Source organism: Mustela lutreola, chromosome 14 (genome assembly GCF_030435805.1).
Source record: "Mustela lutreola isolate mMusLut2 chromosome 14, mMusLut2.pri, whole genome shotgun sequence".
Lineage (NCBI taxonomy): Eukaryota > Metazoa > Chordata > Mammalia > Carnivora > Mustelidae > Mustela > Mustela lutreola.
Window position 1 is genome coordinate 36,379,428 of NC_081303.1, and position 60,948 is coordinate 36,440,375.

Here is a 60,948-nt window from a genome sequence, read left to right on the forward strand (position 1 = left end):
CCACCCAGGTGTCCCTATTAGTTCTTAATCTGCCCTTCCCAAAAAGCCCCTTAGCGAGCAGTGAATGAAAGCAGACCCTAATCAGGTCACCCCCCAGCCCAAGACGGAGGTTGTAAACATCTAGAGTGCAGGGATCTCCTCTGCCTGCCTTCCCGCATCCCCAGCCCAGCTCTGAGCACCTACATCCAGCCGCACTGACTTACTAATTAAAGTGATACCCAGCAGCAAAACCCTTTCTGCCCCTCCCTAACCCGCAGTAAAGCAGCTGGATTAACTACTGCCAGATTCAAGGTCTCAGCCACTCCAGCCGTCTTTTGAAACGGGTACCTAGAAAATGTCCAAGTGCTCCCCGGATGGTACTACTACCTGTTCACTTATCAGCTGTCCCCTGGCCACCCAGGTCTGCATAGTCAGCTTGAGAGCAGGAAATCCTTTTTTTTTTTTTTTAAAGATTTTATTTATTTATTTGACAGGCAGAGATCACAAGTAGGCAGAGAGGCAGACAGAGAGAGAGGAGGAAGCAGGCTCCCCGCTGAGCAGAGAGCCGGATGCAGGGCTTGATCCCAGAACCCTGGGATTATGACCTGAGCTGAAGGCAGAGGCTTTAACCCACTGAGCCACCCAGGCACCCAGGAAATCCTTTATAGGGTGGGTCCCCCCAGCTTGTGGTCACTCTGCGATGATCGCCCAGAACCCAACACAGACAGTTCACAAGCTCGATAAGGATAATGGTCCCCATCTACACTTACCTGGGTATTTTATTATTATTTTTAGGATTTTATTTACTTATTCTAGATGTAGAGAGAGAGAGATAGAGGTATAGGTATAGATACAGATATGCGGGAGGTGGGTAGCAGAGGGAGATGGACTGGCAGACGCTAGGGCAAACACAGAGGCAGACACGGGGCTCGATCCCACAATCCCAAGATCGTGACCTGAGTCAAAATCAAGAGTCAGACACCCAACAAACTGAGCCACCCAGACGCCCCAACACTTACCCAGGTATTTTAATTTCCAGTTTGGTTATTCAGTTCAAGAGGCCCAAAGGTCCAGATGTCCCTAGTCCTCCAGAGGTCATGAAGCCTTGGCCAATGGATTTAATCAAAATTCCAAAGCAATTATTTGAGGAACCAGAAGGACTATTTATTAACTTAGAATGAGAAATATGGCATTTAAGATTAACTGACAAGAAGGTCAGAAACTTACACGGTCCACGATAAGCGTTGTCCTCTCTGTAAAGAAAATCTACTTGAGACATTGGATTAAGAAAGGCATCGGGTAAATAGGAAGCAAAGCGCATGGTGGGGGTGGTCACATGGCTAATTTTTTTCCAGCCGGAAGAGCCAGCTGACCAGGTTTGTGCAGTGGTCAGACGGCCCTTCCCCCGGTCAAGAGTACCAGCTCCAATGGGCAGAGTCACATAACAGCTCCCTTCTCTCCTCTTTCTCTGGGATCCAACTGTTCTCATCATCCAAGGCCAGAGGAGCCCCTCTCTGGTGGGCATGCTGATCGCCTACCCCACACTCGTCCCTGCTCCCCTGCAACAGAACCCAGTGTAACTCAGGTGTTGTGTTGACCCACATGCTTTTCAGAGGAAGTCCAACTACCACCCTGATTAAGCTCAGGGTATTCTGTTCTCCCTTGAAATGGTCGGTGCCAGAAAGGCGCTGTGCCCTGATTTAAGCCAATGTGGTAGATAGCTTCTGGGAAGTTAGCCTCACTTTCTTCCTGTGGAACGTTCTCTTATTGGACCATGAGGCTGGGTTGGGGCTCCCATCTTGCCAAGCGTGAAGATGAAGCCAGCCCAGGGGAGGACTGAGTGAGGGAAAACAGAGCCAGACATTTGGATGGTGTCCACCCAGACATCGCCCCCCCACACCCCCACCCCAGACAGGAGCACACAGGACCAGAGCTGTCTTCATTGTTCAAGCGAAAGGAGCTGTGTTTTTCATTCCTTGCAGCCCTAAGCAACCTAGCTGAAACAGTCCCTCATTTGAGGAATATTTGGGGAGACAGGTATGTTTGTTTGATAGCCTAGAGCAGATCATAATAAGCTCCTCTCCGTTCACAGAACTATTTCATTAGACTCTGAACCAGTGTAGATAGAACAAGGACCCTGGCGCCCAAATCCCTAATTAGCTCAAAACCTTCCTGTCCTCCCATTCACAAAGCCTCTCTCAACAAGAGAGGATGCCACCTCCATTTTGACCTTGGTCTATATTTTCTGATTGTGTTCTTCCCTCCAGCCTATCTCTTAACTCAGGCAAATACCCTGCAGGCAAAGCATCCCTGATGGGACCTGAAACTAACCCCTCAAGCAATAAGGACTGCCCTGAGCCTCCAGACTGATCCCCAGACAGTGACGAACCTGACCTTCAGTGCCCACCTGCAGGGACCCACTGACCTTCTTTCGTCCCACATTTTCCATATATAAACCTGGAAGTATGTTCGGCACTTTGGAGACTGTCTTTGAGACACTAGACGGCTGTCTTCCTGGTGTTGGCCTTACAGAAATAGACTCCTTTCCTGTTTCCCCATCACTCGACTCTGCCTTTGATTTTGTTGGTGAGAGTGGCCAACACTGGTCTGTCTGGGACCCCAGAGGCCTGTGGTCTTGCCCCGCCCTCTGTTCCAGCTACACAAAACCAAGAGGAAAAGAACAGGAGGAAAGGTGAGATAGTAAGACGCCTGCTAGGGAGTGTTGCAGAGTTTACCACCCGACAGCATGGCCTTTGGGGTGGGACTGGGTGGGACTGTCACTCCAGCCAATAAGCCGCTCCCAGACGGCTGATTCAGAAAGACTTGACGGCTTTTTAGGAATTATGTAGCTCTTGCTTTCCCCCTTCCCTCCTTCTTGCTACCCGAGACAGAGGAGTGGAGTCCCTCCAGGCCAAAAAAAAAAAAAGGATTGAATGAGGGGGTGGCGGGGTGGACGGGTGGAGCGATGGACGGGGAAGGGCGCGTTGGGTGAGCGTCTGACTCTTGATCTCAGCTCAGATCTTGATCTTGAGGTCGTTGGTCCAAGCCCCAAGTTGGGCTCCATGCTGGGTGTGGCTTCTGCTTAAAAAAGAAAGAAAGGAAAAGAACATTTGCCAGGCTGACCAAGAAGATGCTGAAAAGGAGAGAGAGAGGAGACACATGCTGCTGAAGTAGATCGGATATTGACACATACCGGAGAACGTCAGTAACGAAAACAACTTGGACAGACTGACAGATGGAACAGAAAAGAAATTTTGCACTGGCTGCCCAATACCAGGATTTTGTCTACGACACAAGAGACCCTCAAATGGACAGGAGAGGGAAGATGAACTACTTGATGATCATCTGGAAAAAAAAACATTCAATCGGAGTCTGGCCTCACACCTCACAGCAGCATAGCCCAGGAGAAATTCCAAACAGACTAACCATGGAAGAGTTTAAGTTGAAGGAGGTAGAGGAGAACAGAAGGACCCAGAAGAGGACACCTCCTGGGCCCAGTTCAGGCACGCCCTGGGCTGGGACCAATGAGATGTAACAGGCAAGAAGGAGCCTGTCCTCCCCCAAAGGGCTTCTCTGCAGCATGGTGGCGGAAACCCCCACTGGGAGGCAGCCTGCTCTCTCTCTTGTGGGACTTGGCTTGCTGGATAACGTGGTCAGTTTTTTTGTTTCAATATTTATTTCTATTATGGGGCACCTGGGTGGCTCAGTGAGTTGTTAATTTTAGTGGGGGGAGGGGCAGCGGGAGAAAAAGAAATTCTCAGACTCCCCGCTGAGCACAAAGGCCAACTAGGGGCTCCATCTCATGCCCCCAAGATCACGAGCTGAGCCAAAATCAAGAGTCGGACCCTTCATTGAGCCCCCCAAATGCCCCTGGATATTATCGCGCTGTGCCTTGGCGCATCGTTTCCTCTTAAAGCCTCTCGGGCCGGCTGGGGGGCCTCCATCTCCAGATAAGGCAACGGCTAGCTTGGCCTCCTGCTCTTCGCAGGGTAACCCGGCCAAGACATGGGAGGAGAAAGCTTGGTGGACTTCTTTGTAATCTTGGGGTGAGAAACCCTCTCACTAGGACTCCCCATCCTAGAGTGTAGAAGAAAACATTGGTTCCTTCAAATACATCAAAATAAGAACACCACAGACTTAGGCAAAGGCAGACCACAAACTCCTGGGGTAAGTAATTACCATTCTTATCTCAGATCAGGGGTTAATCTGCCAAACTCCAAGGACCTCTGGAAACCAGGAAACCAAGGCTCCCATCTCAGTGGAAGGGTGGGCTAAGGACTATAAAGTTTGCAGAAAAGAAAATACTATTGGCCGTTAAGCAGGCGAAGGTCCGCCCCACTTCATGCATAACAAAAAAAGTGTGAAATACATCTTCACTGAGAAATCTATAAAGAACACTCGAAGCTCAGTCTTAAGAAAAATAACTTCATTTAAAAAATGGAGCTCAGTCTTAAGAAAAATAACTTCATTTAAGAAATGGAGCAGAAGAGTTGGGGCAGGGCTTTGAAGAGACATTTTACAGAACGTTACAAACGGCCAATACGCACACAAAAGAATGCTTGATGTCCTTCATCTTCAGGGAAATGCAGATGAGTCTGTGATTGGATACCAGAAGGGCTAGAATTTTAAAGACCGTAGAAAGTGTCGGTGAGTATGGGAAGCTCTTGGAATTCTCCTTGGGAGTGTAGCACAGTATAACTACTTTGGTGAAAGCAGTTGGCTAGTTTCTTATCAACTTCAACATACATGCTTTGTATTACTCTGAAATTCTACTTCTCAGTAATTACTAAAAAAAGAAAGCATGTGGGGTGGGGAAGGAAGGGGAGGGAAAACACTCCTAGGTCTCCTGACACCACCCAGGAACAGCTTGTGGTTTGTTTTGTTTGTTTTGCTTTGTTTAAAGATTTTATTTATTTATTTGACAGAGAGAGAGAGAGAGAGAGCACAGGCAGGGTGAAGGGCAGAGGGAGCAGCAAACTCCCTGCTGACCAGGGAGCTCCCTGTAGGGCTTCATCCTGGGACTCGGGGATCATGACCCCAGCCTAAGGCAGACGCTTTGCCCCCTGAGCACCACCACCCCCCCCCCAGCGCCCCCAGCCGGTGTTGGCATCACGTGACCACCAGCACGCACGAAGAAAAGAGTTTGGTCAAGCCCTCTCCTGGCCCCGGGTCCAGACTGTAGATCCTCCCTGGGGGAGGGGCCAGAGCCAGGAGAAGGAGGGCCATGCAAGGCTCTCCCAGCCAGCCCTCCCAGGTGTCACTGGTGTGTGTCCCCGGGTCCTGTGTCAGGGGCCAGTGGATCACTTTGGCAAGAAAAGCCAAACTCAGCGAGCTTGTCCCAGCCCATCTGTTGGCTGAGATACCGGCCGCCTGCAGAGACCCGAGTCTTCCACAGCTCCCCAGGGATGTGTCAGCCCTGCCAGTGAGCTGGTCCTGGCTGTCCCTCGCCAGCTGCCGCTCTTCCTCCCTCTCCCGCTCTCCAGCGGCAGGCCTCTCCAGGCACGGTCGACAACCCAGCATCGTGGGAGAACCTCACCACTGCTGTGGCTGGAGCCATGAGCCCATCACCGCCCCCACAAACCCTGCAGCCACCACCGGGGCTGCCACTACTGATGTGGCTGATATGCTGGACCCCACAAGCCACCTACGCTGGGCAGTGGTCTGTGGCAGTGCAGGAAGGATAGCCTTTTCTAGAACATTCCCAGGGAGGTCCTGAAGCAGGGCTGCCTGGGAACTGACTGAGGACATCACAGCTGACTCACCAATCCCCACTGCAGCCCAGATGGAGGGTCCGATCCAGTCCCTTTGCCCCAACCATGTATCACACCAAGAGCCCCAAGATACACTGACCCCAGTGCCTGGTTAGCTGCAGACTTTCCTGTTACATAAAATAATCACATTGTCTGGGTCATTTTGAGTGGAGGTTTTTGTTTTGAGCAGTCGGAAGTATCCTAATGGATTCTGTTGAATCAGAGAATGTAATAGCTTTTTTGCCCTCTCATCTTCCCTTGTCCATGGAGAGCAAAACTGGTGAAAATCCACATGGCAAATCTTGTGCGAGGCTCCCAGCCCCCCTTCCCCTTGGACCACCAGGTGACAGTCCCCCAGCAGCTCCCGTGTCCCCGCAAGTGGCCCTGGCGGGACTTCAGACTTGCAGGACGGTGGAGGGCAGAGGTGGCGTCCTGACGGACACTCAAATCTCGTTACTGCTGTTAGACTGCCCTCAGACCCCAAGGCCTTATCTGTAAAGTGGAGAGAGTGCCGTGTCCATCCCAAAGAGTCGCCCATTCGTGTACCAATGCCCCGCGTGTCAAATGCTGCCCACACACCCGTGTCCAAGGCACCAAGACACATCTAAAGATCCCAGGACACAAGAAGGAAAAGCTGTGTGCCATAGATGCTGGCTTTCTTCTCTCTCACTGGAAGGCAGGGAGCTATAAATATCTGGGTTCGGGAAGCCGGGCCTGGGGGAGTCAAGCCCCAGCCCAGAAGCCAGGGAAGCATTATTCCCTTCTGCTTCCTTGCCGTGTCTCAGGGTCCATCCCAGGGACATGGAGCAAAGGGGTGGCTCCGTGCCGGTCATGGTCATGGGGGTGATCTGAGTGCCAAGGGTCACAACGAGCCCACGCCCACCCCCTCCATCAGGTCCCCAGCATGCCACCCACCCCCGCCAGCATGTGATGGGTCTCCGTGCACAGCTCAGAACCCTCTGAGCAGCCGCAGGGGAGGGAAGCAGCAGGAACAGGACTGAAGGCTCCCCAGAGAATCACTGGGTCGGCCATTAACTTAATTCTTCTCAGCAGATGTCTCCTTTAGTTTTATGAAAACCTGTTTGCCTCTGGTAGATGAGGGCAAATCAGTCCAGAAAGCTGACACTCCCTGGGGACTTTGCCTCCGAAGAAGGGGATATGGGCTTCTCACAGACTCCCTAGCTCCCTAGACTCCCTGCCATCCTGTCTTCTGACCTGAGCCGTGGGCTTCTTGGTCCCTCTTTCCCGTTCCCGCTTGGTTCTGCCTTTGGACAGACTTCCCACCGCGGAGTCTGGGTCCCCTCCATCACTCTGGAGGGCTGTCCATTCCTATCCACACCCTCAGTGGTTGCAGCCCCCCACCCCGGGACCCTCCCAGGCTCTGCGACCCCCGGGCTCCCCGCTGCTGCAGGCCCAAGGTGACAGAAGAACCCACAGCTCTGGGACTTTCCAGGAAGAAGACCCAGAGCCACCTCCTGGGGTAAAAATCTCTGACCCCCAGCCCTCTGGCTGAGAGGAAGATGATAGAAAGTGTTCACCCTCCAAGCCCTGCCAGAGGTAAACCATCAGCTCCCTGGGGAAGCCTGGCGTCGCTGGGTGGGGATAACTTAATTTGACTCCCATCCCTGTCCACGCCGTCTCCAGCAGGGACAGTGTCTTCATGACCGAGCCAGAGTGTGGCGCCCACTAATTGAAAATTGATGACAGCCTCTGGGTGAGGAATGGCTGTGCCCAGCCCCAGGGCCTCGGGGCCTCACCCCGAACTGTGTTCCTGCAGCCCCTCCCTCTCCTGAGAGACACCTTGTCATTCCAGCCAGCCCATCCCAGGGACACAGCATGCATGAACCCTTCCCTGGTGGTCCAGGTGCCCAAACGGGGAGCAACCTCAACAGCCCCCTCCTGCGGTCCCTTGACCTCACAGGGACCCCCCCACACCTCTGCCATGAGCCTCAGACTCCACAAGGGTTCACACAGCAGCACTGAGCCCCATCAGGGCCACATCTCGGGCCCCCTGGCTCAGGAGCCAAGCCCTCCTCATCACGTCCCTGTCCTCTGCCTGGAGTTGGGCCACTGTTGATGGTTTCACTCAGCAGTGCATTATTGGAAGAGTGATAGGAGCCCCTGCCTGTGGGAGTCCCAGTAGCCTGTGTCCTCAGGACAGGGAAGCCAGATCCTTGGTCCTCAGGAAAGAAGTTTCTGGCCCCGGCCCTGAAGGGCCACCATGGGAAGTGACATTCAAACGCCCCAATTTGGGGGGGGTCACAAAAACGCTCCTCCCTCCGGAGCTGCCTGGCTGTGGCCTCCACACCCCAGGTAGTTGGGCTGCTCCAGCCTTCCAAAGAGGGGACTTTAGGGAGGGAGGGATCCTCCTCAGTCGCTGAGCTCTGTGCCCAGAGCACCTGCTCTCTCCCTCTGCCTCAGCTGCCCCTGCAATCTCGCTTTCCTTCTGTCTCTCTGCCCTCCTGCCACCCCCCTGCCATGCTCACTGGCCCCGTCATCCCACCCCCCACCCAGTCTTTCTTTTCAGGGGCTAAGAGTCTGTCTCTCTGCGTGGCTCATGGCTGAATGATTGAACACTTTCATTTATCTGGCAGGAGACGTCAGCGCCTCAGTCCACTGGAAGGTGTAACTCAGCACCCAGAGGGCTCTGGGATGGGCTGCAGGGAAGCAGGGGGGCGGGAGGCAGGACTGAGAAGTGGTCCTGCGGGAGGAAGGGCCACCTCCCCCGCCACACATACACGCAAGACCAGCTCAGGACTTCTCCCTCTGGACAATGACCAAGATCACCGTGATGCCCCCAGCCCCACCGCAGGCCATTAAATAAAGCATCAATCTGTTTGAGCAGCTTCCCTGAGGAATCCGAAATTCAGCCAGAGAAGAAAGCAGCAGGCTCAGCTGTGACTGCTGGGTGGGGGGCACCCGTGGGCAGAGTGTCGGGTCTGCCACACACCTCGCCTATAAGGCCGTGCAAACGTCCAGAGAACCGGAGACAAGGTGTGGGGCCTGGGCCAGTGTCCCCAGCTCTAAAGGAGCAGGTGGCCATGCAAAGCTCAGTGTTTCTGGAGACAGAGGGGGGTCCCTGCTGCTCAGATGCCCGGGAGAGTAATGGGAGAGGGAGAGGGAAGGCTCCTCGCCTTCGGTTCCTCTCTTCTTAATGAGACTCCCCCATGCCCACACCATCCTCACCCTCTAAATCCTCCCAGTTCACAAGAACACCTCCGATTCATTCAACAAGCAGATACGTAGCTCCCGCTGTGCGTAAGTGCGCGCATAAAGCCCCAGTTTCCGCAGCAAGAAGGGGAGCCACGGGCCCTGCCTGGAGCTGTGCCTGGCGTTGCTCCCGGAGAACAGCGACCCTAGAATCAAGGCCCTTCCTGCAGAACGGGAAGCCACGGGGGCCCTGGGCTCTTAAATCAACCCAGGCTCTGCCCCAGGGGTCTTGAGGTTTCCTGGGAGGACATGACACCCGAGCCAAGTTTTCAGGGGCAGCAGGGTTTCCTGGATGCTTTCTGAGACTCTCCCGGCCTCCATGAACACCATCCCCCACCCCACCGCCTTGTCGGCCCTTGAGCACTGCACACTGCTCCTGTCTCCACCAGCCGACCGGGCTGCATCTGGGGCCGAGATACGGCCCTGGGGTGCCAGGAGGGGGTCTTCCTGAGCCTGGTGACTGGCATAGCACCTGGTTTATGCCAGGTACCCAATGAACGGTTGTTGACAGAGTTCTCGTTTCCGCCGGGGACAGAGCGTGTTCCCCACCGCCGGATGCTTCGGCCTCCCTCGCCCACTGCTGTCTGGACTTGGGGGCCTCCAGGCACAGCTGGGACAGGGACACAGGAGGACAGGGAGACAGCACGAGGGGGGCCTGGAGGTGTCCTGGACAGAAGAGAGGGAGAAAGCGGAAGGAAGCCCTGAAGTGATGAGCCCCTCAGAGTGGAAGAGAGAAACGTGGCCCCCGGTCCTCAGGGGCCCTGAACGGCAGCTCTGCCAGCTGGAGCCCCACGTCCCCTCCCAGGACGAGTCTGCCCAGCCTCTGCAGCATCTCCCAGCCCTACAGGGGCTCTAGAATGGGGTTTTCAACACACACCGACTCAGGCCCATCTGTCCCAGAGATCTTGATCTGTGCAGGCACCCAAGATGCGCATTTCGGGGGAATACAGGAAATTAACTCCTGTTGGGTGGGTAGAGGGCTCACATAAGCACCCAGTAAGTGTTGGTTATCCTACCTCCCGTCACGGGAGAAGTCTGTCCAGAATAACCACGGGAGAAGAAGTCTGTCCAGAATACCCACGAGCCATACCCACCCTGAGAAGCCACAGCCCTGCCCCCAGGGCCTTCCAGCTTGTAAAGGAAACTAGTGAATCCAGACCGGGGCCCATGCCCTCAGCGATGGGGGCCTGTCTTTCCTCCACGTGCCCACTGTTCTTTGTCTCTGGTGCCGACAGCCCTGGCCCAGGACACCCTGACCTCCCACCAGAACAACCCCTTAGCTGCATCTCCCGTCTTGCAACCAGGCCCCAGGAGGGATCTCCACACGCGCCCCTTCCTGCCCTCCTGCCAGTTCCCAAACCCCATCTAGAGCCGAGGCCAGCAAACAAGACAAGAAGCCTCTGGGAAGGATTAGATCTCCCGGGTTGTGTCTCTGCCTGAGCCAGGGATGTGTGTGAGTGTTGCACACCATCTAGTGGACAGTGGGGTGACTTATTTCCAGGCTCAGGAAGGAACCCTCCAAACTTTAGTGAGGCTTCCCTAAGAACGGAGCCAGGCATGCTCTCAACGCCCCCAGTGAGGTCAACGGGCACAAATGACCTCAGAGCAGACTCCTGCTGGTAGACTGGGGGAAGGGAAGGTAGGATTAGGGTGGTGACACACAGAGTGTCCCTGGGCTTCCCCGCCCATCTCTGAGGCCAAGGGCCCGGCCCAGTCGTGAGCCACTCATCTCCTGCCCAGGGCCTCAGCTGCCTCATCTATAATGAGCAGCTTATTTGAGAGCAATCCAAAGGCCTCTAACCTATGAAACCCCATTCCCACATCCAAACACAACTGTCCTACACATGGGGTGACCGTAGGACGGATCCCCCAAGCCGGGCCATGTGCCTCTCGGAGACATGCTAAGCCAGGTGGACACCAGGCAGCAGGTGTGAATTGGACTGTCGGGGTAAACCAGGCTGAATGGCCGCCCACCCATAAAGAGTCAGCTCTTGGAACCGTCAGTGACAACCACTTGTAGGATGAGGACCTGAACCCCCCATCATGCCAGCTCTAAGGACAGAGTGAGAAGGATGAGAGTCCTGCTGGGGCTCCAGGGGACAGGGCTGCCCCTCAGGTGGGCAAGGCAGTGCCAAAGCTATGGGCCGGGAACAGAGCGTGGGGGCCTCCAGCAAGGAGCAGATCACTGCTGCTGGACGGGGAGGGGGGCATACACGGAGTGGGGGACACAAGGGAATGGGCGGCACCCACAGTATACCATCCTGGGCTTTGGGGATGGTTTCACTGTATCACACAGACAATGTTTCCAGAAAAAAAGAAGAGATAACTTTGCCTGACTCTTACATTAGAAAAAGATGGGGTGGGAGGCTGCTCCTGGGGGTTTAGTCAGTGAAGTGTCTGCCTTTGGCTCAGGACATGATGCCGGGGTCCTGGGATCTAGCCCAGCATGGGGTTCCCTGCTCAGCGGGGAGTCTGCTTCTCCCTCTGCCTCTGCTCCCCCTGCTTACACACCCGTTCTCCCTCTCCCTATCAGATAAATAAAAAGCAATAAAATCGTAAAAAAAAAAGGATGGAGGGCTGGGTCGTAAGAATAAAAGGATCCGATGGGCACACCCTCCCCCAACCTACCACCATCCCTGTAAGAGGAAGGGTTCTTCTTCTCTGCCCACAGGACCGACTTTCTAAGCCCAGGCCTGGCCTTTCTCTCCTCCCTCCCTCACCCGTCCGTTGTGCCTGACTTGTCACAGGGTCAGCTCTGTGGTCTCCCGGAGGGAACAGCTGTGCATGACGAGCCCCGGGGAGACTGTCTGCTCACGGATCCCCTGAGCACAGACCCTTGGCACCCCGTGATGCGGTGGGGAGAATGTCAATACATTCCCCCTTTAAGGATGCTTCAAAAAGTGATCCTATGGGATGACACACTATTCCCCCGGGACCAAGGACCCTTGCCCTTCCAGGTCCTTGCTCACCCAACGGGCAGACCCCTTCCATCCGAGGGACAGCGCTCAGCACACAGGCACGGAAATGGACCCCGTTTCAACCCACCACAGACAAACCCATTCTGCGTAGATTGTTGGAGGGCCATGGCTTCCCTCCTCTGACGACAGACCAGGTCAAATGCTAGGGCCAGTTTCCACGTGGGTCATTGCACAATGGTAGAATTCGCAGTTTTCATCATGAAGCACATGAATGTGCGTATTACGTATGACCCTCTGAAGGAAGAGTAAGTAATAGACATCTGCCCATCATCTGACTTCAGAAATAGAGTCACACCAACGACTTCATAACTCCCCGAGCTGTGTTTCCTTCCAGCCCGCCTGAAAGAACAACTATTGAAAATGTGTGTAGGGGCGCCTGGGTGGCTCAGTCTTAGGTGTCTGCCTTCAGTTCCAGTCAGGATCCCAGGACCCTGGGATGGAGCCGTATGTCGGGCTCCCGGCTCAGCGGGAAGCCTGCTTCTCCCTCTCCGGCTCCCCCTGCTTGTGTTCCCTCTTTCACTGTGTCTTTCTCTGTCAAATAAATAAATAAAACCTTGAAAAAAAAAAAGTGTGTAAATCATTTCCTTGCTTTTCTTTAATGTATTATAACATACATGAGGAACTTTAAATAAAAGACTATTTAGGGGTATGTGGGTGGTGCAGACAGTTGAGTATCCAACTTGGTTTTGGCTCAGGTCATGATCTCAGGGTCATGAGATCAAGCCCCACATCAGGCTCCATGCTGGGTGGTGAGTCTGCTTGAGATTCTCTCTCTCCCTCTGTATGCCCTTCCCTCCAGCCCACACTCTCTCTTTCTCTCTAACACTCTCTGAAACTCAGTCAGTTAAGCATCTGTCTTCTGCTTGGGTCATGATCTCGGGGTCCTGGGATTGAGCCCCCCATCGGTCCCCCTGCTCAGTGGGGAGTCAGCTTCTCCCTCTACCCACCCCATCCCCATGCACACACATGCTCTCACTCTCTCTCAAACAAATAAAAATAAAATCTTTTTAAAAATAAATAAGAGAGGCGCATGGATGGCTCAGCGGGTGAAAGCCTCTGCCTTCGGCTCAGGTCATGATCCCGGGGTCCTGGGATCAAGCCCTGAGTCAGGCTCTCTGCTCAGCGGGGAGCTCGCTTCCCCCCTCTCTCTCTCTGCCTGCCTTTCTGCCTGCTTGTCATCTCTGTCTGTCAAATAAATAAATTAAATCTTTTTTAAAAATAATAATAATAAATAAATAAATAAGATAAGTAAATCTTTTAAAAAATTAAACAATAGATTGTTTAGTTTTCCCTTTTTGAATTTTATATAAATGGATCAAATCTAAATTAATTGTCCTGCAACTGAATTTTTTCACTGAGCACTGTGTTTTGCAGTTCCTATGTATTAATGTGTGGGCTGTGATTCATTCATTTACGTTGCTGTATACTATACCCCTGAGTGAGTATTCCACAACACACTCATTCTACCATTTGTGGGTATTTGGACTGTTTGCATTTGGGGCTGTAAGTATTTTTGTAATGTCAGGTGTTCCTGATGCAAATGGGCAGGTGCTTCCCCGAGCACACCAGCAAGAGAAGTAGGGCTCAGGGGGCGTGAGCAAGTTCAGCTGTGTGAGGCAATGGCTGGTTGTGATTCTATTCTGCCCCAGGGTGGGCTCTAAACGGGGCAGCTGCCATTTCATGTGCAAACATTTTTTTTTTAAGATTTTATTTATCTATTTGACAGACAGACATCACAAGTGGGCAAAGAGGCAGGCAGAGAGAGGAAGGGAAGCAGGCTCCCTGCTTCACAGAGAGTCCCATGCAGGGCATGATCCTAGGACCCTGGGACCATGACTCGAGCCAAAGGCAGAGGCTTTAACCCACTGAGCCACCCAGGCGCCCCTCATGTGCAAACATTTATCAAGTCACTCACTGTGCTACACACTTCAAAAATCAGCTTCCGTCCTCCAGGTTTGCAGGTTAGTGGGAGAGTGCACAAGTTTGCACTAGGTTCTGGGTGTTTGGTTGTGTTGCCAGGGCATAGTCCCTGGTCCTGGAGGGTCCACCTGCTTCCTGAGTCTGAATCATCAGGGCTCACTCACTGATGCTTCCTTACACCCCTAACCCCTGCCTCATCTCAGAGGAGAATGCCTCTTTCTAGAACATTAGCCCTCAACAGATGTAAGTTAACCTTGCTCCTGTGGCGGGAAGCACGGGGGAAACACAGCCGGAACACAGAGAGCAGCACTCTCCCACTCTGCCACTCGCTACTCAGTGACATTAGGGAAATTGCATGACGTCTGTCCAGCTGTAAGTCCAGGAGACCAGACGCAGCTCCAAGATGCCTCTCTGTTTAAAAAGTCCAGCAGGGGCCACCTGGGTGGCTCAGTTGGTTAAGCATCTGCCTTCAAGATCAGTTCAGGTTGTGATCCTAGGATCCTGGGATTGAGCCTTGCATCGGGCTCTCTGCTCAACAGGAAGCCTGCCTTTTCCCTCTCCCACTCTCCCTGACTGTGTTCCCCCTCTCACTGTGTGTGTGTGTCTTTCTCTGTCAAATAAATAAATAAACCAACAAATAAATAAAAATAAATAAAAACTCCGGCAGTTTTGCTGTACGTTATTGTACTCCAGGGAATTAAATTCCACTCAGTCATTTCTCAATAAGTCAAATAAATCCCATCACCCATTTACGGGTTCTCCTGTCAATCAAAAAGTCTGATATTAACATATTAAATTATGTGTGTCTATTTAGTCCTAACGAAATTGTTCTGCCCTCTGAAATTGCAGAGGAAAAAGAATCACAGAATTTTGATGCTTTTTTTTTTTAAAAAGAAGAGTTACTGAAATATAAACTGGAACTACATAAACACGGTTGAGGGGTCCGTACTCTGGTGACAATTACATAACAATCTTCAAAGCAGCTCCGCGCCCTTGACACAGGGACCCCCAGCAGCTCCACATCCTCCTAGTGGACTCTATGGAACAGTTTTCAAGGCAAGTCAAAAACCCTCTTTTTAGGGTGCCTGGGTGGCTCAGTGGGTTGAGTGACTGCCTTTGGCTCATGTCATGATCATGAAGTCCCGAGACAGAGTCCGGCATCGGGCTCCCTGCTCAGCGGGGAGTCTGCATCTCCCTCTGACCCTCCCCCCTCTCATGCTTTCTCTCTCTCTCTCAAATAAATAAATAAAATCTTAAAAAAAAAAAAAAAGACTTCTACCTTAAAAAAAGAAAACCCTCTTTCCACATGTTTATCTAGGTCTTTAACCGTTTAGTCAGTCATTCATTCATTCAACAAGCATTTACAAAGTGTCTATCAAGTGTCCGTTGCAAGCTGAGGGTTAAGAATACAAAAGAATTTCTGTGTTTAAATTTAGGTACATTGCCAAGCAGAGGGGGCTGTGTCATTCATTCCCTCATTCATTCACAGGGCACTGGATAAAGCAGTAAGATTCAAGGAGCAAATGCCATCATCCAAGAATACAGTAGGAAATGCAATGCTCATGGTAAAAGCCTCCTCTTTATCCCTTTATTCCTTCCCCCTTCCTCCCCTCCCCCTTGCTTCCTTCCTTCCTTCCTTGGGGAGTAAACTGCCGGAGGGTCCAGGAGACTCGGGAGAAACAGGTAGGACTCCAGTCCATGTCCACCTTCTTGGGCCGGTTGGAATGGTTCCATCTGAGGTCCCCTGGGAACAACGTGACAAGGCCCCCAAGGACACTAGCTCTCAGACCACCGGGGAGGGGTGCCGAGTCGAGCCCCCCTCGTGGCCTGCATTTTGAACTAAACCACTGGACTTGCCCGGCCGTTCCTGTCTCCGGCGCCAGGTCCTGAGGCTTCGTGCTCAGTGTGCTTTGGCTCAAGCCACCCATCTTCGTCTTCCATGAGGCTGAGAAGGCAGCCCCCCACACGAGGGGGAGCCTGCAGTCCTGCCCACGACCACCTTCCAGCTGGATGCTGCTCCAGCATCGGGGTTGCAGCCAGGAATGGGAACCAGACCAGGGAGCTCGGCCCACGATGCTGTCCGCGGGGCGGCCCCCAGACTGTAGCAGTGGCATTGGGCGAGTCCTACCTTCTTCCCCATCCTTGAAGTCATGCGGCTTGGTTTTGTTTTTTTACACTGTGCATGTATTATTATATAATCAGGAGGAAAAACAACGAGGCTGCCTCTATTGTGGGGTTTTTTAGTATTTTTATTTTTTAAAGATTTATGTATTCACTTGAGAGAGAGAGCGAGAGAGAGCAGAGGAAGGAGTAGAGGGAGAGGGAGAAACAGAGGAGTGAGCCCGGTACAAGACCTAATCCCAAGACCCTGAGATCCTGACCCGAGCCGAAATCAAGAGCTCAGCCACCTCTGATTCTCCCAGGCAAAGACCCTGCTTCATCTGCCCACCCAGCCTCCCCAAGCTGTCGCCTCTTTCTCCCTTCCTCAGGCAACAGCTCTCTCCTCTCCTCGTTAATAAACCAGGCAATGTCACATATGGGAAAGAGGATTTGGGAGTTAGGAGCAAACAGGGAAATAAAGCAAAACATGTTTGTATCATTTTTAAAAAGCTACGAACTGTAAACAACGTGGTCAATGTTTTTTAATGGTACTGTAGGAACTTCACAGGGGAAGAAATTGAAATAGCCAATGGAATATAAAAAGATATTCCATCTCATCAAAACCTATCAGTAAAAATAACGTTAGAAACGGACAATACTGGGGACTCCTGGGTGGAGTGATCAGTTAAGCATCTGACTCAAGTCATGATCTCAGGGTCGTGATCTCAGGGTCATGATGCATCAGGCTCTGCGTTCACGCTCACGGAGGAGTCAGCTTGAGAGTCTCTCTCTCTCCCTCTGTCTCTGCCTCTCCTGCTCCTGCTGTCTCTCTTTAAAATAAATAAATCTTTAAAAATAAAATACAGGCGCTCTTGGGTGGCTCAGTGGGTTGAGCCTCTGCCTTTGGCTTAGGTCATGATCTCGGGGTCCTGGGATCGAGCCTTGCATTGGGCTCCCTGCTCAGCGGGAGTCTGCTTCTCCCTCTCCCTCTGCCCACGCCTCCTGCTTGTGTTCCCTCTCTCACTGTCTCTTGTCAAATAAATAAATAAAATACATTTTAAAAATTCTCCAGACATGGGCTGTGGAAAACAAAGCTGAAGATGAACAGATGCGATCCTAAACACACAAGTGAGCAGACAGCCTAAAACCACTAAAGGTTTGAAGACTGCCAACACCTCAAAAACCGCATATGGTAAAGCCCGGTGACAGCTCACGGTCAATGTTAGGTGACTGGTGCCCTTTCTTACCTATAGAGGGGATAGAGAGCAGGGACACTTAGGAGGGGACTCAGAGGAGGGGACCTTCAGGTAGGGAACTAGCAAGTGACCCCCTTTAGAAGTCCCTACGTCCCAATATTCTCCAGATCCAGTTTCCTGCATCAGGCCAATGGAAGAGGAGACTCCTGGAAATGGTGTAGCTGTCCAGAAGTCCCAGGCATCCCAGGACCCCAAAGGACCCCATCGATACATAAGCCAAGGTGGACAGTTTTCACCAGGTGGGATCAGACCACAGCCCTCACCAGGATGATCTCGGACCACGGCCACAGCCCTAGAACCACCAGGTAGTTAGAGCTGGAAGGCTCCCAGTGGCCCTTGTATCAACCTCATGATTCTACAGTCCCGCATTTCACCATTTGTGTTTTGGGGACCCTTACCAGACTATCCGATGGCCTTCCTGTAACAGACGAGGCAGAAGAACTGAGACCTAAAGAAACAACGGTAGGGGCGCCTGGGTGGCTCACTCACTCAGCGTCCACCTTCGGCTCAGGTCATGATCCTAGGGTCCCGGGATTGAGCCCCATACTGGGCTCCCTGCTCCCTGGGAAGCCTGCTTCTCCTCTCCCATTCCCCCTTCTTATGTTCCCTCTCTCGCTGTCTCTATCAAATAAATAAGTAAAAATAAAATCTTTAATAATAAAAAAAGAAACACCAATAAATGCCAAGCATGTGCCTGTAAACACAGCAACTAGTGATCCTGGTAAGTAAAATGTGGAAGAGCTAAATAAAATAAAAACTCTTTGAACAGTGGACCCCCGGAGCTCTAGTGAGTGAACTGGGATGCCCAGCTCAGACAGCTTCCCGCCAATGCACAAAAGGTTAAAGAAATAAATAAAAAGCTGCGAAATCGCGAGCTTCTTCCTTAGTTTTCTTCACACTGTAGTGTCCTCTGAAAAGCAAAAGTTTTTAATTTCAGTGAAGTATAATTTATCATTGTTTTCTCTTACAGAAGTTCTGATTTATATAGACTTACATTCACCTTTTTAAAATTATTTTTAACGATTTCATCTATTTTTTTTTAAGAGAGAAGGAGAGAGCAGAGGCAGAGGCAGAGGCCGACTAGCCGCTGAGCAGAGAGCTCAACGTGGGACTCCATCCCAGCTCTCTGGGATCCGGACCTCAGCCAAAGCAGGCGCTTCACGGAGGAAACACCCAGGCACTCCTAGATTACGGTCAACTTTTTAAACATAACTCCCATTCTTTCTCGTATGTCCTCCCAGTTTCATCTGGGTTCAAAGCCCCCAGGACCTCACCCTCAGACAGCATTCTGAAATCTGTGTGCCTCCCTCAGACGGGGGCTTGCCTCATTAGCATATATGTGGTTTTCTTTTCTTTTCTTTTTTTTTTTTTTAAAGATTTTATTTATTTATTTGACAGCGAGAGATCACAAGTAGGCAGAGAGGCAGGCAGAGAGAGAGGAAGGGAAGCAGGCTCCCTGCTGAGCAGAGAGCCCGATGTGGGGCTCGATCCCAGGACCCTGAGATCATGACCCGAGCTGAAGGCTTAATCCACTGAGCCACCCAGGCACCCCTATATGTGGTTTTCTAAGTATAACAGGATTGTCCAGGGAGGGGCTCCCCCGCCAGGCCAGTGGCCACTGCCGTGTGTAGTTTCCATCGACACCTCAGCTCTGTCCTACCATGTTCTTGGCTCCTGTGTTTGGGGTCGCTCATTTTGAAGCCTTGCGGGGTTTCTCCCTGTTTTCCTTCTTTCTCCCCATAAGGCCTGACCGCCCTCTACGGCTTCACCTGAGCATGCTGATTTGTTCGGTCGGTAGTCTCGGGTCTTCTTCTTTCCCTACAGAAAAAAGGTCCATTTCCCTCTGAATTTCCTTTCTGATCAATACTACATGAGTCTACCATTGGGAAAATCTGATGGCAAGTTGATTCAGGTTCCTTCCTCTGTGTGATCATCTCTCTCTATGCAGGTTTTTATGAACTGTGTGTGTGTGTGTGTGTGTGTGTGCGTGTGTGCGTGCACGCGCACACACACACACACAGAGACCCACAGGACACAGCCCAAACAATATACCGGGACAAGTGATGGCCTCTGGGATGTGGGAATGGGAGGGATGGAGAGGAAGAAAAATTCTCACTCACCATTGTACTTCTGTGTGTGTCGTTTTAATTGTTTTTGGTTTTGTCATTTACCTTCCTTCTTTTTTTCAAAGGAAAATCACACTACATTCCTTGAGCTCATCCAGAGACTTGGTCTCTCATACCCTGTCCCTCTACAAGACAGCAGGGTATGGGCTCAGGGGTCCCATGGGCACCCCTTTGCAGTTGAGAAAAGTAGAGATGTGGCAGGTGGCAGAGTCACAGGGCTGGGGGCACATGGGTAGCCAAACACCAAAAAGGAATGAAACCACTAGAACCAGAAGTCAGGATTTGGGGCTGGATTGGGTGTGGAACAGAAGAGTCCAGCTGACACCAAGGTGTTTGGCCTAAGCATTGGGAGAACCAGCGACCACACCTAAGTGGGCAGTACTAGGGGAAGTGTTGGATATTACTGGAGAAGCATTTAAGACACCCAAGCAAAAATACTGAGTAGGCAATGGGATCAAGTTGGCTCTCCTTCGAGTTCTAGGGAAAGGAATTCCTAGCCTTTGTGTGTGCCCAGGACCCCTTTATGGGTCCAGTGACATCCATGGACCTCTACTATCATGGTAGCTCCCAGAGAACATCTGGAATACAATGTATTCCAGAAGTCACAAAAGAGAAGAAGCCTCACAGACCAAAGTAAGATGCTTGAACGACAGGGTTCATTGCATCAGTTTGAAACACCTGATTTAAACTTCCTGCAGAAAGGGATACAACATGGGGTTGATGACACACAAAGGACGGGGTAGAAGCTAGGTAGAACATATCATCTAAATCTGGGGTTATGCAATGGTCGTTTGTTCCTATGTTCTCTCTACTGCACCAGCCAGTCAGACAGTGGGGTTACTAATACCAGAGCTGAGGATGCTCAAGGTCACTCCAAGTACTTGGAGCCCATTCACAGAGACATGTGCAAGTGCACCCGGCCACAGCTATAACTTGTCAATTAGCCTGCAAAACAGACGAGGGTTTTGGGGGGTTTTTTTGTTTGTTTGTTTGTTTGTTTTAGGATTATTTATTTGACAGAGAGAGAGAAATCACAAGTAGGCAGAGAGGCAGGCAGAGAGAAGGGTAGGCAGGCTCCCTGCTCAGCAGAGAGTCCGATGTGGGGCTTGATCCCAGGACCCTGAGATCATGACCAGAGCCAAAGGCAGAGGCTTAACCTACTGAGCCACCCAGGTGCCTCAGACGAGGGTTTTATCTGCAATTCTTGGGCAGGGTGTATAGGAGGTAGAATGGGACTGATGAGGGAGCAGGAGGCTGGCTGAGGACAAAGCAAGAGCTGGCGCCTTGCACCCCCCCCTTCATCCGCTCCCCTCCATATGTGTAGCATTCCTCAGGCACCCCTGACTGCCATAAAATGATAAATAGTTAACTTGCTGAGATCACAATCCTGCAAGACAGGAGTCTCCCTTGGTTTACAAATGTCCTTGAGATTACAACAAAGAAGTTACCTTATCAATAGCCCAATTTCCAAAGACACAGAACTCAGTTCCTGGGACTTCATCAGGACCATGATGTTAGCACCAATGAGTGAACCTGGAGGTCGAACGGTCTTGTCTTTTGATTTGATTATTCCCTGAGTAAAATTATTTTATTCGTTCCATCACATACTCCACTTTTTTAGAAAATAAATTTTATTTGACACAGAGATCACAAGTAGACAGAGAGGCAGGTGGGGTGCAAGTTCCCTGCTAAGCAGAAAGTCTGATGCAGGGCTCTATCCCAGGACCCTGAGATCATGACCTGAGCCAAAGGCAAATGCCACCATCACATACTCCACTTCTTCTGTTCACCTTCAACATCGCTAACACACCTAACTTAAGATTCTTATCTGTGTCTCACAACCTATTTGCCTACTCAGGATCCCCTGTCTTGTTACTAGCTTTCTTCTTTCTGCTGAGTTTCATCAATCCTGTCAATTTTTTTTTAAAGATTTTATTTATTTACTTGACAGACAGAGACAAGTAGGCAGAGAGGCAGGCAGAGAGAGAGAGGAGGAAGCAGGCTCCCCGCAGAGCAGAGAGCCTGATGTGGGGCTCCATCCCAGGACCCCAGGATCATGACCCGAGCTGAAAGCAGAGGCTTAACCCACTGAGCCAGGTGCCCCGATCCTGTTAATTTTTGCCTGCTCTAGCAGAACTCAATACTCAGATACAGCACACTCCACTGGACCGTTTTATTTTCGTATTTTTTTAAGTAGGCTGCATGCCCAAGGTGGGGCTTGAACTCATGCGCCTGACATAAAGAGTCACACCGTCTACTGACTCAGCCAGCCGGGTGCCCCGTGCACTCTAAGATTTTATTTATTTGAGAAAGAGAGAGAGAGAGCATGAGAGGGGAGAAGGTCAGAGGGAGCAGCAGACTGGTCGCACAGCTCGGAGCCCGATGCGGTACTCAATCCCAGGACTCTGGGGATCATGACCTGAGCAGAAGGCAGTGGCTTAACCAACTGAGCCACCCACGCGCCCTCAATTTATTTTTTTTAAGACTGGTTTATTCATCTTAGAGAGCGAGCAGGGGAAGGGGCAAAGGGAGAGAGAATCTCAAGCCTACTGCACCCTGAGCACAGCCCTGGGGGGAAATACAGAGCCGGACACTGAACAGAGCTGGCAGGAACCTCCTCCCCCGCCACGTTTTAAATGACTAAACTAAAACGCACAGGATTAACACAGAAACCAGTTCAATATCGACATAGGCGTTTAGCAGGTCTTCTAACCCCGCCATTTCAAGTGCTGAGGGGCCTAATCGTCAGGTGGAGCGCAAACACCTGTGACGACGCCTGCCAGCAGAGCCCCAGGTGCGGCGATGTCCCTAGACTGCGCGCGGGTCCGAGGTCTGCACCGGCCCCGGGACACGGCGGGCGCAGAGCCTCAGACCCTGACTCCCAAGTCTGCACCGCGCGGCGATCAGGGAACCGCCCGCCCGGTCTCCCAACGGGGGCGGGGCGGAATTCTCCGCGCGAGCGCAGAGGGTCAGGGCGCAGAGGAGGCGGAGCTCGCTCCACGCCCCGCCACCGCCCACCCGGCTAGGGCAGCCGCAGGCACCCAGGGAACGCCGCCCCCGCAGCCGGCAGAGGGCGCGCGAGCGGCGGGCGTGCCCCGAGGACGCGTGCGCGGGGGGCGTGCCCCGAGGACGTGTGTGAGCGCGGCGGGCGTGCCCCGAGGACGCGCGCGCCGGGGGCGTGCCCCAGGACGCGTGCGCGGGGGGCGTGCCCGCGGCCCGGCGTCAGCAGTCGGTAGGGGAGCGGCGGGGTAGCGAGGCGTGTTCCGTGGCGGCGGCGGCGGAGGCAGCAGCAGCAGCAGCAGCTTGGGGCCTTCGGGCGCCTGCGGGGAGCGAGGGGCGGGCGGCAGGCGGCGGCGCGTGTCCAGGACGGGACGCCCGGAGCGGCGGCGGCGCGAGGGAACGATGGCGGAGTCCTCGGACAAGCTCTACCGGGTGGAATACGCCAAGAGCGGGCGCGCGTCCTGCAAGAAATGCAGCGAGAGCATCCCCAAGGACTCGCTGCGCATGGCCATCATGGTGCAGGTGCGCGCGGCCGCTTTGTGCGCGGCGGGGGGCGAGGGGGGAGGGGCGCCGGCGGAGGGGGAGGGAACGCCCCCGGGAGCCCGCGAAAGCCCGGGAAGTGCGGCTCGGGGCCCTGCTGCAGGGTGGGGGCTGCTTCCTTCCCCGCTGCCTCTTGGGGGTGGGGGCAGAGGCGTGCGTGGGCTTCCGAAGCCGGCCTGGTTCTGACCTCCCTCGTGCTGGGAGATTTTTGTCCTACATTGATGATGGCGACGGGCGCCTGCGGGTTTTTTTTTTTTTTAACTATTTTCGTCTGTGGCTTCGACGTCCGCTTACTTTCAGTTTTTTCTTAATTATGCAGAACTGTACCAGCCGGTGTCATTTCTGTACAGTGCCTTCGCTTTTAGCCCAATTCGTGGTTTGAAATCCTATTTTCCCCAAACTTTCCCGACTCCCAGGCGCGTTCTCTTCGCGCGGCATTTACAGCTGTCGGGTCTGGATAAGAGAGGCTGGAGGGGGCTGCTCATTGGGGCTTCTGGACACACTGGGGACTTCCCGACGGGTGTCTGAGGCTTCCCAGATAGGGGTGCAGCCTGGGCGGTGTGTCTGAGACCCTCCTCCCGCTGCCAGTGTGCTCCTGTCTGCCCGTTAAGTCTTGGTTCTCCCCTGCCCCGTCCTACTCTTCCCCAACATGAAGCTCGTGTTCAGGGAGTTCAGTGCCCTCGCTCAAGGTAACTTGGTTTTCTCTGAGGCAGCAGTGAGTGTTAGGAAAGTCCAGACAGTCCTCTCTGGGTTTTCAGTACTTACCAAGTGGAGCAGAGTGGGTCCTAGATGTGCTTGGAGACTGGGGCTCTCTGGTCCTGGTATCCTGAGGGCCTAACTCAGTACCTGCCAAGCAGTACCACCCTTCAGGGAACACAGAGCATGTTAGGCACTGTTAGGTACTAGTGACACAAGGAGGGCCCCCTTCCGGACCCCGGAGCCTGCTGACCCTATATGTTTATCAGGCACTGAGTTCCAGGGTAGGATCCATTTCGGTTCTCCGATCTTCAGTCTGAACAAGTGGGCTGCCTGATCTGAAGCTCCCTCTTGTCACACTGTTAACTCTCCTGGAATTTATGTTTTTTATTTTATTTCATTTTTTAGAGGTTTTTTTATTATTATTATTTATTTGACAGAGAGAGAGATCACAAGTAGGCAGAGGGAGAGGGGAAGCAAGCTCACCTCCAAGCAGAAAGCCCAATACCAGGGGCGAAGGCAGAGGGTTAATCCTCTGAGCTACCGGGGTGCCCCTCGTTTTAAATAACAAAAAGGAGAACCTTTCTCAGTATAGGAGTGCTTGACCTAAAATCTGTGGGGTGGCATTCGGTGGGTTTAGAGGAGTTTACATTTCTGTAGTCATTAGTCTCTAAATAAAATACTTACTTCAATTAGGTGTGTAAGCAACAGAGTAAAAGCAGAAAAGTAAAAGAGGTACCTGTGATTTTTGTAAGAAGTGGTAATTATAGGTGTTTTCATGCTGCTTTGCACTTGGGGATTTCTTAAAGTCATCCATTATGCTCATCAGTATTTTAAGTTTACTGTAGTTGTTAGAATGGGTGCTAAGGTCTTACTTCGTGCTTTAAAGCTCACTGTATCCCACCGAATTTTTAAATAATTTGGTAATTACTTCAGTCTAATTAGTTTATTTTGTGAGCTCGTGTATTCTACGATGTGTTTTTAAATTCGAGCAAGGCACATCTATGGGCTTCACTAGTCAGCCAGAGAGGACCGTGTCCTATCGGGAGGGACAGACAACATCTTAGTGCAGCCTGTGTGCCAAATACAGAGGAGGGCTAGTCTGGTGCTTCTGATGGTGAAAGAAATTATTATTAAAAGTAAGTGGTTTTCTGTAACTGTATTTGGGGGTGGAGTTTTAACTCATAATGTAAAGTCTGGTCTTGTAGGCAGAGCCCGAGGCCAGAAAAGAACGAAACCATTATTCTACTTGGACTTAAATACGTTCTTTTACATTTGTATGGGAGGATTGTTCTGAGTGTTAGATACCTGATCTTTGGGTGGTGTGCCCTGAGGAAGTCTCCTGGGGCCCAAGGGGCCTTGCAGCCTTTGGATGGGTGGGCCCTACGTTCTTCTGTCTTGGGAGGGCTTGAGGCAGACAGCAGACTCACAGTGGGGTCTCATGCTATTAACTGGCATTCCATGCTGTCTCTGAGTAGGTGGGCAGTGGGCTGGCTTGTTTTACACAGAAGGAAACAGTTCACTGAGTGAGGACCCAGTTCCCTGGTAGGTGCTGGGTCTTTGTTAGGAGTACACAGAGATTCTGCTGTCTAAGTTGCCAAATAGAAGCATAGTCTTGTGATCTTGTTCCAGTTCCTTTCCTGCTACATGGTTGTCACTCCCAAGTTCTAGGGTAATGCCTGGGTTTGTTCAGGGGTCCTTCCTCTCAAGCGTGACCAGGAGCCCTTACAGACCCCAAGCTGGTATTATGAGTAGGCCGTTGGGCTGCACCTCTCTGTCACCCCACACTGCATTAATGGTTGGGACACAGCACCCAGACCAGGGTTCCCACCAGAGCCACAAGGTCCAGTGTGAGGCAGAGGCATTTGGGTTCCGTGCCTTCCTGTGCTTGTGTGTGACCCGACTGCTACAGAGGGGGGGCGGGCACCAAGGCAGGAGGAGTCCAGGTGCAAGGCGCTGCAAATGTACAGCAAGATGGCGGATGCTTCTGCAGGTGTCGCCTGCCTCGTTGGAAGTTTGACACAAGTCCATTTGGAAATGCCGTTTATTGGGAGTGAGCAGTCTTTTCCCCAGCAGGAATTCCCCCATCCTTCCCTTGTCTTTTCTTATCTCCGGACTTGGGGTGTCCATAGTCCAGCTACCTTCTGTGAGCAGGTGTTGCCCGAAGCTAGCAAGACGGTGCAGGGCACAGGCATTGACGGAATCAGTGCCCAGAGGGATTGTTCTCACCTGGGAGGGGCTTGGGTGGATCCTTCTGGGAAGCTGACTAGGGCTGTAGAGCTTTCTGGGCCGAGGGGACCGCTGTGTGGGAAACCAGGCTGCTTGATGCTGGGGAGTCCTCTTAGTGCCCTGGGGTGAACCTTCCTTCTGCATATATTACACTGAGAAAGAGGAGACTCACAGCCGGGGAAGAGGCTAGGTGGAAGAAGTCACTGTTTTTCCAGAATATTTCTTCTGTCCGACAGTTCCCATCCGAATATTCCTACGTGGTGGTTCATGTTTGATGCTGTTTTAATACTTTTCATTCCATCTGCGTGGCATTTAGCTTTATTTCCTGTAAAAGCAGATTTTTGGAGCCGCCTCTGCTTTGGTCAGAACCATGTGTGTGTTTTTAAGGAGCTCATTCTGCCAAGCAGCATAGAGAGCGGACAGAACCTTGCTGTCGGATGCGAGTCGGACGGAGTCACTTGCTGCAGACACCTGTGAAATAGGGGTGCCCTACCTGGAGGCAGTTGAGGGTTCCCGTGATGGCTTGCAAAGGATGCCGGGGACTGAGTAAATGTGGTGCTTGTCCCACTCTGCCCGGTCACCATCACCATCGGCTCTTGAGGCCAGAGGGTGCTCGGGCCCCAGGAGCCCAGAGCTGGCAGTGTCCCCAGGAGAAGAGCCTGCAGCTGTCGCGTCAGGAACAACCCGAGTGGAATGCATCATAAGAGAAAGGAAGCATGCCGTGATGGGCAGCACCTTCCCCTGTGACAGGGCGTCCTGGGATGCCCACTGACCCTCCAGCTCCAGACCGTGGAGGCTGCTGTCCACAGATCCCCAAGTCGTTTGCCCTCAGAGAAGTTTCTTCCACTCATGTTGGCACGGCTGCGCCATCCTGACACGGTTTCCTGACATGGTTTCTCTGCTTTGCTCATTATCTGGGACTTATTCCTCGTTATTCTGATGCCAGAGGCACTAAGCCCTTTCTGGGCCACCTAGGCCCAACGGGGGCAGTCATTGGCCTCCCACGCAGGTGCAGCAGGATGGGGTCACGGAATGGGGATCTTGTGTGCGTTCCATGGTCCTGGGAGGGAAGTTGTGTCACTGAGGCATGTGGCCCATGGGGCAGAGCTCCTTTGAGGAGCAACACTGTTCCCCAGCCGCGTCTGAAGAGCCGCTGTCGGGGCAGAGCTTAAGAAATCTGGGTGGCGATGCCATTTCTCGTTGGCTCACGGCTTTTCTCAAGTAACATGAGGCACATGGGCACTGCTGTCCTGGGTTTTCAGCGAAGAAGGGCCTCACAATCACAGTGGCTGAGAGCTGGGCTTGAGGCTGCTCGCTCACCTCCCTCTCTTCTCTTCCAGTCGCCCATGTTTGATGGAAAAGTCCCACACTGGTACCACTTCTCCTGCTTCTGGAAGGTCGGGCACTCCATCCGACACCCCGACGTAGAGGTGGATGGCTTCTCTGAGCTCAGGTGGGACGACCAGCAGAAAGTCAAGAAGACCGCAGAGGCTGGAGGTGTGACAGGTGTGTAGAGATGAGGGAGGTGGCTGTTGTCACCCCCCAACTCCCCCACTGGGCAGCTTCCGCAGGGGGCCTTTTCTGGGAGAGCATTCGGCTGCCCCCCCCCCCATGTTTTCCAGCTGCACACGTGGATAACCGAGCTGCCTCATTGACTTGCCTTTGGCACGGTATTTTGTTAAGATGCTGCTGATGGAGCCTTTGTTTTTTTATTGTTCTTTTATTTTTAAGTAACCTCTGCACCCAACGTGGGGCTGAACCCACAAACCCAAGATCAGGAGTTGCTGCTCCTCCCACTGAGCCGGCCAGGCACCCCAGTGGTGAAGCTTTTGAATCTTTTGCACTTTTGTTTTTAATTGACTTTCTTTTAGAGCTCTTGTAGGCTCACAGCAGAATGAAGCAGAAAGTGCAGAGTGTTCCCATCTGCATCGTGCTCATGCAGGCAGGGCCTCTCCCTGTCTCACTCTAGAGTGATCCAGGGGTTACATGGAGCCCTCATCGTTGCCCCAAATGCGCAGCTGCAGGGTTCCCTCACGGCAGGGTACGTGTTACAGGTTCCGGTGGTGTGCAGTTTGGACAGAGCGGGTTTCAACTGTGCAAGCTCCTTCTTTGTGTGTCTTCCTCAGTAAGTCCCATAGGGAGCTGTGAACGTTTCTGTTCCCATAATGGTTTGCTCTCCGTCGTCTGCTTATCGGGGGAACGATACTACATGGAACACATGTGACAGAGGGTATGTTAGTTGTGGGTTGTCAGTGGGGCTTACGGGGAACGGCCGGCTGTTATTGATAAGTTTCAAGGGAATCAGAAGTTACACACGGATTCTCAGTGCACAAGGGGATCCGCACCCCAGCCCCTGCCTTGTTTGAGTGTCACCTGTGCTCGGGGTCAGTCATATGCAGCCTCTTCCCTTAGAAACCAACAGGCGTTGCAGGTTCCTCTGTGTCTCTTCATGGCTCGATGGCTCAGTTCTCTGTGGTACCGAATGATACTCCATTGTCTGGATGGACCGTGGTCTCTCGCGCACCTGTGGAAGGACATCTAGGTTGCTTCCCAGTTTGGGAAATTATAAATAAACCTGCCTTAAACATTCACATGTAGGGTTTTTTTGTTTTAAAGATTTTATTTATTTATTTGACAGAAGTAGAGAGCATTTAAGCAGGGGGAATGACTGAGGGAGAGAGAAGCCGGCTCCCCGCCCAGCAGGGAGCCTGATGCAGGTCTTGATGGAAGGACCCTGGGATCATGATCTGAGCCGAAGGCAGATGCGTAATTGACTGAGCCACCTAAGTGCCCTACGTGTAGGTTTTTGTGTGGACATAGGTTTTCAGCTCATTTGGGTAGATGTTTCATTTTCTGAAGACCAGCAAACTGCCTCCCTAAGTTGCTGCCCCAGTTTGCATTCCTCACCGCCCCCCCTGCCCTCACCAGCGTTTGGTGGTGTCCGTGATCGTCGGGGTTTTAGCCGTTGTGATAGGTGCAGGAGGTGTCTTGGTTTGATTTGCAATCCCCTGATGTCGTATGATGTGGAGCATCTTTTCATGTGCTTCTTGGCGTCTGCATCTCTCCTTTGGGGAGGAATCTGGATGTTTTGCCGTTTGTCATTCATATTCTTAGTGCCGAGTTTCAGAGTTGCTCATCTATTTTGGATAGCAGTCCTTTATCAACTCTGTCTTTTGCAAGTGTCTTCTCCGTGTCTGTGGCACGTCTTCTCTCTCATTCTCTCGACAGTGTCTGGCACAGAGCAGGAAAGTCCAGCTGACCAGTTCTGTCTTTCCTGGACCGTCTTCAGTGTTGCATCTAAAAGTCATCACCATACCTAAGTCAGCTGTTTTTCTCCTGCGTCACATTCTGGGAGCTTTACAGTGTGGCATTTTTCTTTTAAGTTACATTTTGTAAAGGAGATAAAGTCTTGGTCTGGATTCATTTTGTGTGCAGATGTCCACTTCACCACTGTTTGGAAATTCTGTGTTTCCTCCGCTGTATTGTGTTTGCTCATTGGTCAGGCGTCAGTGACCTTGTGGGGGGGCGGGTGTCGCCGCAGTGTCTGTTCTGGTCTGTTTATCAGTTTGTCTTTCCTGGTACCTGACTGTCTTGATGGTAAGTAAGTCTTGAAGTAGGATGGTCTTGGTCCTCTGACTTGTCAGTTTGTTGATACCCACAAACCTAACTTGCTTGAGATGCCTGTACATTTTAAATAGTTTTTCATCATTTGTTGAAAATGAGAACCCTAAGGCTGGGTTCTCGTTGGTCTACCTTAGAAGCGGACCCCGCTGAACCTGTTCTCGTGCCTCTGGGTGCCTCTGGGCTGTCGCGGGAATGGCCGCAGTCCTTCCCGGCAGAGCTCTTGGTCCCTGGGCGGCACCATTTGTGTCCTCCACCCCGCACCCCGCAGGTTTGTGTCCCGCTACTGCTGGTCTGTGGGAACTGAGAGGTCAGTGACGCCGCTCACACTCGTGAATAAAAACAGCAAGTTTGCTGAGAAACGGTTCAGAGAGCCAGCGGGTCTGTTTTCACTGAGGGCAGCGGGGACACGGTTTTGTTCTGTGGTAGTTTTCCCCTTTTGTGTTCTGGTTAGTGGTTAGTCCGTTTAGGAATGTGTCCCATCTACTTACAATTGATGTGTATTAAAGTAGATAATTTTATAATATGGAACATGGTAAGTTTGCTGTAACTGTTTCTCTTGCAAAACATCTTAAGTCCTAAAGTTAACATAATGATAACTTGTAGTTGTCTAAGGATTTTTATATCCAAAGAGACTGATTTAATGGACAAAGACACCCAGGAAGTTTATGTCTTACCAGATCCTGTAATTCTAAGATGATGATCATCGGCCTTGTGGGATGTCTCCCTAGGAATTTTTTTAAAATAGTTGATTCATGTGTGTGCTGTGTTTATTCTTTCCTGCAGAAATGGGGTTCTAAGTGTCACTTTGTTCTTTTGTTTTTTTGTTTTTTTCTAAGTGTCACTTTGTTAAATGCTCTGTCACTGTGTGTGTGGAAAAACACACATAACGGGAACGCCACCCTCGGTGCCGTGTTCCCGCATGCGCTCTGTCAGCCTGAGCCTCTCTAGAATGTTCTCACCTTCCCCCCCGAAACTCGTTGCCCGGTTCACAGTGGCTCCTCCCCTACGCTGATTTTTGTCTGGATGGGGCTCCTGGGTGCCTCCTGTGCCAGGAGTTGTGCTGGGTTTGTCTTCCTGGGCCTGGCTTGTCTCGCTCAGGGTTGTCCGTGCCATGGACTACAGTTTGGGTAGGCCACAGTTTATCGGTCCCCCACCTTGGGGTACCTGTGGGTCATTTCTGCCCTGGGGCAGTTCCAGACTATGCTGCCGTGGACGATGGTGTGCGGGGACCTGGTCCAGACCCCGCTCCCTGCCCTCCCTGGGAGTCGCCAGGGCTCATAGTCGACCTGTGATGCACAGTGTTCTGCAGGGGCTGCGCCACTGTGCACCCCGCCAGCGACATTCAGGTTTCAGGGTCCTTCCAGGTCCCCCATGTCCTCACTGGCGCTCTTTTATCTGAGGATGTGTGTGTGTTTTCCCTTTTTTATAATACCCATCCTGAGATGTTCTTTCATGTGATTTTGATTCGCATTTTCCTAGTGATGTTGACCTCTGTGTTAGATTTTACAGTAGAATATTTACTATTTTGTAAGATCTGTTGATTTTAGAGAGAGTACGTAAGTGGGGGAGGGGCAGAAGGAGAGGAGAGAGACTCTCAAGCAGGCTTCCCCCCACCCTGGGCTCAAAGCCCAGCCTGGAGCTCAGTCTCAAGACCCTGAGGTAGTGACCTGAGCTGAAACCAAGAGTTGGTCACTGAGCCACCCAGGTGTCCCTAACACTTACTCTTTTCATGTTAAGTCTTGTGAGTTTTTTAAAAACATGTAGTATTTGTGGGACACTTGAGTGGCTCAGTGGGTTAAGCCTCTGCCTTTGGCTGAGGTCATAATCTCAGGGTCCTGGGATCGAGCTCCGCATCAGGCTCTCTGCTCAGCGGGGAGCCTGCTCCCCACCCCCACCCCCGCGCCTTCCTCCCCCACCTCTCTGCCTGCTTCTGTCTGCTTGTGATCTCTGCCTGTCAAATAAATAAATTTTTTTTAATGTAGTATTTATCGTTTATTGAAGTTTGCTCTATTTTGTGATTCATTCACGGCCCTTGACATGACTGTCCTCTCACCCTTGTGCAATAGCCCATGTCCCCTGGAGATGCACTGATGGGCCCCAAGGCCAGGCCAAGGCCAGTGAGCCAGGCTTCAGCTCCAGACAGCCGGTCTTTTGAGGCCGCACCGTCATCCGTTTTTGCTACATTGCAGATAGAGGTGCTTCAAACTTCTGTCCAGACTGGGTAGCTGTCCAGCTATTTCTTTAATTCCGAGAGATAGCTGCTAGAAGACATGAACCGTCCTGAGGCCTTCTGTGTTTGTGTCTGATTGCCCTCCAGAAACCTTGGGGCCCTTAGATGGGCACCCCCCCAGGGACAGGTCCCCACATCAGGTATTTCCATTCCTCTTCACCGGGCTCCTAGGGGGTGGAATGCTTTGTCACGCTCGGTAGTCAGTTTTACTAATTTGGTATTTGGAGGTGTCCTTTCCTCATCCTTTAGGGTATTTTGTGTTTTTTTTGTAATGAAACAAAATATGAATTGTCTTCTGTTTTACAAATATATTTGCCAGTTTTGACTTTTTAAAATACATAGTTTTGTGGGGGGTTTTGTTTTTTTAAGTAAACTCTACTCCTGTCATGGGGCTCGAACTCAACGACCCTTAGATCAAGAGTTGTGTGTGCCCACCAACCAGCCAGCCTGCCCTTTGACGTGTTTGTTTGAAGCACGTTTGTGTGTTTTGCTGTACTGAAGCTTCATCCTGAACTGAATGTTCTGTGATCAATGTCTGTCTGCTCATTTGCAGCTTCTGGTTCTGCTCTTATTTCTCAGTTCTTCATCTGGGATTTTTTAAATGATTTACATGCACTTCTGTGAGTTTGACAGATGTGGGCAGTCGTGTAACCTGTATCCCATCAAGTTAGGGAACATTCCCGTCCCCGTCCCCCCCCCCCAAGTTCCTTGCGCCCTCTCTTCAGTTACCCTCCCCACCTGGGTGACCATGGCTCTGGATTAACTTTGCGGGACTGAGGGTTTCTGAAGCAAAGGAACTTTGCTTCTCCCATAACTTCTTTCCACTCAGCACAAGGCCTGTGAGGCACAGGCTGCCTGGCTTGTCACCATGTGGGATTGCTGAGGGATGATTGTTGCAGTAGATCACCGTTAAACCGACCTTCTGTTCTCAGCCTCGCGCTGGTGCAAATACAGCAACTGTTCACGTCTGTGTACGCATCTCTGCGTGACACGCAGTCATGTTTCTCCAGGACAATCACCTAAGAATGGAGCGGTAGAGTGTCCATGGATGTCCGTTCAGCTGTTTCAGGAAACTGTCAGACTGTCCTTGGGTTGTACCAGTTCCCATCCTCTAGGTGCAAGTCCCTTATTAGAGATAGGTAACGTGAATACCTTTTATCATTCTGGGTATTGTCATTGTTTAATTACTGACATTTTATGAAGAGTAGTGGTTGATTTTTTTTTTCTCCTTTTTTAATAAGGGCTGTCCACCTTCTGAGAAATCTTCCCTGTTTACTGTGACATACCCTCCTTTGTTTTCTTCTGGAAGTTTGGTGGTCCTGGCGTTCATATTTGGTTTCCAGTTGAACGTTTTTGTTAAGTGGGAGAAGGGGGTGGTTTTTTATTTCTTCCTGGTGGGTACCATGTTGTTTCCGTTACCATTTTTGCGAAGACTTTAAGACACATAACTGCATAGCTGGGTGTGTCTCTGGACTCTGATCCCCCTTGGCTGCTGTGTCTGCCAGCATCTCACTGTCCCTAATTCCTACAACTTTGTGGGACATCATGAAATCACATAGTGTGGAGGGAGTAAGTGGTTACCTCCCCATCAGAGTTCCAAAGTAAACAGATGGTGCCATCACTCACTCAGCTTTGTTCTCTTTCAATATTGTGTTGACCTTTCTAGGTCTTATGTTATTCCCTACAAATTTTGTGGTAAACTTACGGATTTCTTGCCCAAACCGGCTCCCTAGGATTTTGATTAGCATCACCTGGAATCGGGGGGTGGGGTGTCAAATGGGATTGGCTTATTGATATGCTACCTGGTTGGGTCAGTCAGTCCATAGACCTGAAGTATCTCTCCACTTAACTTGGGCCTTTGTTAACTTCACACCGGCCTGAAGCTTTCCTGGGAGGGTTTGTGTGTCTTGGTAAATCTGTTTCTAAGTGTTCTATGTGTTTAAAACGCTACTTAAATAGGAGTATGGTTTAATTTCCTTTCATAATGTCTATTGTTCATATATAGGAACATTTTCTATGTTGACCTTGCCTCGTCCAGATTTGCTCAATTCACTTACAGGTGGAAGTAGTTTTTTTTATTCCTGCTGGTGCAGTCCTGTCCCTACAGGTAGAGGTGCTTTACCTGTTCTTTTCCAAACTTACACCTTCTGTCTCCTTTTCTTACCCTAGTGGCACTTGCTAGAGCCTTCAAGACAGTGTTGAGTAGATGTGGTGGGGGAAGAAAGCCTTGTATTGTTCCTGATCTTACGACAGAAACTTTCAGTCTAGGACTCACTTCTCTGTAAGAAAAGACTCCTTTGTTCCAGGTGCTTAGCTGTTGGTCCCCAAGGTTCTCTGCCGAATGACCCCAGCTTTCCCCCCACAACTTTCCCATTGAGAAATGCCACCTCCCTGCGTGATTGCTATTTGCACTCCTGTTTCTGTGTGAAGATACCCCTTAAAAAAAAAAAAAAAAAAAAACACCTTTAATTTCGGCATGTAACTTTGATGCCTAGAAGGATCTTGGAAATCAGAAGGTGGAGTTCAAATGTTGTGGAGAACGCAGCTTTCATGATTAGCGGGAAGCAAGCACTTTGTCCAAACTGTGGGGGGGGCAGTAATGGAAGGAGCCAGAAGGTGAGATTGGCACCCTTGGGCGCCATGCTGTTCAAGATCCTATCCAAGGAAGGGTCGTCTTTTCTTGCCAGAAGAGCAGCTGTATTAGCCACAGTTGTTAGAAACAGACGCCAGAGAGCTGGGCCAGTCACAATTGCCCAAGCACGAGGTGTCCCAGGGCTTGGGGGGTTCGGGCTCTCTGTGGCCACTCTGAAGCTGAGCGTGCGCTGCTATGCTCCATCCTTCAGGCAAGGGCCAGGATGGAGGCGGAGGCAAGACGGACAAGACGCTGGCTGACTTTGCGGCCGAGTACGCCAAGTCCAACAGAAGCACGTGCAAGGGCTGCATGGAGAAGATTGAGAAGGTGAGCCCAGGGGAGGGGTTTGATCACTGGAGCCACCTGGCTGTCTGGCAGCCGCCTTGTCGAGTGTCCAGAGAAGAGAAGATGCAGGGCTGTGGAGGTTAGCCCAGTGCTGCCGATTCAGCTTCAGTGAATGTCTCCCAGGCTCGGAGCTCCTGAGAATGTCAGGCCTGGGGTCCCCAACCTGGTCCCCAAGGCTGCACAGAATTGTAGTTTGGGGGCCACGGCGGTGGGGGAACAAGCCCACTGGGGTGGGGGCTTGCAGGATGGCATCCTAGCTAGTGGTCGAGGCCAGCTCTGCTTGCATCAGCTCCGGCCTGGCAGGATGTTCTCAGGGAAGAGGTTGCGCGTCCTCACGTGCCTGGGTGGGTGGGTGGAGTTGACCTTATTTAAAATGGGGGCACTGAGGCTTTGGCTGGCACACAGTCCTTGGCAGCAGAAAGCAGTCCGAGGCTGCCAGCAGCCCTTCTAGTACCCTTGGTGTGGACCTGAGGCCCCTTGGCTGGTACCAGCTAACCTTTGTTTCCCCAAGTCCCTGATGTCGCCGTCACTCTTCTTTTCTTGGTACCACATGTGGTTCTTCCTGCAGGGCCAGATCCGCCTATCTAAGAAGATGCTGGACCCAGAGAAGCCCCAGCTGGGCATGATCGACCGCTGGTACCACCCAGACTGCTTTGTGAGAAATAGGGAGGAGCTGGGCTTCCGGGCTGAGTACAGCGCTAGCCAGCTCAAGGGCTTCAGCCTCCTGGCAGCAGAGGATAAGGAAACCCTGAAGAAGCAGCTCCCAGGAGTCAAGAGTGAAGGGTAGTTGAGGGGGGTCATGGGGGTAGGGCCCCGGGTAGACCCTGCAGATTCCAGGCTATTCTGGCATCTCTCTTTGCTGACCTGCAGCGAGCTAGGAGTGCACAGTGAAGGATGGTTATGGCTGTGCTCTGCCCCTCCTGGGTGCATGGTCCTGTAACTCCCATAGCTCCTGCCCATCTGTTCCCTCTTCCCCTTCTGATCCACAGACCGGCAGGACCAGCTAGCTGCCACTGCCAGCACCCCCAGCCCTGAGTATTCCCCGTGCCCGGGCCAAGCACTGCATTTCCTGGGACCTTTGCATGACTTGCTTTCCCGTCCCTGCGGCATCTTGCGTTGGTCTCTGCTGTTGCTAGGAGGATCGTGGCGGGAGGAGGGGAGCTGTGGATGAGGAGCCCCCTGGTATAGTGTCAGAATGGTATGGGGTTTCTGTGGCGCCAACATTGAGGATGGGAAGTCCAGTTGGAGCCAATCTGGAGTCGGCGGGCGCTTTCCTGTCCCTTCTGCTGGTCTCTGGGCCCCGGTCTGGAGTCAGTTGGGGTCATGGGCACAGCAGGGGAAGGGTGGCAGGGCCATGCCCAGCTGTGGACTGTTGGGATTGGGGTGATTCTCACCTTCCCATCACCAAGCCGCTATCAGGTGCTACCTGGCTTCATCACACACAAGCTCGTGCACAGCGTATGCAGCTCTGGAGGAGACAGGAAAACTGGAAAATCGGGCATGGATTAAGGTCAGGCCAGCCTGTGATGTGTGTGCAGGGAGGCCTAAGCTCCCCTGTGTGCCATGGCAATAGCCAGCATCAATGGGGCAGTAACAGAGCGGCAAGCATCGTGCTGGGTGCTTAATGGGGTCAAGTCACTCTCTGGAAGGCACGTGGGTTCTCCGTTCATGCATGAGGGAAAGTGCAGGGGTTTGAAGCCGGGTCTGTGACAGCTGCAGCAGACCCTTAACCACCATGACTTCTGAGGATCCTTCCTACTGCCCTGTGCATCCCACACCCTGGTCAGGTGAGGGCTGAGCCAGGTGTGCAGGGACCTGTTCCCGTGGCTGGGGGGGATGACAGTGTAGTCCAGCCTTGGATAACCGCACCAGGAGCAGCCCTGTGGTTTAGCTTGAAAGGCTCAACCCTGGCACGAGTGGTTCATCCTTCTACAATCCCTGCCCCTCGGCTATGGGCTTAACCTGTCACTGTCCCTGCCAGAACCTTCTAGCTGCTTCATTTGTGTCAAGAGATACATGGGGAGATTTGATGTCAGGCGTAGGCTTTTTCCAAGGCCCTGGGGCCACCCCTCGGAAGCAAAGTAAACTGTGCTGTATGTGGGGCCTGTCACCAATACTGCCCGGGCAGACCCTGAGCTCCGGGGAGTAGAGCAAGATGTGCATACGGGGCCTGGCAGGCAGGAGTTACAGGGACAGGAAGTTCCTGCGTCCCCTGAGTCGCTGGTTCCAGGGTTCTGATGGTTCTTTTTCTCCCGTGTCTCGCAGAAAGAGGAAAGGCGACGAGGTAGACGGGATGGATGAAGTGGCCAAGAAGAAATCTAAAAAAGAAAAGGACAGGGATAGTAGGCTTGAGAAGGCCCTCAAGGTGAGCTCTGAGCTGTGTGTCTGCTCAATAGTTGCCTCAATTCTCTGTCGGCCTCCTGGGAGGAAAGTTCCAGGATGCATGTGCATCCCACTCAATGAGACCTCCAAGAATTCCGAAATTGGGAGCAGTGGTGAGATAGCACAGCTTTCCCTCTACCCCCAGAGGAGGCCTTGGTGCTTCAAGGAGAGCCGCTTTTGGGCTCCAGGGGATGGACCAGCTGGTCCCCAGCCTCTTGGCAGCATGCCATCCTAGACCTGGAGGGCCTCTAGCACGCACCGCACACAGTGTTAAGTTCACGCACGCATAGGGGACTGAAAGAGTCACGGATGTTCCCTAGTTGTGCTTTTTTTTTCTTTTTCTTTTTCTTTTAAGATTATTTATTTATTTATTCATTCATTCATTTATTCATTTATTTATTTATTCGTTTATTCATTTATTTATTCATTGAATGAATGAATGAATGAATGAGACCGTGAGAGAACATGAGAGGGGAGATCAGAGGGAGAAGCAGACTCCTGGTAGAGCCGGGATCCAGATGCGGGACTCGATCCTGGGACTCCAGGATCATGACCTGAGCCGAAGGCAGTTGCTTAACCAACTGAGCCACCCAGGCACCCCCATTCCATAGTTCTTTAGTGGAGTGCCAGACTTGCTGGGAACACACAGGGGCCTGGAAGAGACGGGGCTATTCCCTAGTTCTTTAGTGGAGAGCTCTTGTCTGCAGAAGCGATGGAAGGCATGTGGTAAAACCAGACAGAACCGTTGACCAAGTCAATAGTCACAGATACTCAGCACCCTGTTGATGATGTGGGCATGGAATCAGTAAAGTTGATGAGTCAGAAAATGCTGGATGTTTGGTGCTGACACACACATTGGTGCGCAGCATCTGCGGCTGTGGAGTCTGTAAGGGCACTGGGAAGCTACGGAGAACCGGCATCAGTCTTGTCATGGGAACTTGCTCTCTGCTTGCGTGGTGCTTCCACGAGAGGATCCGGGTTTTGCCATGGCACAAAAATCAGAATCAGTTTCTGACCTGGTTGGAGCTGCTTGGTGAGAACCCTGAGTTTGGTGTGATTGTCCCTCAGCAGATCTGTTTGCAAATCTGGCTGTAGTAAGGCTGTGGCTGGTGTTACTTTGCACTTCCTCACGGGTGTGGTATTCTGTCAAGCATCATCCAGGATGAAAGGAACATAAAAAATGCAGATGTTCCCCACCCCACCCCTATCCCTACCACTGCCTGGGCCTCACCAGCCTGGCCTTAGCTGAGCAGGTGGTGGGATTCCACTGCTCCCATTGAAACTTGTACCACGGGACTCGGCCCATACTCCCCCACCCTCTGACTGGCAGCACAACTCAGGTGGGTGCGGGGCAGGTACGCAAAGATAGGAACAAGTGCACTGTGCTATCGCTTCACTAGTTGCATTAAAATCTTCCTCGCTCCAGGGTCCCAGCTAGCCCGTTGGGAGAGCACGCAGCTCTTGATCTCAGGTTCCTGAGTTTCAGCCCCATTTGGGGGGCAGAGATGACTGAAAAAGTATTTTTAAAAGGCCCCATTGGGGGAGCCTGGGTGGCTCAGAGGGTTAAAGCCTCTGCCTTCAGCTGAGGCCATGATCTCAGGGTCCTGGGATCGAGTACCACATCGGGCTTTCTGCTCAGCAGGGAGCCTGCTTCTCCCTCTCTCTCTGCCTACCTGTGATTTCTCTCTCTCTGTGTCAAATAAATAAATAAAAATTTAAAAATCTTTAAAAAGGACCCCATTAAAATCCACTCTTTGTGTGGAGAGCGACTCCGCAGGGTCAGTGGGGCTGGCATTTTTACATCTGGTTTGCAGGAGTGTAGTCTGCAGTGGGGGGGTACCCTAGCAGGGAGGAGGCTGCTGCCAGCCTGGGCACGGTGTTGGCGAGGTGGGGATGCTCAGAGCTTCCAGGGGGAGGCACTGTGTGTATGGCTCCTGAGATGGAGAATTCCGTGTCCTGAGAAGCGCAGATGTGCTCCCATGCGGTGCTAAGTGGGATACGCAGTTGAGGCCGGGGGGGGGGGGGGTGGTGCTTGGATATTGTCCCCACCCGTGTTTGGGTTAGAGAATGGCCATGCCTGGTGTCCTTGGGTACAGGTGTTGGGACCAATGGGCTCATGCGCCGGGGGGCCTGTCTGTGAAGGGTGGTCCCAGGGACAGCATGCTCCAGGTAGAACTGGGATGCCCCAGCGCATGGCTGAGCCACGTACCTGTGGCGGAGACCAGCTTGGAGGTGCAGCCCAGCTGACACACAAGGACCCCTGTGGAGACTGAACGAGACGGGGAGCCCCTTCTGGTGGGGTCTCTGGACAGAGCTGGTCTGTCAGCCACCTGGCTCTGTCTGCAGGCCCAGAACGAGCTGATATGGAGCATCAAGGATGAGCTAAAGAAAGTGTGTTCGACAAACGACCTGAAGGAGCTGCTTATCTTCAACAAGCAGCAAGTGCCCTCTGGGGAGTCAGCGGTGAGCTGCCTTCGCATTACGGGACATGTGGGAGACGCGGGAGGTGGCTGGGTCCCTGAGTGCTGGTGCTGTGCCTCCGGGCCATGGGAAGCCCTCCAGTGGGATGCCCACTAGTGGTGATTGGGAAGAGTGGAAAGGCCGCAGTTCTGTGGCATGGTGGCCACGTCCAGGACAGGAAAACCTCCCCATACATCAGCCCCGGGGTTAGGATTTGGGGGAGATTAGGGTGGGTTGTGTATTTGCCTGGTGTGTTCATGCCACACATGTTAAGGCTCAGACACTGCCAGGTCTGGAGGGCGTGGAGCCGCCCTCATGAGAGGAGGACCGCTAGCACCCCACGGTTTCCCCAGCTGGCGTGGCTCCTCACACAGGAGCAGGGGGTGCTCTGGATCCTCCTTCCTTCCACATCACTGAGGGACGGGGGCTGTGGTACTTCGTTTGGACAGAAGGTCTCTTGAGGTACAGCAGCCCGAGCTCTGCGGGTAGACCAGCAGCCCCAGGGAGTCCATATCAGGACGAGCCCTCTCCTCTCTCCTCGAGTGCTTGTCTGCCCATGCTAGGGAGTAGCCTTCCTGTAGCTTCTCCTCTCTGGGCTTCAGATCTTGGACCGCGTGGCAGATGGCATGGTGTTCGGTGCCCTCCTTCCCTGCGAGGAGTGCTCCGGCCAGCTGGTCTTCAAGAGCGATGCCTACTACTGTACAGGCGACGTCACCGCCTGGACCAAGTGCATGGTCAAGACCCAGACCCCCAGCCGGAAGGACTGGGTGACCCCTAAGGTAAGCAGGAGCAGGGTGGGTTCTGGGGTCTGAGCAGATAAGCACTGCCATCCCACTTTCTGGGCTTGTCCATGCTCCGAGTCCCCACAACTGCAGTGCCATGTAGGCGTGCGCAACCCAGGAGGGACCCTGGCCATACTGTCCGCTGAGTCTGAGTGTCGTTGGTTTGTCTTCAGGGAAAACCTTGTTCACGGCCCATGCATGCCAGTGTTGTTACATACTTGGAACCGCTGCAAACACACAGTTTGCAGTGCCATGTACTTGAATACTGATGCCTCACATCGGTTTAAGATGTATTTATTTTAGAGAGCAGGGGGAGGGGCAGAGGGAAAGGGAGATACCCAAGCAGACTCCCTGCTGAGTGTGGAGCCCAGGCCGTGCTTGTCCCACGACCCCAAGATTGTGACCTGAGCTCAGACCAAGAGCTGGACGCTTGACTGACTAAGCCCCCTTGACACGCCAGCCGTGCATGTCTCCCTTGATCGTGAGAAGTAGATGATCCAGATCCTCTTTGCTCTGGGGGGGGTTATTTCTAAGGAGAAGTGGTTTCTTTTTGTTTTGTTTTGTTTTTAAGATTTTATTTATTTATTTGACAGAGACAGGGATCACAAGTAGGGAGAGAAGCAGGCAGAGAGAGAGAGAGGGAAGCAGTCTCCCCGCTGAGCAGAGAGCCCGATGTGGGGCTTGATCAGAGAAGCAGGCAGAGAAGGGGTGGGTGGAGCAGGCTCCCCACTGAGCAGGGAGCCTGATGGGGGGCTCGATCCAGGATCCTGGGATCATAACCTTAGCCAAAGGCAGAGGCTTAACCCACTGAGCCACCCAGGCACCCCAAGAAGTGGTTTCTTAACTGAAAGTTCATTTTCTTCAGGAATTCCGAGAAATTTCTTACCTCAAAAAATTGAAGATCAAAAAGCAGGACCGAATATTTCCCCCTGAGACCAGTGCCCCAGTGGTGGCGGCCCCGCCCTCCACAGCTTCGGCACCTGCTGGTGTGAACAGCTCCACTCCGCCAGGTACAGCTTGGGGCTGGCTGTGGGCAGGGGGACCCTGACCAGAGTGGGGGAGGGTCTCCCTCTGTGTCAGTCCTGCTCCCCTTGGCAGGTGGAAGGCGCTTGAGAGGTGGCCTCTTAAGGGCCAGTGGGCCTGATCCGAAACGACATTTTGAGTGTCCTCCTGCCTGCATGATAGACCTTGCTTCCCTGCCTCCTGGCACCCCGAACCCATGTCTGTCATCCTGAGACTAATGTGAGGCTCAGGGCTCTGGCGCACATAGTCCTGTCATGTGCCAGGCCCACAGAGCAGGGCTGATTGGTGTGAGTGCGAACACACCAGCACACAGAGTGAGACCAGTTGGGGTTTTCCGTCTGCTGGAGATACTCGCTGCCTTTGTTCACTCCAAGACGTGGCGGAGTCTGAGGATGGCCACAGTTTGGTGGGTGGAGGACAAGAGTCAGCCTAAACATGGTGATCCGCCTCTTCCTGGGGAAGACTCTGTGTGTGTGTGTGTGTGTGTGTGTGTGTACACATGCACATGCGTTTGGTCATTCTGAGTTGACTGTGTGTATGTGTGTGTGTACACATGCTCATATGTACGTATGGTCTTCTGAATCCAGCTGCTGCTGGTTTGGGGTCAGCGCTGACTTGGCCTCACAGGGAGGGCTTGAGGGACGTCCCCCTCCAGGTTCTGGTCTAGGAGTGCGTGTAGGACTCTCGTTTAGGACTGCAGATAGACACAGCTCTGTCGTGGGCCTTCCTGGTCTAGGGGCCGTGTTGGCCTCAAGTGCCAGGTCCTGCCTTGTGCCTGGAATCTGTCATCTGCTCAGTGTCCTACCTACTGAAGCTTTGTCCTTGAGGAGATGGATTTGTTGGATGGGGTTAATTAATAAATACCATATAAGAAATTGTAGCTTATTTTTAGATTGGAGTTGGGAAAAGAGTAAAAGTAATTGGGAGCTCACGTGATTCCCTCTCCTGTTCCCATCCCACTGGCAGCCCCATGGTCCCCACAGTGGCTTTCCTGCTCTACCTGTGGGGCAATGCCAGGAACCCCACTCACCAGGCTGGCCCATTTGTGGGGCAGCATCATCGTGGGGCTTCTCCCCTGGCCTGGTCCTCTGTATGCCAAGGGATGGGACAGGCTCTCCGCCTGCTGTGCTGTCCTGTCCTCTGCTTTCCCACTAGACCTGGGCCTCTATCTTCATAGAATTTTCCCTCAGGGATGCTGGTCAGAGGGGAGCTGAGGTGTCCCTGAGACCTTATGGCCTAATGACTGTTCTCTCGTCCCAGATAAGCCGTTGTCCAACATGAAGATCCTGACTCTCGGGAAACTCTCACGGAACAAGGATGAGGTGAAGGCCATGATTGAGAAACTCGGTGGGAAAATGACGGGCACGGCCAACAAGGCCTCCTTGTGCATCAGTACCAAAAGTGAGTTGAATCTGTTGTGTAAAGCAGGACCGTATCGTGCCTCCTGGGATGGCAGTGAGGTTGGCGGGGAGAGGGGACGCGCTGAGTGTGGTGTGACACTGGCAGGGCACTCCCAGATGGGTGTCTTTGGTCACAGCATTGTTTGGTCTTTTATGGGGGAAAGCCAGCACCTATATTTGCAAAGCTGCCATGTCTTGTGTGTGTGTCTTCTGTCCCCAGTGGAAGGCTGCTGACTGATGTTCTCAGCCAGTCTGAACTCCTGCCCTCAGAGACACTGATGGTCTTGGCCCCTCCACAGCCCTGGGGTGGGGTGTGACAAGCTAAGGGGTTGCAGAGCCCAGACTCCTTCATACATGAGGGTTGGTCCTTCGGGACCCAGAGAGGATCTTACTTTGTCAAGGGATAGAAACCCATAGAGTGAGGCAGAGCAAAGAAACTGGAATATATGCCAAATGACTGCACAAGATAAAGTGTCCAGGGAAGAATCTTGCAGAATCGGAGGTAAGTAATTTACCAAGTCAGGAGCCAGAAGTCAGGGTCATGAGGTGTGCTCTGCATAGACTCAAGCCATCCCCGTGAAAGCCCGGCGCTGCTGTCAGATCTGGAGCAGACAGCAGCTCCTGCGGATAGCCAGAGCCTTTCTGAGGACAGGACAAGAGGCCTCACGCTCTCTGATGGCACACTGTGTCACAACCTCTAGTGACCAGAACAAGACAGGCTGACATCAGAACACACACAGACCAGCGGAACAGCTTGGAGAGCCGGGAAGCAAGCCTCCATGTACGTGGTTAGTTCATCTGTTGCAGAGGAGCCGAGGTTCATGATGGGGAGAGCCAGGTCTCTGCCTGGCCCCACCGACAGATCCACACAGGTTGGATCGAACACTTGGATGGGAGACCTGGAGCCAAAGAACTCAGAGGAGGAAACAGCGAGCCCCTAGACTTGGTTTTGGTGATTTCTGATGCTGACAGTAAGAGCAGAGCCAGACCAACAGGACCCCGTCAAACTGGAAAGCTTCTGCACACCAGCATCAGCAGCACAGAGAGGCCTCCTGCCAAGTGGGGGGAAGCCACCTGCCAGTCATGCGCATGGGACGCAGCAGGGTCTGGCTGAGGGACACGGGCTCCCTTCCTGCTCCCGCTGTCGGACCGTCTCTCTTGGGGCGCTTCTGCCCGTATCATGTGGCCCCCCTGGCGCTGGGTGACAAGGAGGGGGCTCGGTCAGTGGGGCTGTGATTACGCTTCGCACTGACGCTCCGGCTGTTCTTCCCTGGTCTGAGCAGAGGAGGTGGACAAGATGAGCAGGAAGATGGAGGAGGTGCGCGAGGCCGGCATCCGCGTGGTGTCTGAGGACTTCCTCCACGACGTGTCCAGTTCCACCAAGAGCCTTCCAGACTTGCTCTCGGCCCACCTCCTGGCACCCTGGGGCGCTGAGGTGAAGGCTGAGCCAGAAGAGCCTGCAGTTTCAAGAGCAAAGTCAGGGTCTGCGCTCTCTAAGAAGAGCAAGGGCCCCGTCAAGGAGGAAGGTGAGGCCCCAGGCGTCCCAGGATCCCGGGCCCGTGTGCTCCCAGGACACTCTGGCCGAGACTGCCTAGACCCGTTGGCATACCACCCCCTCACCCTGCCTCCCCACCCCGACTTTCTGGGGTTTTTTTACTCGTTTTCCTTTCTTGTTCTTTTCCAAGGCATCAACAAATCTGAGAAGAGAATGAAATTAACTCTTAAAGGTGGAGCCGCTGTGGATCCGGACTCTGGTGAGCACACAGGAGTGCGAGCGGGCAGGTGGTCCAGAGACGGGGGGCTTCCGGATCACACCTGCGCACCCCTGCCTCCTTGGGCTCCCCTGGGCCTTGTGGGGAGCCTCCCACAAGGAGTGTCCAGGCAGGTGTGAGTCCCCCACCTGCAGACCCCCTTCTCCCCGAGCTTATCGGCCGCCCTTTTAGAGAGAAAACCAGGCGCCATGCCTCTGCAACAGGTCTGGAACATTCTGCGCACGTCCTGGAGAAAGGAGGGAAGGTGTTCAGTGCCACCCTTGGCCTGGTGGACATCGTGAAGGGGACCAACTCTTACTACAAGCTGCAGCTCCTGGAGGATGACAGAGAAAGCCGGTGTGTCTGGGGATGGGGAACAGTCCCTCGTGGTGGCCCTGTGAGGGAGTGGGCCTCTGAGGGCTGTGGGGAGGTCTTTGGCCAGAGGGAAGATACAGGCACGCCACACAGCCTGGCTCCCTGCCATCCAGTGCCCCAACTTCCCAGGACACGCTGTCCTACCATCTCTCGAGACACTCTGTCTGCAGCCCCTTGAGGAATCCAGGGTCCCTGAGCCTCGTGGGCTAACCTGGACTTGGTCTTCTTGGCAAGTGGAAACCGCTTCCCTGCTGGGACTCCAATTGGTGGTTGAAAACCAGATGCTGTGTAGCTGTGGCCTCGGCGGAGGGGGCATTATGTTGGTGCCTACGAAGCCTTGACTGGTGGCCGTTTGTCGGCGCCGAGCAGCTGGGTGCCTCCCATTGCCTCAGCTTCTCACCAGGGCTTTCGTCTAAAAGTGAATATCAGATGGAACCCCAAAAGTCCTATGTATCTAGTAGGCTACTTGGGTTTTCTGAAGACATAAGCCCAGTGTCCTGTGTCTTATCACCTGCTCTGGTGGCCTAGTATTAACTGGTTTTCACAGTGAAGGGACAGTGTGGGCTATCAGGTCTGGACACTTCTCTAGGACAGCTCAGTAGAGCACTTCCCAGATGTTTCCAGGAGGAACTCGAGCAGAGAATGTTTAAGATTTTATTTATTTGATAGAGCACAAGCACAGGGTAGGGGCAGAGGCTAAGGGAGAGGCCTGACATGGGGCTCAATCCCATGACCCTGAGTTCATGACCTGAGCTGACACCAGTTGCTTAACCAACTGAGCCACCTAGGGGGCATCTCTGTTGTGATGTAAAAATTATGTGATGCGTTCTTTCCACCAAGAAAAATGAATCCATCAAAGCCAAGCGGTGTGGCACCTAGGGTGCCAGTGGTGTGGGCCCCCGGTTGCCATGGGAACCAAGAGCAGTGGCCTCAGCCTGTGTGCCTCTGACACGCACACACACCCAGCCCAAGCCCGTAGCATCTGAGCCCAGAGGCTCCAGTATCTAGGTTTTGTCGCTCATGGTTGTGTATCTTGAGTACAAAACTTCCAAGTGATGCTTACTTTTCTTCTGTAAGGAGTGAGATGGGTGTTTATCTTATAATCAGAATTTATACGCTTGTTCTGTGAGCTTGGCTGGCAGATCGAGTGTAACCTGTGCTTTGACACTTTCTGGGTCCATTCACCAGTACGATTCGAAAGGCAGTTCTTGAAAGTTCCAACTCTCCATTTCCTCACAAGTGAAGGTCTTTGTTTCCTTTGTTCCTCTGTGTCCGTGGCATCATCTTGGGGGCCGCAGCTCTGTGTCCCCAGGCAGAACGCAGGGAGGGAACCTGCTCCCAGCACAGGAGCGGCGGGCCCTCAGGTCTGTGTGTGATCCTCCTCTCCCCACTCCCCGCCCACCCCGTGCCCTCACAGCTACTGGATCTTCAGATCGTGGGGCCGCGTGGGCACCGTCATCGGCAGCAATAAACTAGAGCAGGTGCCGTCCAAAGAGGATGCCATCGAGCACTTCATGAAGCTGTATGAAGAGAAAACTGGGAATGCCTGGCACTCCAAGAACTTCACAAAGTATCCCAAAAAGTTCTACCCTCTGGAGATCGACTACGGCCAGGTAATCCCTACTCTTATGCCGTCTGCTTCCAGCAGAAGGAAGAATCATCATAGTAGCCAGACCTCGCCCCGGGCCTGATGGCCTTGCGAGTCAGTGCTCCCCAGCGTTCAAAGGAGGAAACACTTCTTGACTCTTGACAGTGCTCAGTGTTAGGCCAACACCAAAACCAGACAGACCTCGCAGGAGCTCTCCCATATCCCTAAGAACATATATGCGGAGGCGTAACCGTGGAGTAATAACCCAAGTGCAGGATTTCTCTATCGCGACTGGGGGCAGGGAAGGGGTTGAGCCTGAGAATGCGAGGTCAGTTCAACACACAGAGATCAGTGCCCTGCAGTATGACCGTGATTGTAACAGTCACAGTCATGGACGGAGAAACTCGGAAGGAGATCCAGCACCCTTAACACGAGTCACACCCAGGCAGCAACGTAGGAACTCAGCTGACCGTGGTAGCGTCTTTGAGAACATGAGGGGGATTGGTCTTTGAAGTTGCTCCCTCCGCTCATTGGGAAATGGTTCTTACATTCCAGGTGTGGCTTCTAGGCTGACCCCGTGTTTTCCTCACAGGTCGTAGGACCTGGGTTGCCATCAGGTTATTACAGTTCAGAGAGTGGCTTAGTCGGTTGAGCTTCTGCCTTTGGCTCAGGTCGTGATCCCAGAGTCCCAGGGTTGAGTCCCGGGTCAGGCCCCCTGCTTAGCAGGGAGTCTGCTTCTTCCTCTGTCCTTGAGCCCACTTGTGCATGCATAATAACGTAATTACATTGCCCTGGCCTCTGTTGGATTGTGGTTTTGGGTCCCAGATGCTCTTCTGATAATTTCTATTACTTTTTTAAAAAGATTTTATTTGTTAGAGAAAATAGGAGCACAAGCAGGCAGTGGCAGAGAGAGGCAGACGGAAAAGCAGGACACGATACCAGGACCCTGGGATCACAACCTGAGCTGAAGGCAGACGCTTGACCCCCTGCACCCCCCAGGTGCCCCTCTTGTTACACGTTTGTGGCAGGCTCATTTTCCTGTATATATCACCAAATAGCCTTCTGTTATCCCTTGGCTGATAACCTTTGTGGACATTTGTTCTGACAAGATGCTTATTCTGGCTTCTATAGAAAAATCTATTGCAGTTGTCCCCTGAACAGTGTAGAGGGTCAAGGGCACTGACCCCTCCCCATGATGCAGTCAAAAATCCATGTTTAACTTGACTCCCCAAAACTTAATCTGTTGTTGACGTGAAGCCTGACCAATAGCCTAAAATGATTTGATCTCATCTTGTGATATGTGTATTGTATACTGTCGTTTTATTACAAGCTAAGCTGGAGGGGAGAAAACATTATGAAGAAAATCATAGGAGAAGAAAAATACACTTTTTTTCACAGCTTTTTGCTTACGTAGTTTACTTAAGTAAACTACACCCCATGTGGGGCTTGAACTCAACGACCCTGAGATCAAGTCGTGCTCCAACTGAGCCCCTAGGGGCTCATGTTTTTCTTTTTAAAAACAAAACAAAACAAAACAAAAAAAACCCGGGGCATCTGGGTGGCTCAGTCAGTAACAACTCTTGATCTTGGGATTTTGAGTCCAAATCCCACTTTGGGTGTGGAAATTACTTTAAAATATCTTTTTTTAAAAATAGAATTTACTTTGTAATGCTGAGGTTGAGATCCTGGCTTGTCTGACTCAGCAATGCCCCCTACTGGTCAGTTTTTCTAATTTCAAAAATAACATTTAAAATTTTTTGAGAAACAAACTCCTAATCACCCAGAGTTGAGCACAAATTCATGGTGTGGGTCTTTGGTGCTCCTGTCCCTTCACGGGTACTTTCCTCACCAGAGAACTGGAGTTTTGCCCTGCACACTATGTCAAGAACCACCCCCCTCCAACGCCTGCACAGCTTTTGGAAGATGCTGTCCAGTAGTGATAGACAACCACCTTTGTAACCTTGATATTTCAATAGCTGCATTTTAAAAATCTGAAAGAAACCATGAAACTAACATTAGTTATTTATTTTTCCTCCCCTTCCGACCTTCTCTGAAACCAGATCTTTGAAATCTGGTGTGTTTTCAGCCCTTGCAATGTGTCTCTCTGTTCAGACTGGTCACCTTTCAAAATCAGGGCCACTGAATTCAGGTGCACTGTCCTAGAGCAGCATCTGGCAGGGCTGCCCAGATGGCCCGGGGTGGTGGTTTAGGGTCTCTGGCTCCCCTGTGACGGTGCTCCTGAATATGTAAACTTCTCCGCTTATCACCCCCGGAGAGGGAGGCCACAGAGTAGATCAGTTCAAATAAGGTGTTTCACTGTGAACATTGGCCTCCTCAGAGAGCCAGAAGCCGTGACCCTGAGAGCCTTGGAGACTTGGTGTTGCGACAGAAAGCGTAGTTGACAGCCGCATCCAGAGTGAACAGGGCCCACGGCCCGCCACGCCGCTTGGGTGAACACAACAGATGCCAGGATTAGTGTCCACTCAGAGCAGATACCCAGCACTTCTTATTGCTGGGGACACTGTCAGGGACAGGGCATAGTTCCTATCCTCTGGCCGTTCGTAAGTGACAAGGGTTCAGCAGTCTACAGTGCCGTGTGGTCCTGACTTCGCCTGGGTTCTCCAGAGAGTGGGCACACACAGTCCAGTGTTGAAAGTGTGATCACAGGGGCACCTGGGTGGCTCAGTAAGTTAAGGCCTCTGCCTTCTGCTCAGGTCACAATCCCAGAGTCCTGGGATTGAGCCCCACGTCGGGCTCTCTGCTCAGCGGGGAGCCTGTTTCCTCCTCTTTGCCTGCCTCTCTGCCTACTTGTGATCTTTGTCTTGTCAAATAAATAAATAAAATCTTAAAAAAAAAAAAAAAGTGTGATCACGGAGCAGAAGGAGGCCACAGAGAGTGGAGAGTTCCTCCTGTCAGTCTGTGTGGCAGGAAATGGGTGTCTGAACCTTTAGGACTATGGTGAAGACTGCATGGACATCTTCTGGTTGGCCCTGGGGTACAGTAGTACAAGACCGGAGAAGTAACCCGGTGTCCCCTTGGTCCATGGTTTGGCCTGGTGGCTTCCCAGCTCTTCCAGAGTGGGGCCGTGGGCCAGTTCCCAGGGTGGGGAGGTGAGGGCATGAGGGGATGGGAGTGCAGGTCAGCAGGCATGGAGCTGGGCACCTGCAGTGGCCGTTGGAGGAAGGGTCTGGAGCCCCCACGGGGATGGTGGGGAAGCCTCTGGTCCAGGTGCAGATACTACCTCAGCCTTCTGTGCTGGGGGTACCTGTGGCTCCTTTGTCTGTGGCCCAGATGCTATCGCCACTTGGCTTGGGTTGTTGAACGGGGCCTTTGATCAGTTCACTTTTCTCTAAAGGATGAAGATGCGGTCAAGAAGCTGACAGTGAACCCTGGCACCAAGTCCAAGCTTCCCAAGCCGGTGCAGGAGCTCATTAAGATGATCTTCGACGTGGAGAGCATGAAGAAAGCCATGGTGGAATACGAGGTGACCACGCGTACGGGGGTGGCCAGGTCTTCTGCTTGTCCTTTTTTTTTTTTTTTTTTTTTTTTTAAGATTTTATTTGACAGACACAAATCACAAGTAGGCAGGCAGGGGGGTCAGGGAAGCAGGCTCCTGCTGAGCAGAGATCCCAATGTGGGCTCGATCCTGGGACTCCAGGATCATGACCTGAGCTGAAGGCATAGGCTTTAACCCACTGAGCCACCCAGGCGCTCCTCTGCCTGTCCTTCTGCCAGACACCGAGCCAGGCTTCTGGGTCCTGGGGACTGCAGACTTCCCAGGAGGTGGATAGTGTGCCTGAGTGAACTGCCTTTGGGTCCCCGTTCCCCTGTGCGTGTCCCCTTGCTGACGTGGCAATGTGTGCGGGCATGGCTCTGGAGCCGGCCGGAGTCTTCTGGAAGGCAAGTGTAGCCCGTGTACCGTGGAAGAAGTAGGCGGTACTGACGAAGTGTAGAGAAAAGCAACGTTGAGGCATCAGACAAAATTAAGAAAAGGTTGAGGGTGGGGGTGGGTTTGTCCTGTTCCTCCTGCTTAGGCAGGACGAGGGGGCCGTAGTTGAGGCCAGTTGTCCCTGTGTTCTCCAGCCCAGCTTGGCTTTCCCAGAAGGTGAGCTTGGATCCGGTGGCAGGACGGTTCCCCTCCCCGGCTGCTGTTAACGAATGCCGTGGAATCTGCAGGTCCCCTTATGGGCCTGCAAACGCCCAGTGCTTGTGCGCTCCCATTGAAAGTGACCCCTGCACTGACCTCCATCAGGAGGACTGGTGGTAGCTTGCCGATAGTCTCACCAGGGACATGGGCAAGGGAGTGAGTCTTCATTTCTCTTAACGTTTAAGAAGAAACGTCCCACGTGTCCTTTCCAGCTTCCTGTGTTCTAGTTCGTAGGATCTCTTAACTCCTAACAGACCAGGTCTCCCCTGGGACATACCATTTCTGGGCTGGCTCTTGCTCAGGTGACTGTCTCACAGGAGGAGACAGGCCAGAGCTGTTGCAGAGCTCACTGGAAGGCAGCCCATGGTCTGTTGCACGCTCCTTACCTGACAGGCAGCCTTCCTCCACTTCTGCAGGGTGGACCTGAGAATACCCCGGTCTCTCTTTAGTTGGGTATCTGGCTCACTGTTGAGTGAGCCCCATTCTTATCCTCGTGGCCTGTGAGGAGGGGCTGAGGGGCACTGGCACCGACACCCCATAGTTGGAGGATGCTGTTTCTTCAGAGCACTGCCTGCCCCCAGCTGCCGTTGCAACACCTTCCTCATTGGCTCCCGGAGCTGTTTTCCAGTCTGCACCAGCGATGCTGGGCTCCTTTATGTGCCCTGCTCTCTTCCTGAAACAGTATCCCCGCCTTCTTCCTCAGACCAGGCAGCGGCTACTCCACTTCCCAGGGACCAGACCACCCCTCAGGATAGAGACTCTGGCTTTGAGGGGAGGGAAGTGCCATTGGTTTGTGATGCCACGTCCACCACACCCGGCAGGGACTGCTCCCCGTCCATTTCCCTGCAGCTTGTGGCTCTGTCATGCGCTGCAGGTGTTGGGGTGCCCCAGGGAGGTCAGGACACCAACCACAAGGGGCGCAGGGGCCTCCGAAGCAAGCCAGCCCCATTTTCTGGGTGGGAGACAGAGGGTGAGCATAGACTCCTCCCAAGCTCGCAGCAGGCCACATGCATTCCCCACTACGCTTGCCGCTTGTCCTGACAGTAATCCCCAAGGCATACTGCTAGAATCAGTGTGTGACCTTTCAGGGTACCTGATTTGAAAAAAACAGCGTTTTGGGGGGTACAGATCTGTATGTTCAGGAGCATGTACTTAGGAGAACCTTTCTCCCCACTTTCTGGTCCTTATTTGGCTGGGAACGGTTTGGGCTCTGAGGCTCCGGGGTGGCTATGCTGCCTGGCCCTCATCCTCCCTAGGAGACGAGTTGTGCTGGGCCAGGGTGGACTGAGTGTGGGGCTTCAGGCGTCCTTGTTTCTCATCACTGCCATAAACGAAGCGAGCAAGACCCACTCCCCTCCCAGAGCCCGTGGTGTGGGCCCTGGACAAGCCACAGACAAGGTTGGGTGTCTGCTGCTGCCAGGGGCCATGAGCCCCGAGGGGCATTCGCCAGCTTGCCCATGGTCCACTGAATGGAGCGGCTTTGCCAGGGAGCATTCCCCTGTCTCCTCAGATTGACCTTCAGAAGATGCCCTTGGGGAAGCTGAGCAAGAGGCAGATCCAGGCGGCCTACTCCATTCTCAGCGAGGTGCAGCAGGTAGGCGGGGGGCCGCTCGGCTGGCTTGTCTTGGGGGAGCGGTGTAGGGTCACAAGCTGCCACGTCCCAGGGCCTGAGGACCTGGAGTCTCTGTTCAATGCCGCAGGTGTGGTAAGTGCCTGTTCCCTCGCCAAAGTGGTCCCGGAACCAGTGAAGGAGCCGTGTTTTTAGTAATCAGTTATGTAATAAACTCCCTATGAACTGGATAAGGTATTTGGTTCTCCTACCTCATAAAAACGTCCTGATTTGGGGTGTTCTTAGGCTGAGATTGAGGCTCCCATTTGGCTTGGTTGGTGGAGCTCGTGGTTCTTGAGTTCAAGCCCCATGTTGGGTGTAGATCAAGTCTTTTAAAAAGAAACTGGCATTATTTTGCAGTTACTTGGAAATCTCACAGAGAGTGAAATATTTCCTTACTTTGGTTCATGCTCATTGATCACCTCACTGGGCACTCAACCAGGTCCCCCAGTTTGCAGGACCTTCCCCCTGCGCGGTGGGGTGGGGTGTAGGCCTGGCCTGTGAAGGAGGGGCACAGGGAAGCAGACTTCTGGCTGGTGCTGAGAAGGGGCCCCAGGCAACAGCTTCTGAGCCCTGGCCCCTTCCCTGTCCAGAACCCCCAGTGGAGAGGCTGGGAGAGTGTCCTTCCCCACGACATAGAGCCAACTGCTGCAACAGAAAGAAATTGAGGGCGTGGGGCTCGGCCGGGCGGGGGGGCCGGGGGGCGGGTGCTGGGGCCTGCAGGGGGCCAAATTAATGGCCCTTTCACTGCCCCGTGGCCATTCAGGTGCCTGCCCAGCATCACAGCAGTCCGGCTCCTCCATCTCTGCATTTATTGAGCACCTTTTGCATATGGAGCACGAATGGGCACTGTGGCAGGAGGGGGAGCTTATTAGCCTTTCTGTGTGTGGCCACCTGGATCTTCAGGCGCGAGAAAAGCCAATTCTTTCCCTTAAGCTGAAGATCTGTGGATGGGGGACGGTGCTGCCCAAATTCATCGCATTGGGGTTTTACCCCCATTTTGTTGTGAGAAGTTCCCAAACATTGATGTAGTTGAGTTTTAGGAGCGTGCATGAGCTTTCCACCTAGATGTTACACTTGATACCTTGCACGGCATTGGGGGTGGTATGGGTCCCTAATTGTCGAGGTCTTCTAGAAATGGAAGTGGACAGGGGTGGGGCATTCCTGCCCTTGGGCTGGTATGACACCAGCATGAGATGGTCTTGAACGCTTTCACCACGTTTCCTGGCTGTTGCTCATGCCGAGCCAGGTCAGACTCGATGTCTTGGTCTCTGCTCTCTCTCTTCCCCCGAAGGCGGTGTCCCAGGGCAGCAGTGACTCTCAGATCCTGGATCTCTCAAATCGCTTCTACACCCTAATTCCTCATGACTTTGGGATGAAGAAGCCCCCGCTGCTGAACAACGCGGACTGTGTGCAGGTAGCCGGGGCTGCCTGAGAGAGGAGCAGCCTGGGTGTTACTCCTTCTGGCAGGGCCTGGTGCTAGGAGGATCACCTCTGGGACCTCTTTTCTTTTTTTTTTTTTTTTTAAAGATTAGATTTTATTTATTTGACAGAGATCACAAGTAGGCAGAGAGGCAGACGGAGAGAGAGGAGGAAGCAGGCTCCCTGTTGACCAGAGAGCCTGATGCGGGGCTCGATCCCAGGACTCTGGGATCATGATCCAAGGCAGAGGCTTTAACCTACTGAGCCACCCAGGCACCCCTGGGCCCTCGTTTTGAACAGGATTTCTTCCCATGGTGGTGGCCGACCACAGGCGAAACAGATGGGTTTTCCTGCCCCACTGCCTCGGAGCCAGCGATAGTCACTGCCCCCACTTCTCATAGTACCCTTGTAGCTTCGGGCTCTCCCTCCCCCAAGTAGTACCCCCCTCGTTCACTAGGAGCCACGGGTTGATGACAAGCTATTCCTAACCAGCTAGGAGGCCTTCCCATCACTATCCCATCACTCCGTAAGGGTTTTCTCTGCTGAACCTAGGTTTGTCTCCCCTCACCCTGGTCCCAAGCCCAGGGTTTTCCATCTGTTCCTCCAGGCCAAGGTGGAAATGCTAGACAACTTGCTGGACATTGAGGTGGCCTACAGTCTGCTCAGGGGAGGCTCTGATGACAGCAGCAAGGACCCTATCGATGTCAACTATGAGAAGCTCAAGACTGACATTAAGGTAACAGGCCCCCGTCTCTGGTGCATCTGTCCGCTCGTCCTGAGAGCAGCGATCCCCAGACTGGAGTGGGTTTCTCCTGGAGACCTCCTCAGAACAGATTGTTAGGCAGGCTTCCAAGCCAGGGTCTTTGGCACAAGAGACTCATTTTTGAGCGGCCTTCCAGAAAGTTCATTTTTCCTTAATCTAGAGAAGATCTGTCTTTGGAGGCTTGTATGGCTTGAGCTTTAGAAGGTTTGTCATGCCTGGGTTCCTGCTTAGGTGGAGGTGCCTGTGCTGGGGCAGAAGTCCCCTTGCCATAGCCCCTGGCTTGCCTTGACCATGAGCCTGGGATGGGGTGTTCAGATCCCAGGAAGAGCCTCTGCTTCTTGCCTAGAACAGAGCCTAGATCTGGGGGTCCGGGTAGAATAAGCCACCAGATGTCACCTGTTTGGTCCCTGGAGCACCTTCTTCACGGGAATGCTGCAGGCAGGGTTCTCTGGTGAAGGGTTTATTCGGTTTACAATCCTGAAGCCTTTTACTTAAGAAGCTGTGAGGAAAACCAGAATTCCTGGGTTTTTTGCATTTTGGCTGAGAGGACAAAAATCGAGAACACAGCCTTCTCCGTGGCTCACTTGTGTTTGTGCGGGGGCGATTACATCGGTGAAGTGACGGTTATTTGGCAGGCAGAAGCTCTGGCCACTGCACAGCCTTGAGGATTCAAAGACCTGGAGCGCTAGTCGTCCTCCTCAAAACCCAGCCTTGGGGGTGGGTCGTTGTAGGTTCTGACTGCAGTCTTGGCTGTGGGACATCTCTTGGCCCCTGTGCTGGGTGGCTGTGCTTGGGGTCTCCCTTGCGCAGACTCCCCAATGACGTTCTAGGTGGTAGACAGAGACTCAGAAGAAGCAGAGACCATCAGGAAATATGTTAAGAACACTCACGCGACCACGCACAACGCGTATGACTTGGAAGTTGTTGATGTAAGAATCTTCGTCCTTTCCACTTCTCCAGCCTGGCCTGGGTAAAGAACCATTTGCTTTGCTTTAAATTACTAGAGGAGCAACTTACTGTCGGTGGAGGAGAAAGGTTAGTCTTGGGGTTTGGGGGTGCTTAGTGTTCTTTCTCTAATCCTTTTTATTTCTGATCTCAAAGCCTTGTTTGAGGACCTGAAAGCACAATCAGACATGGCAAAGCATCTTGGGCTCACCTCTGTCAGACGGGGTCCTGCCCAGGCAACTGCTCCCCACCCAACCCCGCCTCCTCGCAGGCCGCCACAGCCACATCCTCTGGCTCTGGGGCAGCTGGCCCATTCTCCTGCATCTGGTGGATCTTGCTGTGAGAGTAACGTGGCATCCTCTGTCTCTGGCCCTTCACCCCTGAGCAGATCTTCCGGATCGAGCGCGAAGGCGAGAGCCAGCGTTACAAGCCATTCCGGCAGCTGCATAACCGCAGGCTCCTATGGCACGGCTCCCGGGCCACCAACTTCGCCGGCATCCTGTCCCAGGGCCTCCGGATAGCCCCGCCTGAGGCGCCCGTGGTAGGTGGCTGGCCCAGGGTGGGTGGCGGGCAGCACCCAGAGATGATCTGCACCTTGTCCTCGCGGCCCTCGCTCTGTGGCCAGCGCATCTACATGGCTATCAGCCGTGGCTTCTTGAACAAAAGTGAGGTGTCTGGGCCTTGCCCTGAGAGCTGATGGGCCTTGAAGAACAGGCCAAGAACAGGCCTTGGCCACAGGCCAAGTTGAGTCCAGACTGCCTCCGCCCCCCTCTGCCAGGTGACTTCTGGGAGTCCTGGTGGGCTCCTCAGGAGACTGTGGGAGGGCTGGAGGGAGGCCCTGCTGAGTCGCTGCCTGGGTCATAGAGGTGACCTGCAGGACAGGTGCTCGGAGGCAGTCTTGCAGGCCTCTTGCTGTCCAGGTGTAACAGGTCGGGAGCAGCGAATGGCTGGCTGGTGCCATGTGGTAGCACATGACCTGGGCAGATGCCCTGACCTCCTGCACCTCACCTTTGACTGACAGAAGGAAGTAAACACAAGAGCCTCCATTTATGGGCTGTTGCCACATGCCGGGCACCGATCTAAACGCTTATTAACTTGGTGAATTTTCACAACGGTTCTGTGAGGTTCCCTCCCCCGTTGAGAGAGGAAGACAGCGAGGGGTAGAGAGATTGAGCTTTCTGCGGCCCTGAGTGCCTCCCCGGGACCGGGTCCAAACAGCCCGGCATGTGAGCTTGGCCTGTGGGCGTAGTCCGTACTCGGGAGCTCAGGGGTGCTGCAAATAGCCCCCAGAATGTCTTCTGTGGCCCTTTTCCCACCCTGCAGACAGGTTACATGTTCGGTAAAGGGATCTATTTCGCCGACATGGTCTCCAAGAGCGCCAACTACTGCCACGCGTCCCAGGCGGACCCTGTGGGCCTGATCCTACTGGGAGAGGTCGCCCTCGGAAACATGTGAGTCAGCCTGGCCTTGGCCTGGGGCCACTGCTGGGGACGGACGGGGGTGGTCAAGACAGGAGAGCTCCCCTTGGCCAGGAGGGGACCGTAGAAATTCCCCACCACGATGGTAGAAACCAGTTCTAGTTAAGTGTATGTGGGAGCACCAGGGATGAGGAGTCTAGCCGGGACTCCGGAACTGGCAGCATCCACCTTCTGTGGGCTGAATTGCACGGAGGATGGTTGGTGGGCTGCGCGCGCCCCCCCCCCCCCCCCCCCGGAATACATGCATGCACAGAGATGTTAGATTTTGTGTTTGAGATCAACTCAGATGAACCTGGAGATGAACTTCAGATTCCTGGCAGAAAAAAAAATCTGGTTTGTCCTGCCTGCCTCAGGCCTGTCACAGTGACACTGAGAGCAGGGTCGCGTAATCGGGCAAGGGGGTCAGGCTCATGGTCTGAGAAGCCTCTGGAGCTGCGGCCACAGCCATGTGACCCTGCAGTGGTGGGGGCACAGAGCACTGACTGGGAACTGTGCCTTCGCCTCTGGAAGCCAGGGGTCTGGGGAGGACTAGGTTTTTCTCTGGTGGGCTCCTGCTCACCAGACTGGTGGTTTGAGAGCCCAGGGTCGTCGGAGGCCCTTCTGAGACCTTCCTTTCTTACACAGGTACGAACTCAAGCACGCTTCACACATCAGCAAGCTGCCCAAGGGCAAGCACAGTGTCAAAGGTACCATGTTCCAGAAAGTGCTGCTCCCGCCTGGGTGCTCTGGACAGCCCGGGGAGGGCACCCTCTCTCCCCAGTGGACTGTGGCTCACTGGAAGACAGCTAGAGGGTCATTAGATAATTGGGTCATACCCCCTGTCCGCAGTTCGAGCCTCAGGAACTGGGTGCGTCAGCTTTGCATTTTAACAGGACTGTTAGCTGCAGTGCTGGGGGTCATCCCCTGACCAAGTGCTGCCCGGGGTGTCCAGGCACGTGGGAGCTCCAGCCACCTGATGGTTTAGGGCCTCCGCCTGCCGGGCCGAAGTGCAGTCTTTGGACTTGGGCTCAGTGGAAATATGATCCGGGCTGGGGGGTGAGGCACTGCTCTTACTGAAATCAGGGAGGCATGCACCTCAGGAGCTTGATTTATAGCCCGGGGTTGTATCCGGAAGGAGGACAGAGTGTGCGGTGTGCATGTCTTTAAAGTGAACATGTAGACGCGACAGAAGTCTGATCTTGAACGTTCTCGAGCTAATGTCCTCACGGTTCCTCCTACCACTTATGCCTTCTGTCGTGCAGGTTTGGGCAAGACAACCCCTGACCCTTCTGCCAGCATCACAATGGACGGTGTGGAGGTGCCCCTGGGGACGGGGGTTTCCTCCGGCGTGAACGACACCTGCCTGCTGTATAACGAGTATCCTTTGGCTAGCGAGTGGGGTTACGGGGCTCGGGGCTGCCGTGAGAGTGTGCTCCTTGACCCGCATCCCCTCCAGGTATATCATCTATGACGTTGCTCAGGTGAACCTGAAATACCTGCTGAAGCTCAGGTTCAACTTCAAGACGTCCCTGTGGTGAGCTCGGGCGCATGGCTGACCTTGCACCCGGGGACAGGGATGGAGGTGCCAGCGCTCACGCCCCTAGACCCGGCAGAGGCTGCCACCGCGTCTCAGGAAAGCTCCTCTGCGAATGTTTGCTCACGTGTTAGATGATTTTTCCCCAGCTTTCCGGGGGGTGGGGGAGGGGGTCCTCCAGCGGCCAGCACCCTGATGGGGAAGACTGACAATAGAGGAGATGTGGGGGGTGTCTAGACTAGTCCTGCGGGAGGAGCGCCTGCCTTACTCACCGGCTCCCCCAGTGAAGGGAGAAATCACTCCCCCCTCTTTCTAAGTGTTCACCTGTAGTTTTGGTTTGGGAAAAATGTTAAGCATTTATTTTGAGGTAAAAATAAAAACTAATTTCATACTACTTAGATTTTCTTTTTTTATTTTACATTTATTGTCCCCCCCCTTTTTTTCTTTTTTTTTTTTTTACTTCTTTTATCTGAGTTCTATGGGAAGATCAGAAGGAGGAATATTAACAGTTTCTCACCCTTAGAAACAAAAACGTGCTTTCCTTTTGGACGTGCTGGGATGTGGAAGCTCTTCAGAATATGTAGTGCACTGAGTTAAAAGTTGCATTTGAGGTTCCCGAATCTCCCTCCGGCAGGCAGTTCTGTCTTCCAGATGAAAACGGTGTTACTGACACACCCCAGGGGCTGGTAGTCCTTCTCGATTAAATGGAAATGGTTTCCTCGTCTGTGTCGTGTGTTCAGTGTCATTTTGACTGTGGATCCGGTTTGTCCTCCTGGCATGAGGTTCACAGAGACTACAGGGGGTTGATGGCACTTGAATTTGTGGGGACCCAGAATGTCCAGCAGGAAATAGCCTTGCGGCGGGGGTGAGGGGTGCCCGTCCACACAGCAGGAAACCAGAGGCTGGGAGGCATGCGGACTTGGGTCTCTGCAAGCGCTGTGCAGGTGGACATCCTGTTGGCTGACTATCGACGGAGCACAGCCCCCCACCGCTCCTCTCTGCAGGGGAAGGAGCCTGCGGCAAACAGCAGGGTGACTGCTGGGACACGGGGGCCAATGGCTGAAACCTGAAAGTTACATGGGAGTTTGGTGAGGGAAGCTGAGCCCAGGGCATTCCTGGCCAGGGAGAGGTGGGGGCGGGGGCAGGCTGGCGTTCTTGGAGAGTAGCTGCCTTGAGGGACGGCAGCAGCCGGGGCCCACGGGCAGGTGTCCAATTTCATCCTGCTGGCAGCAGAGTCCTTGCCCTTCTCCAGTATCCTGGACTCGTCCCTGGTGCCTTTGACCTGAGATGCGTCCCAGATCAGCTGGTCAGCAAGGCTCAGGCTTCCTGGATCAGGAGTTTTCTGTGTTCTTCCCCATCCCTGTAGGAGCAAGGAGAGGCTGTCGCCCTCATGGTCCTTGATTAAACGAAGTATTTTTAGGTTGGAGTGATTGCTCAACGGGTTCCCTCGCATCACAACTGATTTTTTTTTTTTTTTTTAAGATTTTATTTATCAGAGAGAGAGGGAGAGAGCGAGCACAGGCAGACAGAATGGCAGACAGAGGCAGAGGGAGAAGCAGGCTCCCTGCCGAGCAAGGAGCCCGATGCGGGACTCAATCCCGGGACGCTGGGATCATGACCTGAGCCGAAGGCAGCTGCTTAACCAACTGAGCCACCCAGGCGTCCCTCACAACTGATTTTCAAAGGACATTCACGTTTCTGAATTCATGTCTTCTCCAAGGGAAACTACGATGCTTCAATATTTATATTTTGAGTTTCTTTCCTCACCTGAAGTCCTGTCCTATCCCAGGGTGTAGCTGAACTGCACCCTGGTGATTGTAATTTTTTTCTGAGCCTTTCAAAGTATTTATTTATTTGATAGAGATCACAAGTAGGCAAAGAAGCATGCAGAGAGAGAGAGGAAGGTTAGCAGGCTCCTTGCCGAGCACGGTGCGGGGCTTGATCCCAGGACCCTGGGATCATGACCTGAGCCGAAGGCAGAGGCTTTAACCAGCTGAGCCACCCAGGTGCCCCTTTCTGAGCCTTTCAAAGAAACCCCAGCGGAGAGTGTAGCCAGGGCCTCCGTTGCCCGTTCCGGTCCCCTCAAAGGCCCACATGCACTGTCTCAGGCACTTGAGGTAGACGCTGCACACATGCTTGTCCCTCTGTCCCTCCAGGGTGGCAGCGACAGACTTGCATTGGTGGCTCTGTCCCTGCCCCTGCCCTGCTTGGGATGTCCCCCTCTGGAGGCTCTCGGAGAGCGCTTTGTCCAGAAGGTCCCAGTGCTAGGCCTGCAGGCTGTCCCCTGAGCAAGAGGACACCCTCCCACCCCTGGTGGTTAGCGGCCCTGCTGGAGGCCTGCCCTGCTTAGGGTCCATCCGCTTTCTCCCAACACCATGATCTGGGTCTCAGGACTGGTCAGCTCCTGTGATACTCCAGTGTTACCAAGGTGGTGTCCCTTCTCTTAAGTTGTGTTTGAAAGCCAGCAGATTGGGGCTCGGGTTTTTAAAGGAATGTTACTAGGCCTTCAAGTTGCAGTTTGTTTGGGGCTAATCGTTCAGAGGTTTAGTGTGGTCTTGTGACAGAGTGCGCCCCGTGTCTTGCCAGCCTCTCCTCCGGTGTGGGAGGGGAAGCAGCGCAGGTCTGTCGACCTGTCTGAAGTAGGCTATGAGAAGACGTGTTTGGAACCTCACTCTGAAAGGTAAAAAGGAACCGG

At 53.0% G+C, this 60,948-nt stretch overlaps 1 protein-coding gene across 1 annotated transcript; it reads left to right on the forward strand.

Moving 5' to 3' along the window:
- The first annotated feature begins 22,535 nt into the window (after positions 1-22,535).
- On the forward strand, positions 22,536-58,647 carry PARP1 (poly(ADP-ribose) polymerase 1). The gene is made up of 23 exons (XM_059145418.1): positions 22,536-22,841; positions 27,125-27,290; positions 34,482-34,597; positions 35,184-35,398; positions 36,881-36,980; positions 39,344-39,460; positions 40,060-40,236; positions 41,105-41,249; positions 42,523-42,663; positions 43,946-44,188; positions 44,348-44,416; positions 44,638-44,770; positions 46,206-46,401; positions 49,732-49,860; positions 52,034-52,117; positions 53,427-53,549; positions 54,162-54,290; positions 55,148-55,246; positions 55,651-55,803; positions 56,586-56,713; positions 57,365-57,426; positions 57,982-58,096; positions 58,176-58,647. The coding sequence occupies exons 1-23, from the start codon at positions 22,722-22,724 to the stop codon at positions 58,255-58,257; spliced, it is 3,042 nt and encodes a 1,013-aa protein (XP_059001401.1). The 5' UTR covers positions 22,536-22,721; the 3' UTR covers positions 58,258-58,647.
- The last annotated feature ends 2,301 nt before the right edge of the window (positions 58,648-60,948 follow it).

Coding starts and splice junctions, on each gene's coding strand:
- PARP1 (XM_059145418.1), top strand. CDS start 22,722: ATGGCGGAGTCCTCGGACAAGCTCTACCGGGTGGAATACGCCAAGAGC. Junction 36,981..39,343: donor GGCTTGAGAAGGCCCTCAAG/GTGAGCTCTGAG, acceptor CTCTGTCTGCAG/GCCCAGAACGAGCTGATATG. Junction 42,664..43,945: donor CTTGTGCATCAGTACCAAAA/GTGAGTTGAATC, acceptor TGGTCTGAGCAG/AGGAGGTGGACAAGATGAGC.